General features: G+C 44.5%; 1 protein-coding gene across 1 annotated transcript; it reads right to left on the reverse strand.

The window, feature by feature from the left end:
- Nucleotides 1–7688: 7688 nt before the first annotated feature.
- Nucleotides 7689–58967, reverse strand: CHRM4 (cholinergic receptor muscarinic 4). The gene is made up of 2 exons (XM_063118829.1): nucleotides 58782–58967; nucleotides 7689–9551 (listed from the first exon to the last, which is right to left on the reverse strand). The coding sequence occupies exons 1-2, from the start codon at nucleotides 58822–58824 to the stop codon at nucleotides 8101–8103; spliced, it is 1494 nt and encodes a 497-aa protein (XP_062974899.1). The 5' UTR covers nucleotides 58825–58967; the 3' UTR covers nucleotides 7689–8100.
- Nucleotides 58968–72089: the final 13122 nt, after the last annotated feature.

The raw sequence follows: 72089 nt of genomic DNA on the forward strand, positions 1-72089 counted from the left end.
TGACAAAGTGCCCCATGATATTCTGATTAACAAACTAGCTAAAAGTGGGCTAGATGGAACAACTATTAGGTGGATTCACAGTTGGCTACAGAATCGGACTCAAAGAGTACTTATTGATGGAACCTTCTCAAACTGGGGAGAGGCAACAAGTGGGGTACCGCAGGGCTCAGTCCTGGGCCCAGTGCTCTTCAACATTTTTATTAATGATTTGGACGAGGAGGTGCAGGGAACGCTTATTACATTTGCAGATGACACAAAATTGGGAGGGATAGCTAATACCCTGGAGGACAGAAACAAACTTCAAAGTGATCTTGATAGGCTGGAGTGCTGGGCTGAAAACAACAAGATGAAATTTAATAGGGATAAATGCCAAGTTCTACATCTATAAAATAGAAACCAAAGGCACAGCTACAAGATGGGGGATACTTGGCTCAGCAATACTACAAAAGAGAAGGATCTTGGAATTGTTGTAGATCACAAGCTGAATATGAGCCAACAGTGCGATATGGCTGCAAGAAAGGCAAATGCTATTTTGGGCTGCATTAATAGAATTATAGCTTCCAAATCACGTGAGGTACTGGTTCCTCTCTATTCGGCCCTGGTTAGGCCTCATCTAGAGTATTGCGTCCAGTTCTGGGCTCCACAATTCAAGAAGGACGCAGACAAGCTGCAGCGTGTTCAGAGGGGGACAACCAGGATGATCAGGGGTCTGGAAACAAAGCCCTATGAAGAGAGACTGAAAGAACTGGGCATGTTTAGCCTGGAGAAGAGAAGATTGAGGGGAGACATGATAGCACTCTTCAAATACTTAAAAGGTTGTCACACAGAGGAGGGCCAGGATCTCTTCTCGATCCTCCCAGAGTGCAGGACACGGAATAACGGGCTCAAGTTAAAGGAAACCAGATTCCAGCTGGACATCAGGAAAACTTCCTGACTATTAGAGCAGTACGACAATGGAATTAGTTGCCTGGTGAGGTTGTGGGCCTTCAAGAGGCAGCTGGACAACCATCTGTCAGGGATGCTTTAGGGTGGATTCCTGCATTGAGCAGGGGGTTGGATTTGATGGCCTTGTAGGCCCCTTCCAACTCTGCTATTCTATGATTCTATGATGTTTTGTGGACTAGTAACATGCATATATTTATGTAGTTGTCCTAATATGCCTCAGAGCAGAACCCACCTTTCAACTTAAAGTGTTAAGAAATCATCCAGGATATCCAATTCAACCTGCCCTGGACAAAGAGACTAGAAAAAACTTCTCTATTTGATGTTGAGAAAATTGGCAGCAAACAGGTTATCAGCCCTGTATTTTTGCCACTTTGTCTTTCATTGGTCATTAGTTCAACCATGCAACACTCACCCCTGTACATCAAATCACATTGTCAACTTTTAAGAAAGATGGTATGAATTTTATTTCAGAGGGTCAGTGCTCCACTACTGAATTATTTACTTACAGATGTACTTTGATACCACCTTTTTATATATAACAAATAAATGCCTGCAAGTTTGCCCCTTATTCTCACAGCAATAACCCTCCATTTTGTGAACTGCTGTTTTTAAGGCCGATTTAATCCCCCTCTCATGCATCTTCCTTGTCTTTTGTTTAAAGTAAGCATTACCTTATTCCTCATACTCTCCTTACAGCAATGGGACTACTTTCACCATAGTGGAAACCAGTTATTAGGGCTGGGTTAATGCTAGTGGCTTTCAGTTAACTCAAGGCATCTGGTGTCACTTAATTAAGCTCGTCCACTCCACCACTACAAACACTTATGAAAGCAGTGGTGAAAATATGACTTAATATTTTACCAGCTGCTCCCTGGATTCCTTCAGCCCATTTCTGACCCGAGACGTTTTCACGTTACTATCACTCAAAGGGGAGGGACGGGTTGGCTTAATGAGTCCTTTGCCATGTTTCTAAAATGTATCACATTGTATTACTTTTTCCACAGAACCCACAATATAAACACATAAAAACGAAATAAAAATAACAATAAAATGCAATCATTTGTGGTAAGTAAGCAGATACAGGTCCTGGAAACAGAAAATGGATTCAGTTTGTGAAGGCCTGAAGTTCAACAGCTCTGTTTGCTATAAGTGAGGCGGTCACCTCAGACAGCTGGTTTTGGTTGATATGAAAAGGCAGAAAATTGTTAGTTATTTGATATGCTATTACTGTGTTTTTACTGCCAGGGAGGGGAAAGAGGTCCTCGTGGGTTTTCTTCCGCAGGTGCAAAATATCTGTGTCTGGCCTTAGGTACTCTGTACATTGACTTCTGGGGAGGGTCAGCATTTGCTGCTCTCTCTCAGGCAGCAAAATATCATGAGGCTGCCTTGAGTCCCACTGTGGCCTAATCTACACCAAGCAGGATATTGCACTATGAAAGAGTTATATGAAAGGCAGGAGCCACGCTACTGCTTTATAGCAGTATTGAAGTGCACTGACAACTGTTGGGGCCCATTGACACATACCATATAACGCTTTCATACTGGTATATCTTGCTAGGTGTGGCTCCTGCCTTTTATATAACTCTTTCATAGTGCAATATCTTGCTTGGTGTAGATTAGGCCACGTGTTGAATAGGGCTTACTCCCTAGTAAGTGTTTGATGGCAGCCTCAATATCAAATATTCTACTCAATAAAGTCTACGGAATTTGAAATACTTCGGATGCTGATGATTTATAGCATTTGAATATTACATTTCCTGCACATGTATGGCTTCTTTCTGCATCAATCCGTTGCAGGGAGGGAGCAGCTCCATTACACATCCCATTAAATTGAATAGGTACATTCATTCCATTGGGGCTAGCCCAAAAGGTATTCCTTTTGCCTTCCTAGGATCTGCTCGGCTCAGCTCCACTCCATGCCCTGCCCTTCTGTCTCCCAGCACCATATTCCACCACCCGAGGGCTTGCAGCTACCTCAGACATGTCTCCTGCCCTTGGATCCCTGCCTTCATTAGGATCCCCTCCCACAAGGTTCAAGAGACCTAGGTTGGGAAGCTCCACATTCAAAACCTCTCACCTCTCGGTGTAAGTTTAGATGCCAATTCTGTTCAGGACAGGCAAAAAGTCTCTTCATGGCTGGGAGGGCAGGCATGCTGCCCAGCCGGGACCTATTGACGAAGGGGCCTCCAAGGGTCTTTGGACAGCTGCCTGAATGCCCTCCCATTCCTCCTCTTCCCAAAACATCCCTTCTCCTTGCAGGATTACAAAATCCCTGCCTGGGGCTCTTGAGCTCCTTAGAATTCCTCCGCTAATGCAAGATAATTGCTACCAGACCAGCACAGTGCTGGAAATGCTGCAGGATGATTGGAAGCAGACACGAGGGCCAGGGAAGCTCTCTTGGGCACACAACTTGTAGGGCGATATCCAGATACCCTGGGCAAATACACGTGCTGGCTCAGTGGGGTTCCCGGAGGAGTGCCTTTGGGAGGCTCTGCCAAACCAAACCTTGCTCCTGTAGCAACTAAAGTGGAGGGGGCCCGACCCCACCCCCAGCTCAGTTGCTTTGCTTTGTTCAAGTGAGGCATTTGTTTAGTCCCAGTGCAGCCTGTTGGGCCAGTTTTCCTCGCTTGACCCAGCAGAAGTCCCCTTGGACCATTTTTCTTTCCTTGGTTCGTGTCTGTGGTTTCGTGTCTCCAGTGAAACAAGAGGTGACGAGAAAGACGGTTGTGATGGCAAGGTTTGTTTCAAGATGAGGACACAGCAGCCCCTTCCTCTCCAGGATGAAATGTCCAGTCCATCCTCTGCGTAAAGACCATAGTAAATATCCCCTCTTCAATACTTAAACCAGGAGTAGACAACATGGTACTTGCAGGCACCAATGCGCCTCCAGTCACCTTTTTAAACACCCACTAGGGTGCCCTATCACTGCCACTGTTTTTTGTTTTGTTTTTCCAATTAACACGTTTTCTTACTGGGATCGCTGTGAAATAGTTTTCTGTTGGTGCTGAAAACTGCAGGTTCAAGGTTGTTGGGGCTCAGCCACTACCTTTGCCTTGTACTCAGTCTTTTGGGTAGGTTATTTGTCTTTTTCTATATGCCCATGGCAGCCATTTTGTGACAGTGCTCAGGACAGCTTCTCAAATTGTGGGTGTGGCCATTTGGGGAGCTCCAGATGGCAAGCTCAGGAAACCAGGTGGGGCAGATTTAGTCTCCCGGCCTCAGGTTCTGCAACCCTCGACAGGATGAAGGCAAACAAACTACTAAGACTCAGGTCAGACAAGATGAAAGCATTGTTGGTCAGCAGTTCATCCACCTGGGTGAATGGTGTTCAGCCTATTCATGATGGGGTTACCCCCCCACCCCCAAAGTGGGGTTGGGGAACCTGTTTCAACAGGAGGGCCACATGGACTCAGGGCAAACATGTCAGGGTGTGGATTCCAACAATGGGCATGGACATTCCCAGCAGTCTCATTGGACCCAGTTCCTGATGGGAAAGGCAAGGGCATGTGGGGTGTCTTCTGGGAGGGTTGAAGGGTTTGAGGTAAGGGAGGATCTTTGGGGAAGGGCCTTGGCTGGGGGCTCCCTGCAGACCAAGTGGGAAGGTCTTGCAAGCCAAATCTGGCCTGCGGACTGGGGGCTCCCATCCCCACCTTAAATAATCAGGTTTGCAGTCTGGGAGTGTTTACTGATCCATCGCTGTCATTAGAGATTCAAGTGACCTCTGTGTCTCGGAGCACCTTTTATCAGCTTTGGTTGATACACCAGGTGCAACTTACCTGGTTAGAAATAGTTTGGCCACAATCCCCCCCATGGTTTGGACTATATGGGAGTGGGTAACTTGTGTCCCTTCAGATGTTTTGGCCTATAGCTCCCAGCCCTAGCCAGTGCAGCCAGTGATGTGCGATCACGGGAGTTGTAGGGATGCAGGTTGGCCAGCTCTGGTGCATTGGGCTTGAGTCAGCCTTAGAAACAGTTCAGAAACGACAATCAGTCTAAAACAGGGCCACCAGTTGACTAGTTGGATCTAGAGGTTTGACCATATTATGCCCAAGCGTTGTCAGCTGCATAGACACCAGTCCATTTCCAGGCCCAGTTTAAAGCTTTAGCTCACTAAACAGCATTGGACCAGTTTACCTAAAAGACAGCCTTCTTCCATATGTACCTACCCAAACCTTATGATTCCGAACCGTAGAGGCCCGACTCCTAAACCCCCACCCCACCCTGAATTATGTGAAGTGGATAACTCCCAGGAAGAGGGCCTTTTCAGTCCTGGCACCCCATTTATGGAACAGCCTTCCCAAGGCACCATCCCTGTATTCTTTTCAGTACCAGGTGTAGCCCTTTCTGTCCACCCAGGCCTTTTAAATAATTCATGTTGTCTGCCCCGCTCAGTTTTAAAATCTGTGAGTTTAACTTTGGGATGCTGTGACATTTGTTGTCATATTTTCTGTAGCTTTTTATGTATGTTTGTATGGTCTATTTTGTATTTAACTGGCTTGGATCCAGAATCTGCTTTCCAGGAGTGAAAGCCTCCATTTATGGAAGCTCCTTCTGCCCAGTTTTTGTGATATAGCTCTCCAGCCCATCAGCAGTGTAACAGAGGTTACAAAGACTCCATTCTAAGATACTATTCCTGCTCAGAAGACACGCTAAGCCATGGTGGTTAAGCATTTTGAGCTAAACATTATGGCTTAGCATGTTGTGTAAACCATTCCTAACTACATAAACACAATTTAAACACACTCACTAACCATTTGCGGCAAAAAGGTTAGCAGACTAACCATGGCTTAACATGTTGTCTGAACAGGCCCAACAGCTGTTATTCAAAATCCCCCAAGGTAATAGGAGTAGCAGACTAGCCCCCACTTGGGTTTTGTGTGGGGCCTAAAGAGATGCAAAGGTTTTATACTTTCAGGTTTTACCTACCATATACCTATGGTAGGTTAAAGGATTGCATGCAGTTACCTGGCTGGCTGAAAAAGGATTGCATGCAGTTGCCTGGCTGGCTGAAAAATAACTGACCAAAAGATCTGGTAAATTTAGTTCAATTACTTTATTTGTTTAAGTGGGTCCCACTGTAGTTGCAACAATTAAAAAAGAAAAGAAAAAACCCTGCAAGCAGTGAAGGCTGGTGGGTCCAATGACAGTGGGGTGGTGAATCTGCTCTGGATTTCAGTCAGAACCAAATAGAACTCTCAATGAGCTATTCAAGCCACTTTAGATAGCTCCTTTAAAGTTCTGACTGGTTCTGACTGAAACCTGGAGTGGATTCAGTGCCCCGCTGACATTAGAGCCACCAGCCTCCACTGCCTGCAAGGCATTTTTGGAGCAACATTATACAGATTATTCTAAAGGCAGTGGCAGTATAGCTGCCTCCCTAGCAGAACGAAGCAGCAGCCATTGTTGGCCAAATACAGGGAATCTCCTAGGCTGAGAGCCCTTCAAGGTGAGATGGAGACTCCCATACCTGTGGTCACCCTGCACCAGCCCAGTCTGTCCGCACACAGATTTGTAATCCACAACAATGTACCCTGAGGGCACTGGCACCATCCAAAATCTGGAGAGACTGAGCACCGCTTGCATTGAATTGGTCTACGCTGAACATGAATATTCTGGGAGGCTTAGGCTGTACACTTATACCGGAGTCCACATGCTGAGGACTCCATGACAACACTGACCGGAAGGGAGGCAACGTCCATTTACAAAGCTCAGTGACACTTCTCCTGATATGCCCTCAGGCGTTTGGAGCTGAAGCAAGTGGGAGGAGGTCTCTCATTTTCCTCCCCCAAGATGTATAGGAACCTACTGTCCAAATTAAAGAGGGGGGGGGGAAACGGAGTAGGTAAAGGAAATGTCCCTTAGGCAAGCTTGGAGCGAGGAGGAAAAGCAACAAAAACCAAAGGCGAGCCCAGGTGACGTTAAAAAGATGACCCACCCTTTGAAAGCCTCCCCGGTGCAGGAATCTTCTTCCACTATCACAAATGCTTTGTGTATCCTCTTCTCCTCCTCAGAGCAGCTAGTCAAGTGTCTGCTGCCTAGAAGACAGTCGTTCTTAACACTGACACAAACATCTTTCTAGAAACATGTCTTTGGCACCTGGACAAAAATGTTGCTTTTTTTGTTGGTTTGTTGCGTGTGTGTGTGTGTGTGTGTGTGTGTGTGTGTTTCTGCATATATATATATATTCAAAAATGGTGCCAATGATTCAATGAATGTCTCCATTCAGCCATTTGTCTGGCCCAACTCCCCCCACCCCGCACTCCACCTCCACGGGGAGTCAAGAAGAAGTCGAGACGGACTGTAAGTTCCCCATGTAGCCTTTTAAGCAGGCAGGTTGGTCCAGCTGTAGGGATACTCCCTAAGGGGAACAGGTCCTTCACACTTGGGGCACTGGAAACCCAACTGGATAAAGTGCTAAAATGTAGGAAAGTATGCATTGGTTGGTCACCTTTTCTGAGCCTGCCCAATCTTACAACTCAAAGCAGAATTTGCTGCCTCCTGAGACAGTCCCATTTTGTCCTGATATTCATTGTTTATGCATGAATTCGCACTGTTACACCTTCCCATCTACCTGCACCCTCTCTCTCTCTCTCTCTCTCTCTCTCTCTCTCTCTCATACACACACACACACACACACACACACACACACACACACACACACACACAGCTATCAGAGCATCCAGCGAAAGGAGCAACTTCCTGTTCCATCACATGTGCTCAGCCAGGGATGTTCCACCTAGTGTACTAGCATAGCCATCAGCATGGGATTCTGGTTTTATCCAGTGAGATCCAAGGGTAATGAACGTTCAACCAGTATTTCAAGAGCGACGGGGCAAGGAGTGGGATCCATCATAACTGTCCGATTAAACTGTGGGACCTCTTACAGCATCCAATCCCTGATGACTTTCTCCCTTGTTCTCTGGAGAAGCACAGTCAGGGGTCATATGGGTGGCAGGGCTGCTTCATGGTTAGCAGATGCTTGAGGGCCAAGAATGATTCAAGGTGGTGTGTCTTATCTCTGGTTTTAATTCTGCATTTGATGAAGGGCTCTGTCTGGAATTGAACAGTACAGTTACAACAGTATGTTTGTCTAGCTGGAGAACAGAAGAACGCGTCTCCACAATACCTCTGCCAAGCAGTCCCCTAAATTCCAGATTATCTCGCTGTGCCGATGTTCCTGTACTGACACATAAGGAGGTGCTTGAAGGTTTTCTTGAACGTGGCATTGCAAAGAGCATAACAAGCTGGGTTGATGGTGCTGTTGACATAGCACAGCCAGTACCCAATGGACCAGACGGTGTCAGGGACGCAATAATTGCAGAAGGTATTAATGAGAACCATCACGTTGTAAGGCGTCCATGTCAGGATGAAGGCTAGCAAGATGGCAAAGATGGTTCGGGTGACTTTCTTCTCTCGGGCTGCCATTTGGCGCTTCTTCCGGACCTGACTCCGGGCAATGCTAGCAAATTTCCTGGCAACATTAGCCGGACGGCTGTTTGACAAGGTAATTGGGGTAGAACTGGCTTCTTTGTCTGCGACAATTTCAATGGCAGTGACACATTCTGTACCAGTTTGCTTAGTGACGATCTTGATTTTGGACCACTTCGAGGCAGGGTTAATCCGCGGGTGGGCTGGACTCTGCCCTGGGTCTGCTGGCACAATTTCCAGCATTTGCTTCTCTTTATTGGTCTGGGTGATGCTTACTGTGCTGGATTCATTGGAAGTTTCTTTTTCCTCTTGATGGCCAGTAGTCTCTGATTGTTGTAAGGGTTGCTCTTCTAATTTCCCGTTTTTCACCTCCTCCTTCACCTCCAATGCTTTTTTGGGTGAGTTGTTATTCTGCTTCACTAGCGGGCTCTTCAGAAAATTAAGTGGCTTAGACTTCTTCTCCTTTTTGCTCTCGGGCCTGTGTCTTCTCACACGGCTCCGGCTAGCTAGCGAGATGTGGATGTACAACACAGTCATGATAACTACAGGGAGGTAGAAAGCCGCAATGGCTGTGCCAAAAGTTACAGCTGGGTTGGAGAGGAACTGAATGAAGCACTGACCTTCTGGAACTGTCCTTGCCCCAACAATGAACTGCCAAAACAAGATGGCGGGTGCCCAAAGAATAAAGGATAGTATCCAAGCGACAGCAATCATCAGCCCTGCCATTTTGGTTGTCCGTCTAGCTGGGTAGGTCAGGGGCTTGGTGACGCAGAAGTAGCGGTCAAAACTGATGATGAGCAAGTTCATGACAGAGGCATTGCTCACCACGTAGTCCAGAGCCAGCCAGAGGTCGCACACCACAGCTCCAAGTGGCCAATATCCCTTGATAATATAGACTGTGTAGAGATTCATGGAGAAAGCTCCAATTATCAGGTCAGCACAGGCCAAGCTAAAGAGGAAGTAGTTGTTGACAGTCTGGAGTTGGCGGTTCACCTTGATGGACAGCATGACCAAGATATTCCCTACCACAGTGACAAGGCTCAGTGACCCGGTTACTGTGGCTATAAAGACCATCTCCACAGTTTTGTATTTGGGGATGTTCTCCTTGGTGAAGTTGTCATTGGTGAAGTTAGCCATTCTTATCAGCCCAGGCTGAGAAGAGAAGTTGTATGTAGAGTCTGCAGAAAGGGGTGGGTGGGAGAAAGACATTGGAGAAATATTACACATTTGCAACACTCAAGCAGAAGAGCCAGTGTGGTGTAGTGGTTAGAATGTCAGATTCAGGCAAGGGAGGCCTGGGTTCAAATCCCCACTCATGCATGAAGCTTGCTGGGTGACCTTTTGCCTAGTCACTCTTTCATCCTTATTTACCTCAGATGGTTCTTATGAGGATAAAAATGAGCCCCTTTCAGGAAGGGCAGGATAAACATAAAATAATAATTAGGAAACCTTTCCCTTAGAGGTGACAGCTTAAGCATGATCCCGTCTCTTACCCATTCACTTGCACCAGCATTTTAAAACTGAGAATCCTTAAGTGATATTTTTCCTCATAGGTCATCTCTGGCCTAATCTACACCAAGCAGGATATTGCACTATGAAAGTGGTATATAAAAGGCAGGAGCCACACTACTGCTTTATAGTGGTGTTGAAGTGTACTGACAACTGTTGGGGCCCACTGACATACACCATATACCACTTTCATAGTGCTACATCCTGTTTAGTGTGGCTCCTGCCTTTTATATACCCCTTTTATAGTGCAGTATCCTGCCTGGTATAGATTAGGCCTCTGATTTTGGCAAAAGTGTCTCATGCTTATAACTGTTATTTATTTTTGGAAGGTACTACGCGCATCCTAACTGGTTTAATTGAATTACCACAACATTTGTATCCCTGCCTCTTCCTCGAAGGAGCTCAATAAGATGTACCATTTTTTCCTTCCCAAAATCCCATACATTGAATTAGGCGGAGAAAGAGTGAGTGATTGCTGCTCATCCACTGAGCTTCATGAACAAGCTAATAAAGATGACCAAATTTAAAACCAAATTCGTTATGTTAAATCTTTAATGCAGGGTGGCAAATAAATTACTGGATTCAGAGTAGAGCATCCTGGATTCAAATTCCCCACTCACCATGGGTGACCTTGGGTCAGGCACTGTCATCCAGCTCAGTTTACCTCACAGGGTCATTGTGAAGATAAAGAGAGAGGGAGGGAGGCTCTCCAGGTATGCCAAATTGAACTCCTTGGGGAAAGGCAAGATACTAATGACATAAATAAAGTGAATAATAGAACATACCATGATTTTGCTAGGGTCAGTGAACAGTGCCAGTTTTGCTCACAGGACTTCTTTGTGACAGGATGTAAGCGGAAATTTGGGCTTTTCATCTAAAGCACCCTTTCCCAATGTATTACTCTCTCTGTGGCTTGGACCACAACTCCAGTCAGCCCTAACAGTGGTCATGATGGAAGGTGTAGTCCAAAACAGCTAGAGGGTGCCATCGTGGGGAAGGGTGTTGTTTGGCCCAACAGCTAAGAAGGTGGTAAAGCCCTTCCAGGACTGCACCACTTTCAGACTGCAGGTGGAGAATCACACAATGGACGTTTCCAGTGGAGGCTGGTGGCTCCGATTTTGGTGGGGCTGGGAATCCATTTTGGGTTTCAAGCAGAACCACCCATAATGCTAAAGGAACTATCCAAGTTTCTGAACTTATTTTGGAGATAGGATTCAGCACCTTGGAAAGCTTATTTAGAGCTGATAGTGCTGCCCCATTATCCGAGCCACCAGCCTCCACTACATTTTAATCTAGTCATCCTAGAACAAGCTGCATGAGGCTGCTCGGCAAAGTGGAGAAAGCGATGTCCTTTTCCTTGCCTCCCTGGAGAGCCAGCTCAGCCAGAGCAGTTTTGTCTCTTTAAGCCCCGGCATTTTCCCAGACCAGTGTTATCTTTAACCAATGTCTGAAAAACCTTTCTGTGCTGTTCCCATCTGCCCTCGGATCCCTTCATCCCTCTCCGTGGGAGCTATTTATGGCTGCGATTTGTACGGCGGAGTGCAGCAGCTTCACAAGTAGCTCACAGGGTTGTTTTTAATTATTTCAGGAGATTATGTAGATCCATGGAGCTCCAGAGAAAACAAATGAGGTTCTCTGCCACGGAAAAGTCCAGCGAACAGGTTCTCCGGCCGAGGGCGAGGCTTGCTCCAGGGCTTTGCTTGGCGGAGCCTGACCTCTGCTGGGGATTTCTGGTATTGTGCCACGGTCGTAAGCACTTGAGGTTCCCCAGTACAAACGACCTTTTGGGAGACCTTTCCTTTGTCCAGGGGAAAAGGAAGTTATAGAATCAGTGGTGGCTCCAGGGAATGGGGGGTGGGGGTGGAAGGGGGCAACTGCCCCCCCAAACAAGGAGCTTCCCACCCCAGTTTCTGGACTCCTGTTATAATTGCTTGCATTCTGGGATGGCCAAGAAGGCAACAGCAGTGGGGGAGAGGGTTTGATCCAGTTCCAGAGCCAGTTCCAGAGCTGCTTGGTCAGCTCACTGCTGGGTGACTGCTTGGGCAGAGGCTTTGAGGCCTTGTTGTCATGGTGATTAATTATCTGGAAGAAGCTAACTGCTGACGCCTTTCTTGGAAAGACTAACAGAACCAGACCATGACTGGTCTGATGCCACAGAAGCACAGGGTTCCTTGGAAAAACTAACAGAACCAGAACTTGACTGGGAGGAGGAATTATCTGGCAATAGTAGTGAGTCTGATATTTCTGAAATAGATAATTCTGAAGACTAAAGTGTTTCAGAGTTGCCAGATGCTGGTTTAGGGGATGAGCTAATGCCTCCCTCTGTTAAAAAAAAAAAGTTACCTGGTCCAAGTGACATTGCACAGTCTCAAAAGAAAAGTCCAATTCAGCCAGTGCTAAAAAGTTATCCAACAACAAAATATGGCCAATTGTTGTGACATTTCAACCCAGCATGGTACAAATGCTATTCTTGGTTAGAATAAAGTGTAATATAAAATGCTGTGTTATGCTTTGCTTGTCACCATTTCTTTGGGAAAGATCCCTGTACTGCTGAAAATCCATTTAGTCATAAAGGGTACAACAACTGGAAAAAAGCTACTGCTAATGATTCAGGATTGAAGCTGCATAACAGAAGTGCAGTCCACAAAGTCTGTAAGGTGGCATGGGAGAGTTACAAACAAACACAGAAATCCAAAGGAGGCTCAGTTTTAGTGCAATTAAGTGATGCTCATAAACAACTTATCAAAGAAAATAGGCATTATATAACCATTCTGACAGAAATTCTTTTGCTCGCTGCTGTACAAAAAATTGCTCAGCGTGAACATTGGGAAAGTGAGAGAAGTGATGACAGGGGAAATGTTCTTCAACTCTTGCATCTAGTTGCAAAACATGATCCCAGAATCTAGTCTAAAATAGATGCTCTTCCTCACAATGCAAAGTACACACATCATTCCATTCAAGATGAATTGTTAAGCAATATGAACTGAATGGTTCTGGAGTCAATTTCTCATGAAGTGAAGGAAGCTGGCTTCTTTGCATTGATTGATGATGAAACTAAGGACATACGTAAGCAGGAACAAATGTCACTAGTTCTCCATTATTGCTACAATGGCAATATATATGAACATTTTGTTGGTTTTCATCCATGCCATTCACTGAATGCTCCTTCACTACTGAGTCACATAAAGGAAATCTTAGCATGTTGTGGCATAGATACCAAGAACTGCATAGCACAAACATATGATGGTGCCAATGTAACGAGTCAAAAACTAAATGGGGTGCAGGCCATCTATGTCCATTGTTTCAACCACAGGCTGAAATTAATTATTGTTGATATATGTAAGAATATTGATGTTGTTGCAAACTTCTTCAACAACTGTACATATCTGTATCCTCTTCTTATGTGCATCCATGTTTCATTGAATTGCAAAGACAAACAAGGAATAAAATTATTGAATTAAAAAGATTGTCAGACACTTGCCTGGTGTGTCAGATTGCATCGTGTCTAGCTGTTAAGTCAACACTTCCCGTAATTTTATTGCTTCTGAATATAATCATCAGCAATGAATCAAATTCAGAAAGAAGTGTAGAGGCTTGTTGCATTCTAAATCAAACAGATTTTGGCTTTGTGTTTTGCCTGAATATTTTTAGTGAAGTGCTTCTTGAACTAAAAGTGCAAAAATCCGATTGCAGTGCGGCTCAAGCATGTGCCCTTGTTAATTCTCTGATTGATAAATTGCAAGACCTCAGAGAGCAGGAGGAAAATTTCTGTAAAATTATGGCAGATGTGAAAATGTTTGCAGAAGAAAATTAAATCAAAATGCAAAATAAAGAAAAGAGAATGCGCTGTATTCCAAAACAATTTCAAAACTACGTTACTGATTAAAAACAGTGGAAAGTATTGATCCAAAAACTGACCATGATTTTAGAATTAACGTGTTCCTTCCTGTTGTTGATAGCACTATTAGTGAACTTCAGAGAAGATTTACAGACAATTGCAATGTTTTGAATGAGGTTACTACTTTCAGTCCCAAGTGCTGTTACTCCCTTGATCCAGGAAAACTCAGACCATTTGTAAGTCATTATAGCAGTGACATGGATGGATTTGAAGCAGAACTCAGACTTTGCCCCAAAGTTCTAGATAGGTATGAATGAGAAAGACAAATAAAAATTGACAGAGTGAACCAAGTGTTTACTCTTCTTGAAGAACTGAAACTGTCTTTCAGTGAACTCCACAGACTGTGTGCCATTGTTGTTGTTTATTCGTTCAGTCGCTTCCGACTCTTCGTGACTTCATGGACCAGCCCACACCAGAGCTTTCTGTCGGTCGTCGTCACCCCTAGCTCCCCCAAGGTCAAGTCTGTCACCTCCAGAATATCATCCATCCATCTTGCCCTTGGTCGGCCCCTCTTCCTTTTGCCTTCCACTTTCCCTAGCATCAGCCTCTTCTCCAGGGTATCCTGTCTTCTCATTATGTGGCCAAAGTACTTCAGTTTTGCCTTTAATACCATTCCCTCAAGTGAGCAGTCTGGCTTTATTTCCTGGAGTATGGACTGGTTTGATCTTCTTGCAGTCCAAGGCACTCTCAGGATTTTCCTCCAACACCACAGTTCAAAAGCATCTATCTTCCTTCGCTCAGCTTTCCTTATGGTCCAGCTCTCGCAGCCATAGGTTACTACGGGAATACCATTGCTTTAACTATGCGGACCTTTGTTGTCAGTGTGGTGTCTCTGCTCTTAACTATTTTATCAAGATTTGTAATTGCTCTCCTCCCAAGAAGTAAACATCTTCTGATTTCCTGGCTGCAGTCAGCGTCTGCAGTAATCTTTGCACCCAGAAATACAAAGTTTGTCACTGCCTCCACGTTTTCTTCCTCTATTTGCCAGTTATCAATCAAGCTGGTTGCCATAATCTTGGTTTTTTTGAGGTTTAACTGCAACCCAGCTTTTGCACTTTCTTCTTTCACCTTTGTCATAAGGCTCCTCAGCTCCTCCTCGCTTTCAGCCATCAAAGTGGTGTCATCTGCATATCTGAGATTGTTAATGTTTCTTCCTGCGATTTTAACTCCAGCCTTGGATTCGTCAAGCCCAGAATGTCGCATGATGTGTTCTGCATACAAGTTGAATAGGTAAGGTGAGAGCATACAACCCTGCCGTACTCCTTTCCCAATCTTAAACCAGTCTGTTGTTCCATGGTCTGTTCTTACCGTAGCTACATGTTTGTTATACAGATTCCTCAGGAGGCAGACAAGATGACTTGGTATCCCCATACCACCAAGAACTTGCCACAATTTGTTATGATCCACACAGTCAAAGGCTTTAGAATAGTCAATAAAACAGAAATAGTTGTTTTTCTGGAACTCCCTAGCTTTCTTCATTATCCAGCGGATATTGGCAATTTGGTCTCTAGTTCCTCTGCCTTTTCTAAACCCAGCTTGTACATCTGGCAATTCTCGCTCCATGAATTGCTGGAGTCTACCTTGCAGGATCTTGAGCATTACCTTGCTGGCATGTGAAATAAGTGCCACTGTCCGATAGTTGGAACATTCTTTAGTGTTTCCCTTTTTTGGTATGGGGATATAAGTTGATTTTTTCCAGTCTGATGGCCATTCTTGTGTTTTCCAAATTTGCTGGCATATGGCATGCATCACCTTGACAGCATCATCTTGCAATATTTTAAACAGTTCAGCTGGGATACCATCGTCTCCTGCTGCCTTGTTATTAGCAATGCTTCTTAAGGCCCATTCAACCTCACTCTTCAGGATGTCTGGCTCTAACTCACTGACCACACCGTCTGAGCTATCCCCGATATTATTATCCTTCCTATACAGATCTTCCGTATATTCTTGCCACCTTTTCTTGATCTCTTCTGTTTCTGTTAGGTCCTTGCCATCTTTGTTTTTGATCATACCCATTTTTGCCTGGAATTTACCTCCGATGTTTCTAATTTTCTGGAAGAGGTCCCTTGTCCTTCCTATTCTATTGTCTTCTTCCACTTCCTCACATTGCTTGTTTAAAAATAATTCCTTATCTCTTCTGGCTAACCTCTGGAATTTTGCATTTAATTGGGCATATCTCCCCCTATCACTGTTGCCTTTTGCTTTCCTTCTTTCTTGGGCTACTTCCAGTGTCTCAGCAGACAGCCATCTTGCCTTCTTGGTTTTCTTTTTCTTTGGGATGTTTTTTGTTGCCACCTCTTGGACAATGTTGCGAACTTCTGTCCATAGTTCTTCCGGGACCCTATCTACTAAATCTAGTCCCTTAAATCTGTTCTTCACTTCCACTGCATATTCCTTAGGAATATTAGTGAGCTCATATCTAACTGATCTGTGGGTCTTCCCTATTCTCTTTAGTTTGATTCTATATTGTGCAATAAGAAGTTCGTGATCTGAACTACAGTCAGCTCCAGGTCTTGTTTTTACTGTCTGTATAGATGTCCGCCACCTTTGGCTGCAAAGGATGTAGTCAATCTGATTTCGGTGTCGGCCATCTGGTGAAGTCCATGTATAAAGCTGTCTTTTTGGTTGTTGGAAGAGAGTGTTTGTTGTGCACAGTGAGTTGTCCTGGCAGAATTCTATCAGCCTATGTCCCGCTTCATTTTGTTCTCCTAGACCATGATTACCTGTAATTCCAGATGTCATTTGACTGCCCAGCTTAGCGTTCCAGTCTCCTGTAACGAAAATAACATCTCTTTTTGGTGTATTATCCAGTAGGTGCTGCAGATCCTCATAGAACTGATCTATTTCTGCTTCTTCAGCATCTGTGGTTGGGGCATATATTTGGATCACTGTGATGTTAAATGGCTTACCCTGAATTCGAATTGAGATCATTCTATCGTTTTTTTGGATTGTATCCAAGCACTGCTTTAGCCACTTTATTATTAATTATGAAGGCTACTCCATTTCTTCTGTGATCCTCTTGTCCACAGTAGTAGATCTGGTGGTGATCTGATGTGAAGTGGCCCATTCCGGTCCATTTCAGTTCACTGACACCCAATATATTAATATTTAATCTTGACATCTCACCAATAACCACATCCAATTTGCCCTGGCTCATAGATCTTACATTCCAGGTTCCTATGGTGTGTTGATCTTTAGAACATCGGATTCGTCGTTCACCACCAGCACCATCGGCCGCTAGCCGTCCTTTCGGCTTTGAGCTAGCTGCGTCATCACATCTGGGGCTACTTGAACTTATCCTCTGTTCCTCCCCAGTAGCATTTGGACCATCTTCCGACCTGGGGGTCCCATCTTCCGATGGTATACCGACATATCTCTGGTTGTACTGATCCATTTAGTTTTCATGGCAAGAATACTGGGGTGGGTTGCCATTACCTTCCCCAGGTATCGTATTGAGTCTGACCTCTCTGCCATGACCTTCCCGTCTTGGGTGTCCCTTCACGGTTTAGCTCATGGCATCCTTGAGGTGCTCAAGCTCCAGCACCACGACAAGGTAACGATCTCCTTTGCTGGAGATGTGTGCCACAGCCATTACAATACCTCTAATAGGGTGACCAGATGACCTGGAAAACCCCAGAGACTTCTGGAAAAATGGGGATCTCCTGGGCAATTTGGACTGGGCCTCAATTTATCAGGGAAAAGCCCCAGAGGATGTGTTCCCGGACTTCCGGGATTGCTCCGGCCAAGGAGAAGGCTGGGATCCACATTGGGAGGGCCTAGAATGACATGTTCCCAGACTTCTGGGAAAGTGTCCCCCCACCCCACCCCAGTGCTGATCTAGCCTTCTCCTGGGCCAGCATGATCGTGCCAACCTTGGAGAATGCCCTGGGAGCGCTGGAAGACAAGTTCCAGGACTTCCAGGAATGCATCATCTAGCCCCCCAATCTCTGATTTAGCCTTATCCTGGGCTGGCGCAATCAGGAAAAGGCCTGGATTGGCCCTGGGGGCTCTGGAAGATGTCCTCCAGCACCCCCAGCACTGATCTAGCCAAGGAGAAGGCCTGGATTGGCCCTGGGGTGGCTGGAAGATGTGTTCCCAGACTTCTAGGAATGCATCCTCCAGCACACCCACCCCAGTGCTGATCTTGCCTTCTCCTGGGTTGGTGCAAGTGAAATCACCTGATGGATTGCTTTCTTGCTGTCTGAAGCTGCTGAATTTTTAGCCGGGGTCAAGAAAGAATTCCCCTCGAAGGGCCTAGACCAACAATTAAAAATAACTCTTGGAATAATTAATTAAGTTTAGCTACACCCCCACAGCTATCACTCACATACAGCAACATTAGAGACTGTACATCTGATGAATGAATATAACTAGAATGAAACAGGACATATACTGGATTCCTGTAAACAAAACAATGCAGTGTGTTGTAATTTAATATAACAATGCAGTTTGTTGTAACAACTTTGTCTGGCAAACTTACAAATTAAACAATGTAGCTTGTTACAATACTCTATTCTGTTGGACACAACGTTGCCAGTGTACAACTGTTCATGATATCAAAGTAGCCTGTTGCAACAATTTTGTCTGGCAGACTCATAAATTAAACAATGTAGTTTTTTGTAATAACTTTTTCTGTTGGACACAACGTTGCTTGTGGAAATAATTTTGTCTGTTAGACACAATACCCTGAATGTAACTGTTTATGAAGGACGACGATATTACTTTGACCTGATCTGGAGTTTAAAATTTAGAACTGTTGATAAACTATATTCAGTTATCTTACATTCTTGATAAGCAAATCATTACACGCAGCTGTATGCCCCCTGGTATTCTTTTTTTCTGTTACTATCAACTGCAGCCTTGTGTTTGTTAGCAAAGATGCACTCATAAGGAGTCCCAGTGAATGTGTGTGTTCAGAATTCAGGAGCAGGAAGTGAAATGCAAAGTATTAAGAAGGCACTGCATGTGGGGAGTGTGGGGAAATGGTAAGGTGCAATGGTGTAGTGATGTAGTGGAACCAGTGTGTGCGTGTCTCAGGGAGGCTGTGCTGGCCTTTCTCATTAGCAGGAACGCTGACATCATCTGCCACCACCCACCCACTCTCCGCAGACTTCTTTGTTTCCTCTGAGCTTAGCTGCAATCCTTGCAGTAGCTGGGGGTGAGGGATGAATTTTCCCAGTAACAATATATTGTTCTGTGCTATTGCTGTTGTAAAGCAAAGTATTTTGGGGTGATGCGGTCTTGAAAGGCAAACTAAGTCCCATTAGCTTTGCCGAAACAACAACAACAACAACAACAACAACAACAACAACAACCTGGTGGAGATGCAAATTGCCGGAATTGATGAGTTGATATGGATCAACACAGTTGCCTGAATTTTTGGACTCTCCTTAAGGGTGAAGCAATGGAGACTGCCTTTGTGAGTGCCTGCACTTCAGAATTCACCCACACCCTGGCAAGGATTCTGGAGAGAAACAGATCCAAAACACAGTAGGGTGACCATATGGGAAGGAGGACAAGGCTCCTGTATCTTTAACAGTTGTAGAGAAAAGGGAATTTCAGCAGGTGTCATTTGTATGCATGCAGCATGTGGTAAAATTCCATCTTCGTCATAACATTTAAAGCTGTAGAAGCCCTGTTCACTTGACCAGATACAAAGGAGGGCAGGGCTCCTGCAGCTTTAACCATTGTGATGAAGAGGGAATTTCACCAGGTGCTGCATGCATACAAATGACACCTGCTGAAATTCCCTTTTCTGTACATCTGTTAGATACAGGAGCCCTGTCCTCCCTTCCATACGGTCTCAATACTTGGGTTTGGCACTTAAGACATCTACTCAAAATTAAAATTAAACAGATTTTATTAAAGGAAAAATAAAGTTAAACATAATTACAGACTTTCTGCCCAAGCAAAGCAAAGTGGCATACTCACAAATTTTGCAGCTTTATACACCCAAATTCTGCACCACTCATACTGACTCTGCAAAAGAGATCCTTCTCTGCAGAGGGACTTCTATTTCTCCCAAGCAAAACCAAGGAGTCACTGAGGCCTACAGGCTAGGCTTAGAGCAACATCCATCCTGGATCTCAAGCCTGAGGGAAGGGCAAGGAAAGGCCTCCTCCTCTTCTGTGTTCAGACTTAAAAGCCCTTCTCAAAGCCAGTGACTCCCTCCTTAACACATATATATTTATTTTAACAGATCTAAGTTCATTGGTCCACATCATCTATCCTCTTCACAGAATATCTCATTCTTTCTGAGGTACTTGTTTTTGTCTAAACTGGACCACACTTCTGCTTTTCATGTGGTCAACTTTCTTGTTTACATCTTCTTTTTCTAAACCACAAGGCTACTTTTCTATATACCTAGTTCCCTTCTAAGGAACAAGACAATTGGCACAATCACACACTACTAATGACTAATGTCTTAAAGCATCTCACCCTTGATACAATGTTTTGGTTGTACTCCCACTTGTCCCCTTAACCTTGAAGTGTTACCACCATGACTTCTACAACCTTTTAATTCCCTTCTATTCCCCCAAAAGCTTCTGCTTTCTGATGTGCTAACAAGCTCCTATAACCCCCCTTACACATGCTAAGGAAAATTGCAAGGTCTAAGAAAAACTCCTTCCATGCAGCAAGTGTTAGCCTTTCTAAATCAATGTGTTATCCCAGGTCTCCAGAATAGAGAAGGATTTAGCCCAAAACAAAAAATGCACACAGAATGCCAAAAACAATTTTCTAAGGCAAAAAAAAAATCCATTTTATTTTGGAAGCGATTCAAGTGCATATGAGAAAGCAAAAAAAAATTTAAAGACATAATGGCCGAATTCCAGAGTTGTGGAAGGTAGGCTGCCCACTCTGGGAATATTTTAAAGAGATCAGCAAGATAGAAAGCCAAAGAAAAGATTTTCTAAAAAATAAAAGAGAATCACACAACATTCTAGGGATGCATGCACCCTCCGTGTGCATTGATGAGGCTCACTGGATCAGGGGGCTGTTGATTTTAAAAAGTAAAAATCGAATGTTCTTAACATATTACTAAAATCAGCACTAGGTAACTACTACTACATGGATCCAGATTTAGTCATAGTTAGAGAAGACCTACTGAAATCAATGGGAGAAGATAGTCATAACTAATTTAAGTCTCATTTATTTCAATGGGTCTCCTCTAAGTATGACTAAATCTGATTCCAACCCCATGCCCTGTGCTGTGACGGAAGGTCCATGTAGATTTCTCACTTATTTATTTTCTTTCTGGAGCCCCTCAGCAATTTTTGGCTAAAAAGCAGCAGTACTGGACTGAGCGATGGCTTCTTGGTGTGTGTGCGCATGTGATGTGCAGTGGTACAGCAAGGTCTAAAACTTGGGGCCAAAGCCTGTGGATGGGGGAGGGAGCGGATAACTACCTACAGAGTGTCAGGTGTTGGGGGCAGCAGCAAACACACCCAGTTTCATCACTTGGGCTTAAGAACATAAGAAGAGTCATGCTGGATTAGACCAAGGGTCTATTTAGTCCAGCATTCAGTTTACACAGTGGCCAACCAGCTGCCCACAGGAAACCCACGAGCAGGACATGAGTGCTGCAGCACCTTCTCTGCCCATGTTTCCTAGTATGTAGGCACACTGCTTCTGATACTGGAGATTGCACTTAGCCATCAGGACTAGTAGCCATTGATAGCTTTCTCCCCTGTGAATTTATCCAATCCCCTTTTAAAGCCATCCAAATTGGTGGACACCACTACGCCTTGTGGTAGCAAATGCTCTAGTTTAACTGCAGCATCCATTCTTTGGCTTATGTTTAAACAATGGTTTAAATGTCAGGACCAGCTGGGGGTGCATGTGGTTACTGATGCACTTTTTATTGATTATACTTTAAAATATATATTATCTTCTTCTACAACAAAAATAAATGTGCTTAGCCTTAGGGCAGGAGAAGCAAACTCCATTTTATTCCTGGAGTCATAACGGGGCCATGATTGAAGTAAATGTAAAATGCAAAACTGCTCATATTCAGAGGAATTTCTTTTTTAATTGTTATTATCAGGGTTAACAAACAGTTTTTTAAAATATTCATTTGGTCTAACATCAGGAATGCAGGAGCATTGTTAAAGCATGGAACAGGGAGGATATGGAGAGAAGAGAAATATTACTCATGAGCTTCACAATGAAAATAATACATGTGGCTGTCTGAAGCCTCCCCCCTCCCCCCTGTATGGCCATTCATTTCAGGGTCTAAAATTATCCAGCTGCATCACTGGTGGTGTGCACAGATGTGTTTAAATGAGTCTCATTTTCAGTCTTGCTCAAATAGACTTAAACATCTCTGAATGGGAAATGGCTAGTGCAGTGACTAAAAACAGGCTAAGTGGAAGCATCTGCCCAACAAGAATTATCACCAAGGGGAGGAAAAAGGACAAACAATAATAAGTCTGTAGGAGGAACATGTAGATATGGGAATGACATGAATTAGATAAACCAATTAATTTCTCTAAGCCATATGAACGTAATCTCCTCCCCCGAGGGGATTGGCTTCTGATCTGTGTTTATTAAATCAGGACCTTTGGAGAAGAACAGAGCTTCGAATGAAGTCGGCTGGTAGGCTGTCTCCTTCCCAGACAGCAAAAAAAAAAAGGGGGGGGGGTTGATGTGATTATTTATTTCCTTTCTGATGCATAAAAAACCCAGACTCTCTGGTACCCATCCAAAGCAGCAGACTGCATCCAGCACGTAAACCAGTGTTGAACCGCTCCTTCCAAGACCAACTCTACACCTCTCCCTACTGGGGGGAAAAAACAGGGCAAAGATCTCATGAAAAACTCGGATTGCAAGGAATTCAATTTTGCTCTCAATAAATGTGACAGAATGCACAGCGAGAGCCATAACCTGAACAAGAAATCCAGCCTCTTGGTTTCTAAAGCAACCATTTGTGACAGACACAAGAAGCACTGCACTGCAATGCTCCTGCTAGGGCTGGGATGGTGGGAGAGAAACGCTGCCGAACAAGGATGGGTCCTTTACACAGATTTAAGGCAGGATTCACAGGAGCCAGCCAAGTCCCTGAGAGGGCGGGAGACATATGGAGGAGTTCCCTTTCTCGCCCGCTACGTTTTGAGGGGTGCCTGCTGGCCATGTACCTGTTGGTAAGGGGACAGGAGAGCAGTAAGAAATACCACCATCCTTGAAATGCATCTGAGATGCAACCAGATTTGGAACCACATGTTGAGTTTTGGTTGCCTTCTGCTAAAAAAAAAAAGGTATTAGCTGGAGAAGATATAGGGAAGGAGAGTGTCACAATGGTAAAAGCCCTGCTTTGTGTGAAGAAGGTCCCACGTTCCATCCCTGGCATCTCTGAATTCCCGCCAGAAACCCCGAAGAGCCACTGCCAATCAGTATCGACAATGGACCTACGATCTGATTCGGCATAAGGCATCTCCCTGTGTTCTTACAATCAAAACGATCAAGGGAATTAAAGCGACTTCCCGTTTGAGTTCAGGGGGGGAAAGACCACTAAGAACAACATAGGAAGCTGTCTCATAACAAGCAATTGGTCCATCTGGATCAGGATTGTATACACACTACACTACATGGGTTCACACAATCACTGAGGGAAAATAAGTCACGATGGCTTTCCCCCCCTCCCTTCGTGTGTAGGACATGAGCTGCCTAATCAGCATAATTACCCTCACCAGGTGTATGTTGTCATGAAGTCTGAACCTGTCCACAATGGGCAGCTGGGGCAGTTTACAAACCACCCTGAAACTCTAGAACAAGCCATGTGAACCCGGTCACTGTCTGGCAATGGCTCCCCAAGGTTTCAGGCAGGAGTCTTTTCCAGCTCTTCCTGGAAAGCCCGGGGATTGAACCTGAGACCTTCCATGTGCAAAGCAAGGGCTTCGCTACTGCATCACTCTCCTTTCCTGTACCTTCTCCAGGTCCCTCTGATATCATTTTTTTTTTTAGTTGAGAGCAACCAAAACTCAACACGGGATCCTAAATGTGGCTGCAAATCAGATTCATTACAAGACATAGTAGGACTTCTTACTACTCTCCAAGAAGAGATATGACAGAAGTAGATAAAATTATGAATTGTATGAAGAGACTGGACACACAGAGAGAGTTCCCCCCTCCACTCATCATACCAGAACTCAGGACAGTGGTATCAGGACAGACAGAAGAAAGATCCCCCCTTGCCTACACACACTAGATAGTTATTAGAGGGTTTTTTTTTGTTTTTTTTTTGTCACAAGATATGGTGATGGCTAGGTTAATTTTTAAAAGGGTGCTTGGACAAATTCATGGTGGATAGCATAATCCATGCCCAATAGCCATGAAGTAGAGGCTGGTGGCTCCGATGTCAGTGCGGAGGTGAATCCACTCTGGGTTTCAGTCAGAACCAGAGAGCACTCTAAAGGAGCTATCCAGGGTGCCGTCCCTTGGATAGCTCTTTTAGCGTTCTGACTGGTTGTGGCTGAAACCCAGAGGGGATTCACTGCCCCACTGACACTGGAAACACCAGCCCCCACTGAAACCATGGTACCCTCAGGGAACCTCCAGGTCGGAGTCAGCATGCTTCCAAATACCTAGTGCGAGGGCACAAACATGCTGCTGTCCTGTCCTGCTTGTGGGTTTTCTACTGGTTGCTGGTCAATGTGGAAAACAGCATGTTGGGCTAGAATTAACCCTTTGGCTGATCCACATGGGCTCTTCTTATGTTATTATGAGTCACATGGTAGTGGAGGTAATAGTAAAAGGCCAATGAGGAAAAGTAGGGAAAGAGAGGTTGGCCGAGAGTGATAACAATCATTAACCCAACACTGCACGCAAAACACACACACACACGAGGAATTCCATTTTGTAGTTCTGTTTCCATATCATGAGGAGTGGCTTTCCAGGGTAAAACCAAATGTCAACTTGAATTTCAGTAGCTTCCAATTGATTCAACATTATGCACACTTTTATGCATGCATGTTGTATTCACAGTTGCAGTGGATCAAGGTGTTTTGTGTTGTGAGGCTGGGTCAGCTGCCATTCTTGTTTATGCGTGTTCTATTACTGTGTGCATGGGTTATTTGGTGAGAAGGGCTGAAAATGCTGGATTGGATCCAGGATCCGCATTCTGCAAGGGAAAGGCCTCTGCTCAACAAAGGTCCCTCTGCCTTCTTTGCCTCCCCACACACACCACACCTCACCCCGTTCAACAGGGTCTCCAGACTCTGTAGCATTTTCAGGGGTCTGGAAGGGCTACTGTGGGGAGGAGGGGACAAGGAAGCCCACTCCCACCAGCACAGTTGATCCAACATGAACCTGGAACCTACCATGGAAATGCCAACGGTTTGGCACAAAAAAAGTTTGAAATAGCACAAGAAGGCAGATAACATGCAAGCATGTCATTGTTCCTGGAAGCATGGCTTGTTCTGAAATTTCTCAAGGGCATGGGAGGTTTTGAAATGGCCAACAGAATTTTCAGCGAGGGAATGACAATGTTCAGCTACTTTCCATTTTCCCCAAACATCACCCACATGTTGTACCAAACAAATTTAGCCTCACCTGATGTGTGCAGTTCCTATAACTGCTCTGCATATGGATAGATGCTTATTATCCTCTGCCCAGTTTGCACCCTGCCACTGGTGAACGGGTTTGTTTGAATAATTCATCACAATCACAAACTGCTATGTTTTACACTGCTGCCCATCCTGTATTTAGAAGCGTTACGGCAATGTGCAAATGGCTCACACTCACGATGAACAATCCAGACAACCTGTTTTGTTCACTCCAAACATTACGGCAGGAGGATGGCGAAAGCACCTAGACATGTACAGCGAATGGTTGGTCATGTGAATTAGCAATAACAGTGAACTTCAATAGATTCATAAAGAAACAAAAACATAAAGACTTTGAGGGGTCTTCTCCTGCCATTCACCTCCAGCAATTCCCTCTGTGTAACTGAGGCCTTAGCTAGACCTAAGGATTATATCCCAGGCAAATGGAGGGGTCGTCCCTTCCTGCTCCCGGGATCCTGTGTGTGTCATTTGGATGCACAGGGATGATCCCGGGATATAGGCCTGGTCTAGCTATGGCCATAGGTTTTTTCACACTGCACCCAGTTCTCAAGTGCCCCCCCCACACACACACTCCTATGCTAACAATCTCCATTTGCAATGGAGGCTAGTGGCTCCAATGTCAGTGGATGGTGAATCCATTCCAGGTTTCAGTCAGAACCAGAACTTTGCACCTTTGCTTCCTTTAGAGTTCTGACTGAAACCCGGAGTGGAGTCACCACCCCACTGACATCGGAGCCACTAGCCTCCACTGCCTATATGACTAAGACACTGTTATTCAATGTGGGATTGTTTTCATCTAAGTGGGATATTGGTTTGGTTCAGGGATCTGGAATCTCCAGCCTATGGGCCCAATCCAGCCTATGGAGGCCTTGCATCCAACTTGTGGACCTTCCTTGGTTTCCTCCAGGGGTGGGGCTTCACCTACAAGCCCCAGCTCCTGGAGGATCCTTCTGTTCTCTCCAGTCAGAGATAAGAGTGGGGAGGCAGGCCATGAATGGCCAGTGCTGGGAGGCATGGCTGCTCTTCCCGATGCCAGCTGAGCCCTTTTGTCCTGCATACGCCACTTTCATTGGGATAGGGCAGGACACACTAAATCCAACATGAGAGAATATGAATAGGCCTGTTCAGATGACACTTCAGGCTCTGTGGTTAGCGAAACTGTGGTTCTCTTGGGTTAGCACTAACCTAGGATCACCATATGAAAAGGAGGACAGGGCTCCTGTATCTTTAAGAGTTGTATTGAAAAGGGAATTTCTGCAGGTGTCATTTGTATATATGGAGAACCTAGTGAAATTTCCTCATCTTCACAACAGTTAAAGCTGCAGGTGCCCTGCCCTCTTTTAAATCTGGTCACTCTAGTATAGCTCCTGCAGCTTTAACTGTGGTGATGAAGAGGGAATTTCACCAGGTGCTGCATGCATACAAATGACACCTGCTGAAATTCCCTTTTCTATGCAACTGTTAAAGATACAGGTGCCCTGTCCTCCTTTTCATATGATCACCCTAACTAACCACAAGCCATTCTGTCGCACACAACTCTTTAAGCCACGGTTAGAGTCACTAAACCTGCTGCAGAGGATCCGACTGTGGTTGGTGAGTGAGCAAGGTTTAGCAAAACGCATCACACAAGACACCTTAAACCCTTCAAGAGCTTTAACCAGCAGAGTTTAAGGTATCTTCTGAACAGGCCCAATATGAATTCATGAATATGACAGATGTATAGACATGCACAAATGGTGCGAAAACATAGTGAATGCCTTGTTCTCCCCCCTCCCCATTATGTTTTCCTTAGCTCTCATGCCAGTAGACGAAAGAGTTCTGCATGTTGGGGTTTTGAAATGGCCATGCTGGCTGGAGATGACATATCCAACATATCTGGAGGACAGCAGTTTGGAGAAGGATGCTGCAACCACTCCATCCTACTTGCCCACTGCCTAACCTGTCCCACAAAAGCAAAGGGGAAATGGCCTCAGAGAGATGCAGGAGAGCCACCTTGACTCTTCCTGCTCAGAGTTGACAGCAAGAATCATTATTATTTATTATTTATTACATTTTTATACCGCCCAATAGCCGAAGCTCTCTGGGCAGTTCACAAAAATTAAAACCATGAACAGCATAAAAACAACCAACAATTTCAAAACACAAAATACAATATAAAAAGCACAACCAGGATAAAACGACACAGCAAAAAGTGATATAGGTTAAAATATGGAATTAAAACAGCAAAGTTTAAATTCAGGTTAAATTAGCTAGAGCCCTCTCTCTCTCCCCTGCCGGTAAAGTTAAGGCTGCAGTCCTATACTTGCTTATATGGGAGCATGCCCCTTTGAACTCAATGGGATTTAATAGACAGATCTTCCTGCCTGGTAACTAGTTACAACCTACTGTCCCCAAGACAGGTGGCCATGTGTCCTATTTTGCAGAGGACAGTCCTCTATTTAAAAAGCTGCCAGTGAACTATTTCGAAAGTGTTCTCTATTTGAAGTGCTGTCCGGTCCATGTCCGGTTTAAAGATAAACAACCGTCAGAATGAAGAGCTAAAAGTTACCCATCAAGAGCAGCTGGACAGCAGACTGGGCAAGGCACGCCGGACATCTGTTCACAGCCTTCCACACTATGCTAAGACACACTGTACTTCTCTTTAAGCTATAATAATCATTTCTAAATTTGCATCTATGCATAAACATTAACACATGCAAATTTCATGCAAATTGGCACCCTCCTTTCTCTTCTTCTTTGCTGAGGCATGTCTTCCTTTTTGGTGATTTGCAGCAGCCCCCCCCCCCCCGAATTACATCAGGCAATCAGAAGAAATGCTGTTTCTGCAGCCCCCTAGCCCCCATCCTCACCAGGCGCCTGCATATCAAGGAAACCTGTGTGTAAAGATGTCTAAATACTAAGCCTTTGCAAAGCAGCTGCGTCATAAGGATTCGCCTTAAGGCCCTTTCCACTGGAAAATGGGACTTAAGAGAAAGATCCCAAGCAGCTTCCACCAGGAGGAAAAAAAACTGGCCCTCCTTCCTCCAGTGCCAGCCTAGCCCTGCATAGGAGCCTTCTGTCTTGTAAAGCAAAAGTGCCTGTGAATTTCGCCAGCCTTAATAATCCCATGCTCCACACGGAGGATATGCTAAGAAATCCGGTTTCTATAGGAACCTGGTTCAGGCTTGTCTTTTTCTCGCCAACAGGAGAAACTCTTCACTGGCCTTCAACTGGCAGCAGCCACTAGATGGCGTGCCTGATTCTGGAAAATCAAGGTTCAAAAATAATCAAGCCTTCACTACTAGCTGTGATAACAGTAAGCAGTGCTAATCGATCAGAACTGTTACATCTGATAGATCAGTATGATACTGCCAAGAAGATGGTCTCCTACAGATGCAGCTTTGATCCTGTTGACAGGCAGTGCCCCTCCCCAAGTGGACCCCAGACGGTTGATTTCGACAAGGCACTTTTCACGTACAGAGAAACTGCTGAGCCTATGTCGTGATGGGAAACGTGTGTGGCCCTCCAGCTGCTGTTAGATTGCAACTCCCATCTGTTCCAGACAGTATAGCCAATGGTGAGAGATGATGGCAATTGCAGTCCAACAACACGAAGAGCCACATGTGTGTGACCCAACTTGGTGTATGTGAACAAGCTTAATGTCTGAAATTCACAGGGGCACATTTCCCCAGCTGACATCATAATGGGAACTGCTGGGTCTCTCAATCTACTGCCTGCTTGACACATCATCATCATCATCATCATTATTTCATTTATTTCCTATATTTATCCAACTCTTTCCAGTAAAACAGAAGAATTGCCAGCTGAAACAAACTGAGTCTGAAAATATATCTAACTCACAGGTATCCTAACCAAATAACAGCAACGGCAGGACAGTCATAACAGAGCATCAGAATAAATGAGCATGGCAGCAAGAATACCTGCCTTGAACTAATGGCCAAAGAGTGAAAGACTCCCTGGACGGTGGCAATTATTCTTGTCCTTGGTGGACACATGTCATCGGAAGGCTGGGATTGCTCTTCTGGATGAAAAGGATACTCTTGTGTGTGTGGTTTTCTCTCTCCTATGGCTCTCATTATTACTTTTGCTTGAAGGTCTGGCTGTTTCCTAACTGTGCTGATGTGCTTTGTGGCTTCATATGATCATCACCCCAGCACACAAAAGTCATACAGAGCTAATGAAAGGATGTCTCTAGTTTGGGTTTGGTGACATCTTCATTCTGAGGGAGTCTGGGGAGAACCATCCACAAGGCAAATGAGCCCATGGAGAAAGCAGATCCCTTGTCAGTGTGTGTGTGTGTGTGTGTGTGTGTTTGTGTGTGTGTGTGTGAGAGAGAGAGAGAGAGAGAGGGAGAGAGAGAGAGAGAGCAATATAGTATCTAGGCTGCCATCTTGGTGGCCCTGGGGAAGCTGCTTTATGCTGAATATTAAGTCAGACCCTTGGCCCATCTAGGCCAGTATTGTTGACACTGACTGGCAGCAGCTGTCCAGGATTCTTTCCTAACCCTGCCCAGAGAAGCCGAGCATTGAACCTGAGACTTTCTGCATGTAAAGCAGAGGGTCTGCCATTGATCTGTGTTTCCAGAATCCTCAATGGAGGCTGTGATCTTACACCCATTTACCTGGGACTGAGCCCATTGAACTCAATGGGACTTACTTCTGAGAAGACATGTCTAGAATTGTCTTGTGAGTCGCCTTATGCCAGGATTGCCCAACCTGGTGCCCTGGTATAAAAGACATCGCCTCCCTTACTTTGCATCACATATATAAACAGGCAACCTAAATGAACGTTACTGTTAGCCTGGAGTTCAACTACTACCAGAAACATAAAACGAACACATTTTAGAATCCCCAACAGCTCAGGACCTGTTTTCTAACTTGGAGAGCCCATAATATATGAAGCTGAAAGGAGTCCCAAAGTATTACAATTCAACAAAGAGCTGTTACTTTAATACGTGTCTTGTTTTATTGACAACTATGTTTGTGAAGGAAAGACAATGGAGTGGTGATGAAAGGCACTCCTGGGGAACAGACCCTGCCGAGACCCTTTATTCCTTCAGGATAAAGCACCTGTTCCCAATCTGGAGATCTCCAGTTGTGTCAGACTACATGTCCCACCATCCTCAGCAAGCATGGATGATGGGAGTTGTAGTCCAATACATCTAATGGGCACCAGGCTGGGGAAAGCTAGGATACATGAACTGAAGCCATCCACCCTCACCCCACCCCCCAAGCTCTGCACAAACAAACCCACAAACACAAATCACCTAGCTGCCATAATGCTGGCAAACCTAGATATCGCCATGGCAAAAGAGTTCCTCCCAGTTCTCTAATGACACATGTTTCCCCAGATTTGTGCTAATGTCACCTAGTTCTGAGACCACTGAATTGCTCTGAAAGAAGATGATCTTCTGCACAAGCCCTATTTCGCAGCTGGAGAGAGAACAGCATTACTAATCAATGCAAACATCATTAATAGCCCCAAGTAGCTACTTCTACATATGAACCAATACAGATAATAAACTTAACTTTATTGTCTCTCTTTATTCTCAGGGAAAGCACAGCCACAGCTAACGGGATCTATGCTGCCGTGTGCCAGCAGTGGGCCTTCTGCCATTGACATTGGCCAAACCTGACTGTAGGCAAGAGAACAATTGGGCACAAATCAGACATGAAAAATGATAATACACAGAAACCAGTGTGGGAGCATTTATATCAGGAGCAGACTTGAACGTTGCCATATTTCAGCAAAATAAATCATTTCTTTTTTAAACTCAAAAGGGGAACTCTTTCATGAAGCTACTCAACTGGGATTCATACACAGATTTGACACTACTAGATGTGGATGGGAGAAAGACTTACAGCTGTGTTCAATGGGACTTTCCCCCAGGGATTGGATTGGAGCTTGCAGGTGGGTCAGTCACTACAGAAAGTAACAGTCCTTTTTTAGATGTTTGTGTCTACCAGCCTTCTCCAACCTGGTATCCTCAAGATCAGTAGGATTGCAACTCCCATCATTCCCAGCCAACCTCCCTCAACTTGGTGCCCTTGAGATGCATGGAACTGCAATTCCCACCATTCCCACACATCTTGAGGGCACCAGGTTAGAAATATAGAATCATAGAATAGTAGAGTTGGAAGGGGCCTAAAAGGCCATCGAGTCCAACCCCCTGCTAAATGCATGAATCATCCTAAAGCATCCCTGACAGATGGTTGTCCAACTGCCTCTTGAATGCCTCTAGTGTGGGAGAGCCCACAACCTCCCTAGGTAACTTGTTCCATTGTCGTACTGCTCTAACAGTCAGGAAGTTTTTCCTGATGTCCAGGTTGGAGAAGACTGCTTTGTCAATTCATCATTCATTCGATCCAGAGGGAGAGGCGGGTAACAAATACATTTCTTATTTTATTTATTTATTTATTTATTACATTTCTATACCGCCCAATAGCCGGAGCTCTCTGGGCAGTTCACAAAAATTAAAAACATTCAAAGTATAAAACAACAGTATAAAACCATAATATAAAATACAATATAAAAGTTCAACCAGATAAAAACAGCAGCAATGCAATAACAAAATTATTTTTATTGATGGGAATGAGTCATGCTGATCTGACTGGATCTTTTACCCTTTTCACTCTGTGTGTGTGTGTGCCAGTGCAGACAGTACTTCACCCACCAGATCAGGTGAGCTCTGCCCATCTCAATGGATGCCACAGCACATTTGTTAGCCTTCAGGTGCCACCAGACACCGTCGTCTCCCCAGGGAGAGCTGTCTATTTTAATTTTTTGCTGGCTAAGTAAGAGTGACATACATTCCCCTGCATTTAACCTATCATGCAGATGAGCTCCGGTACCTGAGACATGGAGAATCTGCTAGCATAGGACGTGTTGCTCAGCCATGCAATTATGATGATTGTGCACCAGCGCCTTGCCATGATTATGCCGAGGCAGCAATCATGAAAAGCTGGGAGCCTCACCTGGAGTGGCGGTGGGGTTGCCACTTAGGCACTTGGCTGGGGGCTCTCCTGGCACTCAGCCACCCCTTTTTCACTCTGCCTGAGCGCTAAGCAATGAGCAATTTGGAATTTGCATCCATTTAAATGAATTAACCTACTCAAGTACATCATGTCCCTTGCTTGCCCCTGGGAAAGACGGCGTGCCGAAGGCAGATTTGCACAGCGAAGGCTGGCAGCTCCCATTCTGGTGAGGCTATCCGAGGTGCTGAACACGAGCCCCAAAACAGGTTCAGCACCTTGGACAGCTCCTTCAGAGGTCAGGCTGCTTCTGACTGAAACCCAGAATGGATTCACGACCCCACCGAAATCAGGTCCTCCACTGGGCTTCAGCAATGCATGTGCCAGGTTTCCACCATCTGTTTTACCCTGGCCTGCTAGCATCCATGCCGCTTTCCCCCCACAAAAGGCATAAGTCTTCTATAAAAGGTAAACACTCCTGGCATTATTTCCCTCATCCTCTAGTGTTAAAGGCAGCCAAATCTCTACTGTAACTATTCTGTTCTTTGTCACACCCCATTGCTCTTGATAGTGAATTGTTCCACTGGTGCCAAGGCCTGGCTCCTTAGGTAACGGGCATCTCTGCACACCAGGATGGTGATGTTTAAAACACACGGGTACACTGGGAGATCTGGGGACAAATGTCGTCTCTGCCATGGATTTGGCCATTTGAGAGGCTGTCATGGGCAACAGCAAAAATGGCTGCTATAGGAGGCATGGCTAATCACAAAGGACAAGGCACCTGCCCCAAAAGTTCAGTTCAAGTCAGAGGTAGGATCTGAGCTCCTTTGAACTCACAGCTGTTAGGAAACAGAGTGGATTGTTTATTCTTTCCCCCTTTTTTAAGTGGAAGTGGTAGGGCACCTTGGGAGGTGCCAGAAAACATGTCCAGGAGCTCACTGGGGCTCAGGGGCCCCATGCTGTATACCTCTAGTCTTATGTACATTCTTGTCCCAGTTTTGATTCTCTGTCCTGTCAATAGAGACCTACCTCGCAAGGCTTTTGAGAGGACAAGTGCAACAATATATATATCAGTTTCCTAATCATAAATAGTAGTGGCTACTTTCCTTTTAAAAAGAAAGAGATCAGGGGTCAAGCCCATGTTAAAAAAAGAAAAAAGAAGCTGCCCCCAAATCCCATATGTGTAAGTGGAATGATGTTTTTCAGTAGTGAGGGAAATGCACTCTATGCATGCTTAGAAGCACTCTTTTACAGTCAATTGTTAACCTGTTCCACAGTGAGCCCCAGGCAAACTATTTAGCAAGGGTTACTGCTCTCAATTGACACTTCAGGCCAAAACCGATATTAATTTAACTCACTATCTAGCAGCTACGTCTTTTACAATCTGTATTGGGCATATATATATTTTAAAATGTAGCTGTTAGATACAGATTTAAAGTAATGTCGCTTTTGGTCCTAAAATGCAAGGTCAAGGGTGTCCAGGAAGGCAGGAAAACCTCAGCTTATATTGTTTGACTGGAGACTGTGAGAAATTTGCCCAAAGCTGCTTCTTTTTTCTAAAAAAGGCCTGAGTGAAAATCATTCTAACCCAGTTGCCTGCCGTAGACTGCTTATCGCTGCTTGCCGAAAAAGCACCGCAAGGGTAAAAACCTAAAGGGATTAGTTCTGTCATGTTACAGTGCGACTGGAACGCAGGTTTCAACATTTAGAGAGGATGGAGCAAGACATGGAAAGGAGAGGAGGTGAGAGAGGGAAACAGACCACAGAAGGGGGAAAAGACATGGGAGAACGGAGCGATGGCAGGATGACGAGCGAAGGGTGGGGGAGGACAGAAGGATAAACAGATCTTTATGTTTATGAGGCATGTGCCTGACAGAGAGAGCGGCTCTGCTGTCAGGGATGGTTTGTGGTGATAATAGCTTTATCTAATAGTTGTTAATTAGTTACTGAGTCACGGCACTGGTTTGCATTTAGCAAGCGATGGTTCTAGCTGACAGATGTACACCCCTCTCAAGCTATGAGCATGGAGCTCTTGCATGTCAGTAATATGCACCTTTGGTTAGGTAATAGTTAGACAGACAGATCTGACAGCAACTCTGTCACCAGCACTATCACCAGCACTTCTGCCTGTGAACCAAGGAAAGGATGGTTGGCTCAGGGCAGAATTAGATTGGCCTTGCTTGACCCAGTGCCCTCCAATAGTGTTGGACTACAATTCCCATTGCCCCCAGACAGCATGGCCAGTCAGGTGGTGTACACACATATGTCTTTTGTCCTGCTATGGCTTCCAGTCAAACAGGGGTTTGAAACAAATGCCAAAAATGGGAATTCCTGTATGCCAGTAACAACAGCAGAATGGGGGGTTTGTATCCCTGCGGGTAGTGATCTTTGGGCTCATCTACACCAAGCAGGATATTCCGCTAAGAAAGTGGTATGATAGCAGTATATAAAAGGCAGGAGCCACACTACTGCTTTATAGCAGCACTGCAGGATCTATGCTACTGCTTTACAGAGGAACTGAAGTACACTAACAACTGTTGGGGCCCATGACATGTCTACAGCAAGCAGGATATAACACTATGAAAGTAGTATTATGTGTCAATGGGCCCCAACAGTTGTCAGTGCACTTCAATACCGCTATAAAACAGTAGGGTGGCTCCTACTTTTTATAAACTGCTTTCATACTGCTTTCATAGCGGAATCTACTGCTTGGTGTAGATGAATATACTGCTTGTTTCAAACACGGGTAACAAAGCCACAGCAAACAGTTCTTCTAATCGGCTTCAGGAGAGGGCAATGTGGAGCAGAGAAGTGGCAGGGGAGGGGGGGGGTGTTTTCCCTGCTGCTCATCTGCTGAAACGTTCCACTATCCAACTCACATTTCCTTGTAGAAATCAAACAAACGCTGACCAGGAGAAACAATGGCCAAGGTTGGATCCCAACAGTCACAAGAACTCAATTCAAGTTCTTGTTGCACAACAATCAGTTGGATTTATGAGCTGACATATATACATGGTCACACAATAAGAATTATCAGATTAATTTTTTACTTACTGTTGCTAGATATTATAAAAAAAAATACTCCCAAATAAAAAAAGGATCACAACCTACAGCACAACTTTTGTGGACAGATTCAGGCAATTAGATGAGTAAATGTTTTCTGCAATGGCCACTTGGCTGAGCAAGGAGCTTGAACTTTATTTGAGTAAATATATAAGCAGATGACAGATGAGTAGGGTGGTTACATTCCCAATAAAGAGAAAATGCATCACACACATACACCCAAAAATAGAACAAATGAAGACACAGCTTTACATAAATTTATATGTATAGATCTACATTTAGAAATAATTACTATAGTTCAAATAGAAATACAATACATTTCACCGTAATAGGGGAGAATGTGACCAGGTGACCCATGTGCCTTTCCTTTGTTAATAGGCAACTTTATGGCCCATGCCACTCCCCCTCCTTATAGGACATCTTTCAACTGGACTTGAACCAAATAGTCTTCAGATAGAGGACTGTCCTGTGTAAAGCAGGGCAGATGGACACTCTCCCTGCTGAATAATTGTTCTCATTGCATGTCAGTTTCCCCTCTGTAAAATGGGAATATTAACATTGTAAAAACAGTACTGTAAAACTTGACTGTGATTAACAGAAGTTGAATGTGATGACCCTGAGTTTGCTTGACATTTAAGCCAGGCCTTCATTTTAAAAGTACCCAACTCCATTTTGGGACTCAGCAATGCTAGTGTATCTTACTTGGTATGTGTATGGCTGCATCCATCACCTAGGCAACAACTGGAAGGAACTGGTCAGCCTTCCCAGGAGAGGTGTCAGAAATTCTATTCTTTCTGGAATTCCCGATTTAAATGCTAATAAGTTTATTAGTAAGCAGAAATGTGTTTACTCAGCTCCAAGTAGAGGATGCCGCTCGTCATGTCAAATTGGCCAAGGGATCTGGGAGGGTGGAAATGTGGTTGCTACCAAGGGAGGATTGAAGGAGTTTTTAAAAATGAGGGAAGCTTCATAGCTGTAGCTCTCTCTCTCTCTCTCTCTCTCTCTCTCTCTCTCTCTCTCACTACCCTGGCTGGGGCAGCTCTAGAGTTCATGCAGGCATTGGAGATTTGGGACTGAGTAAAAAGGCTTGAAACAAAGAACAAAGAAACTAACAGTCAAATCATCCCAGTGTAGGCTGATACATGGCCTGCATGAGCTCTGAAGCTGCCCCAGCCAGACCATGTGTTCCTGACTACTCAGACGCACGTCCTATAGATTTCAATGGGGCTTCTTCAGAGATAAGAGCCTTGTGTGGCACAGAGAGGTAAAGCAGCAGTTTCTGCAGCTGAAACTCTCCCCACGGCCTGAGTTTGATCCCAGCAGAAGCTGGTTTCAGGCAGCCGGCTCGGGTCAACTCAGCCTTCCATCCTCCCGAGGTCGGTAAAATGAGTGCCCAGTTAGCTGGGGGAAAGGTAATAATGGCCGGGGAAGGCAACGGCAAACCACCCCGCTATAAGGCCTGCCAAGAAAACGTCAGCGAAAGCTGGTGTCCCTCCAAGAGTCAGTAATGACTCAGTGCTTGCACGAGAGGTTCTTTTCCTTTTCAGAGATAAGTATTATGGGGTTGCACCTAAGTCTTCATCCTGCTTGATAATAACACTCAAGTCAAGAAGCGAAGAACACCATCTGACTAAGCAATCTTGTAGCCCACTACTTTTTTAGGCATTGAATTCCAGCTGATCTGATTTCCTAATAATAAACCTATTTTATAGATTGCAATAATGCACAGTCTCTAAAATAATAGATTTGAAGCTCTGCACGTCCCTAAAACCCATAAACTATGGGCTGTTTTAGGGTTATGTGAGGGTTGTTTAACTCTTGCATAAGCCGCCTTTGCCGGGTTCGCATGACACAATAAGTCACGGTGACTGCAGCTTAAATATTCAGAATGGCCACCACCACTGCAACCCACTGTTACTTAAATAGTCCTGCATTGAGTGGGGGGGGGGGGAGTTGGACTCGATGGCCTTATAGGCCCCTTCCAACTCTACTATTCTATGATTCTATGAATCCATGGTGGGCTGTGGTGACTATGCATATCAGTCCATTGCTTCTGAACATGGAGGTTCAAAATCCAATTTTAAAAGTGTGTTGTGCTGTACTAGCAAACAGATGTTTTGGTTTAATGGGAGAAATTGAGGGACTCTTATGGGTGCAAGTCCATGAGGATGATTAAACCCATGCTCGACTGGGGTAAGAGCTACACTACTGCTTTATAGCGGTACTGAAGTGCACTGATAACTGTTGGGGCACAAGATTTATTCCATATACCATTTTCACAGTGTTATTTCCTGCTTTTTATTTCACATTTGTAATGATTTGACACAAGGAGCTCCTTCAGATGGGGGAAAATCGCGTTCCCTTACCATGGCTTGCATTCCTTTACTGTGGCTCTGCTTCCTGCATCTCTTCCGCTTCTGCAATGAGCTGTAATTACATGAGGAAGAGAGCAGCAACTACATGGCTTAGACAGCCTCAATTCAGTTAAATGGGACAGTGCCCTCTAGTGGGCATTTTATAGTGTAACTTTGCCTATACATGGCAAGAAAACCCAACAAATATTGCTTTATCCCAGAAGAGTCGAGTTTTCTGAGATTTTATTTTTAGTGCTAGAATGGGAAACTGGAGTGGGAAATGTACAGGAGGCTGATGGCATCATTAGAATGACCCACGAACATCGTGAGTGGCCAGTAACAAGAGTGCTATAAAACACTCATTTAAAGAGCTCAGGAGACGCCTAAGATTTATGATACTGAAAGATGCTGTTTGAATTCAGCATTTGGTGGGCTGGATTATGATGGTACTGAAGAAATTTTAGCAATGTTTTAAATTGTCAACCAGGGTGGTTGAGAGCTAAGTCCTACAATGAACGGTTGACAGAACTGGTTATATTTAGCCAGGAGAAGAGAAAAATTAAGGGGAGACAAGATAGTGGTCTTTAAATAGCTGAAATGCTGTCATGCAGAAGATGGAGCAGACTTGTCCTCTATTGCTCCAGAGGGCAGGACTAGAACCAACAGGTGGAAATTTCAGGGAAGCAGAATTCAACTAACCAGTAGGAGAAACTTCCTAATGGCGAGAGCTGTTCAACGGTGGAACAGGCCAGCTCTCCTCTGCTGGACCTATTTAAACAGAGGCTGTCGGGGATACACTAGTTGCATCCTGCATTGTAGACCTTGCCTTGAGCAGAGGGTTGACTCAATGACTGCCAAGAATTGGAAGCAGACGGAGCAGGCAAGTACACAGGTCACCTGGTCTTGCCCACCATGGGAAAGACGTAGTATAGTATAATTTAATTTAAATTACAGTGATCATTTTTAAATGTGCTACTAGACATCAAAATTACCATGTGGACATTTTATGCAAATTTGTGTCCTCTTATTTGGTGGTGCGCTTCCTCTTTTGGTAAAGCATAAGCGGGCACCCTGCTACATGCACTATGCCCCTTACTGATTTCTTCCTCCTGCTCTGGTTCAGCCTTCTGCACTAACAAAGATCTTTTCTGGCTGGGAGATGGGCAGAGTAATGCACAGGTTAGCTTGAAGTCTTCCCCTTTTGTTGCAGCCATTGCTTTGGCTGGAAAATCCATGTGCTAACCACTGCTTAGATAGGCATTTCTGCACGTATTTTGGATAATGTTTTATTATATTCAAAGCATCCTTAGAAATATCTTTTTCAAGAGGAGCTGCACAAGATCCATATGAGAGATGTATGTGGTTTGTAGGGTTTTATTTGATTCTCTCCCCTATCCATCCCTTATACCAGGTGTGGGGAACGTGTGGCCCGCCAGATATTGTTGGACTGCAACTCCCATCATACCTAGCCAGCATAGCCAATGGTGAGGGATGATGGAAGTTGTGTGGCCTTCCAGATGTTCTTGGGCTACATTTCTTATCCCTGCCTTAAACAAAATCAAATCCCTAACAAAGATCTCTAACAAGGAATCGTCAACATAGTTGGCAAACTGCAATTGCCAGGATACTTTGGGAGGTGAAGCCCAGGAAGTTAAAAGGGCATAAAACTGTTGTGTAGTTAGGCTTAAAATCACTTAAAATCAGCTTAACATATGCTATAGGATTGAGGTGAAGATAAAATTAGATAACCCCTCTGATTGCTGCCCTGAGCTACCGAGAAAGAAGGCTACTACTACTACTACTACTACTACTACTACTACTAATAATAATAATAATAATAATAATAATAATAATAATAATAATAATACACCACTGGCTATGGAAGTTAAAGACCTATGGCAAAAGGAAAAAGTCATAATTATTCCATTAGTCACATCAGCCATCCGATCACATCAAATAACTATACCAAAAACCTTCAGAAACTGGGCCTACCAAAATAGATCCACACCAAAATCCAGAAAGCAGTCATACGTAAAACATGTTCAATAGACAGGAAATTTCTGAATCAGTAAAAGACAGCATAACTTGGCAAAGCCCATCATGTCTGTCTAGAAAAACCAAAACGAGTGAGAAAAGAGAGGTGATTAATCATCATCCTCCTCCTCCTCATCATCATCACCACCATCATCATCATCATCTGTTCAAAAGACTATACTAAAAAGAGAAGTCTTTGTTTATTGCAACTTGCTTCTAGAACACAGGCACATTAGTACCAGGGGACAGCTTTTCAACATATCTCGTAATCGATTGAGTAATAACCGAGTGGCCCTGTAGATTGTGGGAAATGACTTATGTGTCTGTTTTGCAGTGTCTTTTAATCTCATTCCATAGCTGATAGTAATGCTGTAATTTAATGTAGTTCTCTTAGAGTTATGTTGTAATTTGATGGAATGAAAGGATTAAGTTTAAGGGCTCCAGTTGGAAAGAGAGAATTTGTTTAAATGATACCAGGTTGATTGACATATTAGCCTTCCGATTGGTCTGCACAGAGAGCTTGAGCAGGGAAATGTTCCAAGAACATTTGCTACAGGCATGACACTGCTGGAGTTCCAGCCCAGTGGTAATCATGTTTACTCAAAAGAAAGTCTCATTGATTTCAATTGCACCTACTTTCAAGAGCAAGAGAAAACGTCTGTTAAATGTATGATTGCATTTATGTGTCTGGTGGTGGTTTTGTGTTAAATAGCAACTGTGGGTGGGGTGTCCACTTACACATCACCAAAAAAGAGGACCAAAGAGGATGAAGATTTGCATATCATTTACACTTGCTCATTTGTATTTATACAGGTAAATGTAGACTCTAATTTATATAGAAATACATCTCACAGTTGGGTGCCTGTTATTCTGCTGGCCAGGTGCCAAATGTGGAGAAGCAACTTCATGCCTCCTTTATCTTTGCTTATTTATTTATTATTACATTTATATCCCACTGTTTTTCCACTTGCAAAAAGCCCAAGGCAGTTTATGTGCTCCTCTTCCTCCTCTCCATTTTATCACTCACAACAACCCTGTGAGGGAGGTTATGTTGAGAATCAGTGACTGGCCCAAAGTCACCCAGTGAGCTTCACAACCGAGTGGGAACTAGAACCCAGGTCTTCCAAATCCCAGTCCACCACTCTAACCACTACACCATGCTGGCTTTACTTCAGCCAGCCAGCCCTTCAGATAGGGGATTGCTGCAAATAGAGAATTGTCCCCTAACAGTCCTTAAAGAGAGGACTGGCCTCTATAACAGGGGTGGGCAGAAAATAGATCTCTAGATGCTTTGAACAACATCTTCATCATCATCATCATCATCAACAACAACAACAACATTTCTTACCCGCCTCTCCCCTCTGGATCAAGGTGGGGTACAACACAAATACAATTCCCAGAAGCCCCTGCCAGCATGGACAATGGTCAGGAATGCTGACGATTGGCCATGATGGAGATCTACTTTCTTCCTACACCAGCTCTATAATGTAGGACACCTGGCCACCCTAAGGACTGTAGTGTGTGGAGTAGGGGAGCTTAATCCTTTCTCCCTGTGCCACAATTTCAATTAAGCATAACCCCTCCCAGAGTTGCTGTTTGGTGCAGGTAGAAAGCTGTTATTGGTGTCAAAAGCAGCTTCCATCTGGCCCAAAGATCATGATTAGATGTTGGCCTTTTTCTAGATGCCACAGTCCCAATCCTAATCGCACCCGGATGCCCTTCATCTGCTTTTTAAAATTTTTAATTATTTTTTTAAAAAACTGCCACATTAATTATGGTTCACACATTTAAAGTAAGATCCAGACTTATTCATGCTTAGAATAGACCCAGTGAAATCCATGGCTCTTTATTTACATACACAACAGGAAGTTCTGTTTAGGATAGGGATGACTTAACACAGTATTTTATTATCTTGACTTTATGACATTTATGGACCAATTCAAATAATCCTTGGATTGTGTTACGTTAGGTTGGATTAGCATAACTAATTATTTTCCTTAGCAGCAGCAGCTGGAACATTAACAGCCAGTTTTTAAAGACAATGCTACTTATTCAGTAATGACAACCTTTTGTATCACAAGGTGGAATATTTTATCTTTTAATCGATTCTTTGCATATCACATTGCTTTTATTAGGCCGTTACCTTGGGGTTGTTGTCAGTGTTTTCCTTGTGCCAGCTAGCACCCACCTCAGCTCAATGCTGGGACCAGATTTTAATAACAGATTTCAACTCTGAATCATAAATATGAAGCAATAAGAAAGTCCAAAGTGCCTCTGTGCATGCGCAGTGTTCCTCTTCCTCTCCTCACCATACTGGCAGCCCAATATTGTTATAGATTAGGAAGAACGATGGATGTTGATGCTCGTCAGGGGTTTAGCTCTCAGCCAGGCTGGGCTCTTGTTTGTATCTTTCCCAACCCATCCGAATGAGGTTTGTTAAATAGCTAATCATAATATGCAGCGCCTATACTGCATACTTTGGTTTTCCAAGTCAGTGGAGGCTGGTGGCTCCAATGTCAGTGGAGATGTGAATCCGTTCCGGGTTTCAGTTAAAAGCAATAAGAACTCTAAAGATGCTATCCAAGCTGCAAAGTTAGAAATTCAGAATGGATTCACCAACCCACTGACAATGGAGCCACCAGCCTCCACTGTTCCAAGTGTTCGTTATGCATGGCTTCAGTTATCCTAACAGCTCATTTAAGTAGGTGAGTATTTGGGCCAAAACAGAGCTCACATTTCTCCCCCCCCCTCCATTTTTACTCTAGAGTAGGTTAACCCACCCACCCCATCCCAAGTTGAAACCTAGCATGAGGAGTAGTGGAGCATTTAAGATTTCAATCAGGGTCCCTGCGCCTACTCCAGAGTAAAAATGAAAAGGAGATGTAGCTGCTAGATACACATTTACCTAGTTTCTTGTCTTGGCCCTTAGGATGTCCATGCTACAGGGAGGGGCAGTGCTGAGGCTCAAAGAACCATCAACTATAAGAAGAGCCCTTCCAGATTTGAGTGACCAGTTGACCATCTAGTCCAGCATCCTGCCAGCCAAAGACACCTAGGATGCCCTCAAGCAGGGCATAAAAGTGAGAGCCCTCTCCCACTGTTGCGTTGATGTGGAATGATGGGATTGGATCCAGGATCTACCTTCCCCAAGCGGAAGGGAGCTTCCACGTGAGAGAGGCCTCTGCTTGTGGATGGTGCATCTGCCCAGTTTGGGGGGGTGTCCCCCTTTCACTCCACCCCACCGCTCACCCCATTCAGCAAGGCCTCCTAACTCTCCACGTAAAATTTCCAGGGAGCTGGAGGGGCTGCCATGGGGTGGGGAAGCTCACTTCCACCAGCGCAGTTGATCCAGCGTATTGATCCAGCCCAACCCATTCTGTATTAGATATCCCAAATCCAGTGTAGAGTATCTCAGGACTGAAATGCGTTCTTTCTGTAACCAAAGTCACCTTGACTCAGAAAAGTACCACATCGTCAGTGCTTCCCAAGCACAAAACCAAGCAATCATTTCTCTATTTAGATGTGTAATGTAGAATATATGCTTTTGTTGTCTTCTGGTTGAGAGGCAAGACTCTGCCTGCAATAGTTCAGAAATATAAAGTCATTCCTACTAGGTAATGTATCCTCTGCCTTTCCACGTGACTCAGATGGCACTATGCAAAGCAGTCAAAAACAGCGTAGTGCTCTCAGACTCGAATCCCTTGCGTAACTTGTAAATAGAATACTTGCTAGATTTAGGGTGACCATATGAAAAGGAGGACAGGGCTCCTGTATCTTTAACAGTTGCATAGAAAAGGGAATTTCAGCAGCTGTCATTTGTATATATGGAGAACCTGGTGCAACCTGATAGGATGAACCCCTATAATCCAGTAAAGACTAGCAGTGCCATCTAGTGCATCTGGGATTCTGGGCCCTTAATGTGAATCCCTAGATAGACAAATATCCTTGATTTTATTTTCAATCAACTTTCCCAGTTTAATCCCGCTGCCCCCCTCTTTTTTTTTTTTTTTAACAATAACCCCACTAGCCTGAATTGGCTAGCTCTTTTGTAATGTAAGTTCAGAACAGAAGTCAGAACCATCCTCTGTTTGTTGTTGACTACCTAAACTGCTTACATCAGAGATGGAGCTTACTTGACCATTGGTCCAAAATGCATCCCACCTAAGTCTCACACTCTTCATACGTATGTGGAGTATAGCCCTAGTGCTTGGTCTCCTTTGGGAATCACATGCTTTGAAACCCAAAACTCTACTCAAGCAGGAGAGGAGGCTCAGAAATTCCTATTGGCTTGATCCTATTCCAACACTGCTACTGCCACCAACTGGTTGGACGTATTGAAACACATCCACATTCTTTGTACGTGGCAGAGCAAGTAACAGTTTGTACCTTTGGGTTAGCCAAAAGCAAAGCCAAAGGACACAGACTTTCATTGGCACATCTAACCTGGGGGAAGTAAGTGTGTGTGTGTGTGTGTAGGAGAGGGGATTTGGGTATATTGTTGTGATTTTGTTTGTACTATAATTTGTTTGTCTTGCTCTTTATTAATTTGAATAAATACTGTGTTTGGTCATAACTCAGGTATTTGTGTGTGAAATATAACAGCTACCCAAATATCCACTTTGGGGTCCCTGGTTTTCCTAGATGAAGGCTCAAGAGAGCTTTGGCTATTGGGCGGTATAAAAATGTAATAAATAAATAAATAAATAAATAAGTCAGAACTGAATATGAAAGGAACATAACCCCAAGACCCCCAAACCTGCCCCTAGGTTCTGACCCAAGAGTTATAGCAAGGAAACAATTTCATAATAACTGTGTGCCCTCAACAGTCAAATAACAGCCCTCTGGCTTTTCTGCTACCCTATATATTGGCTATCTGGGATGTGTTTATGCTGTGACACAGCAACCTGTTTCCTCCCTGTATATAGAAAGTATACATATCTGTTTGAATTAGCTTAAGTACTCTTGGAAATCTGCTATATAACCTCTAATATCTAAGCCAAGACAGTGATTAGTTAACTTGCTGTTGAGTTTAATTTCTTATATGCCTAATTTTATATTTCCTTCTGTTTTCTCCAAATAAACCTTTAATTGTTTAAGACTATTCTTCAACTTTGCGTTGTGAATTGTGTAGCTCTGAATTAATCCCACGCTGCTTGGCTTTCTACAATAGCTAATTAATGGCCTTTATTAGAAATACTGTAGGTTCTAAAGCTGGAAATCTTCTGTGACAAGGCAGAAAGAAATGTATAGACTTTGTGCTTGTCCCAAGTATTTCTTTTTATGTGAACCCGGAGCCTTTTACCTAAAGTAAAATATATAGTGAGCTGGCGGACGTTTCCCTGTGCTTAAGTGCCAGTGTAAAAGCTGGTTGGCCTACTTCTATATGTCATCCCATCACTGAGTGTGGGAAAGACATGCTCCTAGCTAGCTAGGTTCCTGGCCCATAATGGGAACACGTTTAGGTCAATCTCAGGTTATGGTTGTGAAATAAGAAAATATCATACAATTCAACTAGGGAGGAGATGGGGGTTAAAGTGGAAATGAATGATATTTTCAACAACAGGGAGTTTGAAGGTCACTACTAGCAAATGTTATACTAAAATAGCAACACCCATATATAAAATAAATGTGTACTGCAACTTTTATGAATATTTCCAATGCAGCATTTCACATTAAAATACAAAGAAGCCATGAGAAGGAAAGGATTGGGGCACTGCTTCTGTGTATTTTAAAGGGAGGTAGGATATCTAAAATATGGGCACCCTTTGTAACTGGCAAAGAGCACATGTGCTCTGATATCAATATCAGAGTACAGTACAAAATACCTTGTGATATAAATGATCCTACTTAAATTGGCTATATACTGTATTGCCAGTTTGCTTCCCCATAATCAACTACATCGACAGAAGGATTTAAAAGTGGGATTTCAAAATGAATTATAGCTAAAGTCTTTACAATCCCATACAATAAGATACATGTTTACTCAAAAGTAAATCCCATGGACAGCAGTGGGGTTTACTCCTGTGAATATGTGTGTAGTATTTCAGCCCTAATGACATGAGCTCTCTCAAGCCACCATGCCTTTTCAAGATCTGTACTGACAGCTTGCATGCTACCAATAGCCAAAGCTACTGTAAGAGCAAAGGTGTACCGTTTCTGTCTCCAGGTGAGCCACTGCCCTCTGCACAAACCATGTCTGCTTCCAATAAATGTTGAAGGATAGCCTGACAGTTGAGTCAATGGACTAATGTCAAGGCACGAACACAACATGCTTTGTGGATCTTTTCTCTAGAAAAGACCAGCCATTTGTCTTTGTGCTTCCTTTGGCTTTATGCAGAGAGATAAGAAATTCAACAAGACAAGATCTAGTTAACCTTTGGGAGATTAGGCTCTTCTGGTTAATTAACCGTAGGAATAGCTATTAAGCTGGATGCTGTAGGAATGAACCTGATAACTAGATAGATAGGCAGATAAAGAATGTAAGCCTATGCGGCAGGGTCTTGCTATTTTATTGTTTTACTCTGTACAGCACCATGTACATTGATGGTGCTATATAAATAATAATAATAATAATAATAATAATAATAATAATAATAATTTCCTTTGTCACTCTAGTCCTGAGGTAGGTGACCTGATGCCCTCCAGATGTTTTAGACTACAACTCCCATAATCACTGACCATTGCCCATGCCTCCTGAGACTTCATCATCATCATCATCATCATCATCATCATCTATATACCACCTTATTTTCTAAAGAAAACCAAACCTTCCAGCCGGTGAGCAAAATTTTGAATAATAAAACCGTAACACAAATAAAAGAACATTAAAAACCACAAAACCTTAAAACAACTACATAATTTAAAGTGCCAAAGTAAAAGGATGCCACCCCCAGACTGTGGAATGGCCTGCAGGAGGAGATTTGTCACCTTAATATTCTTTCTGATTTTAAGACAGCCATAAAGACTAATCTCTTCCGGCAGGACTACCCAGATGAATTTTAAACCTAAGAATTTTAAGATGCTGTGATTGTTATTTTAATATTGTATTGGTTTTATATGCTCTTTTAACTAATTTTATGTATTATATTGTGTTTGGTGTTGTTCCCCGCCTCGATCCAGAGGGAAAGATGAGTAATAAATAAATAAATATATTGTTATTATTGTTGTTGTTGTTGTTGTTGTTGTTGTTAATCTTCACAAGTTTTCTAAAAGCCACAAGACCAGGGGCAGTTCTGGAGGGAGCGCATTCTGCAGTTTGGGAGCAACATAGGAGAAAGCCCTGTCACATTTGCCCAACAAGCAGGCTTCTACAGGTAAGGCCTCTCCTGCAGATTTTAATAACTGGGCAGGTTCATAGTGAGACAGGTGCCCCCTGGAAGTTGTAGACCAAAGCATCTAGTTCAAGGGTTAGTGGTGGATTGCAAGATGCTGTGTCCCCCTTTAACTGTACTACAGGAGGTGATAGATAGATAGATAGATAGATAGATAGATAGATAGATAGATAGGGCAAACCAATGAATTTTAGGGTTCAATTAAAGATGGGTCTCCCATGGAAAATGTTCTTTCCCAGTGAGGTCTTCCTTTGGTCTTCCTCTGGTCTTCCTTTGGCTATTCCTGTCCTCTTCCTGTTCTGACTAAATTATGACTAATTAACATACTTACAGCTGGAAACACATAAAGTTGGAAATAGCTGCAGTACAGTAATTCCCAGGAAACTTGAGAATTTTGGGAGGAAAAAATTCCCTCCAAAATTACAATTAAATCATGCCATTGCTCCCTACCAGTTGATAGTGATTTGTGTTGGCTTACCATTGCGTGCATATGCTTGTACAACACGAGCATTCTCTGAATGTGGAAGCCTCGCTCTTTGGTTGGGAACTTACCAATAGTGCACCCTACCAATAGTTAGTATGTGATACTAGAAATGCAAAACAGCCCATGTACAAGCGGCATCCCATCAAAGCCAATGGCAAAACTCGTATTGATTCGGATTTCAGTGCAATCCCCAGTAGGTGAAACCATCAGCCCTGTCAGAAATAGTCCTATAAATTTAATGGGCCTCAGCATCAAGTAAGTATGCACAGGATTGCATCCTGGGTCGTTTGAGAAGGACAACCTGCCTCTTGCTTTGTTTTCTGTGTGAACCCTTTTCTACGATTCAGCATGTGTATATATATAGAGAGAGAGAGAGAGAGAGAGAGAGAGAGAGAGAGAGAGAGTAAAATCAAGCAGGACTGTTTCATGCGATGTTTTACAACAAGTCAATTCTTACTCCAAAATATTAAACTACAATCGCTTCCTGATTATGTTGATTGCAGCCATGCAGCTGACAGGCCCAGGCTAGGGCTGGAGCACTAAGTAGCACACATGTTGTAAAAAGATATAGCGGAAGACCATGCGGTGACATCTTCCACACTAGAACCATGTCTTTTAGGCAGCAGTTTTAAGCAGCAAGTTCCCCCCTAGAAGCTCCGTTCTTCTGCCAAAGCTTCCCCCAACCTGGTGCCTTCCAGATGTGTTGGGCTGCAATTAGCCCTCTGAGGCCTTAGCTAGACCAGGCTATATCCTGGGCCGAGCCCTGGGATCGTCCCTGTGCGTCCACATGACTCACAGGGGATCCCGGGATCAGGAAGGGATCATCCCTCCCTTGCCCTGGGATAGAGCCCTCCCCTTTGGGCCCACTTTTTCCACGGTCTCGGGCTGAGCCTGAGACCATGGAACATGTGGCCCGTTTCCGCGGCTTGACACCGATCCACATGATTACCCGTGCGGAGCCGGGAGTCGCACATGGGGCGCAGCGGTCCTCAGGAGCACTGTGCCCATTGGGGTTAGGATGGAGGGAGTGGGGAAACCAAATTAATTTTTTTAAAAAAACCTTACCTTCAGCGCACGAGTGTTCATGCACTGCTGGTCCTTTAAGAAAAACTTTTAGAATGGTGGGTGCGACTCCTTTCTTCCTGAGGTCCTCACACCTTATATGTAAATGGAGGAGGGATCTTGCATTAATCACAATGCAAGATCTTCACCCCTCCGTCCCGGACTTTCAGGTAGGTCTAGCTAAGGCCTGAGTTGCCTCTCACATATGACTTGAAGCACTGTAGCATCCACAGGCAGCTACTCATCCACATTTCCATTCTAGAGAGTTGTCATATAAAATAAGTGGGCATTTTAGGTCAGAGAAAAATGATAGCTATTTTAAACTTACACTGACCAGCAGTCAAGGAAGGTGTGAAGTTGAGGTGTGAATGCTGTATGCAGATGGTGCTGGAAAATGTATCTACAAGAAGACTGAGATCCATTTGTTGGTTGCTAAAATCTTTCCTGTCATGCTCTGCAGCAGGAAAGGCAAAATTTCCCTAGGAGGAAGCAGATGAGAATAACAGAGATAGGTTGTTGCTGAGGACTCTGAGATGGATAAACCTTCCTGCTCCATCTGACTAGCTTGCTTCTCTTACCTGAGAAGGTGTGTCTGTGACTCACCTGACCAAGAGAGAAAACAGCGGTGGACAAATCCCACTCAGCAACAGATGTATAAATCCCACCTGAGTGTTTTGGGCTTCATTAATATAATTTATGGGTTGTGTTTCTTGAAGCTTCCCTCAAGCCAGGTAACACAAAGTGTTACCATTCATTGTTCGAACAGTATTAGAGAATAAGAACTGCCCAGAGAGCTTCGGCTATTGGGCAGTATAGAAATGTAATAAATAAATAAATAAATAAATAAATAACACTTTTCAGGGATAAAACAAGCACATACAATGCAATTAGGATAATTAGAAGCACAACAGAAATAGTGGGTAGCATTATATCTTATTAAAATTAAGGTTCTGTCTCTCTCAGCCAACAAAGCAGTCATCTATGAGATCTTATAGCTGCCTATCTGGCAGGCATGGTTGGCAGAGCTTAGGAGATTGTGTTTGGTAGGCTTCTTGTTCTCCCAAGACCCCTCTGCTCAACCAGGTAAAAATCTGGATATTTATAACATCGTAGCTAACATTAGTCCATTGACTCAACTGTCATAGCACTCTTCAAATACTTAAAAGGTTGTCACACAGAGGAGGGCCAGGATCTCTTCTCGATCCTCCCAGAGTGCAGGACACGGAATAACGGGCTCAAGTTAAAGGAAGCCAGATTCCAGCTGGACATCAGGAAAAACTTCCTGACTCTTAGAGCAGTGTGACGGTGGAATCAGTTACCTAGGGAGGTTGTGGGCTCTCCCACACTAGAGGCCTTCAAGAGGCAGCTGGACAACCATCTGTCAGGGATGCTTTAGGGTGGATTCCTGCATTGAGCAGGGGGTTGGACTCGATGGCCTTGTAGGCCCCTTCCAACTCTGCTATTCTATGATTCTATGATCTCCAGTCCCTTATCTTAGGCCATGGCTAGAGCAGGCCGATATCCCGGGATCGTCCAAGGATCATCCCTGTGCATCCAAATGACACACAGGGGATCCTGGGATTAGGGAGGGACGACCCCTCCATTTGCCTGGGATAATCTTTAGGTCTAGCTAAGGCCAGAGTATACATCTATTCACCTTGACCTCTTTGAGCTCAGTCATCGCTCCTACTCATGTCCTCAGGATGGCCTGTCCATAACACAGCCAGACTTACAGCCTACTTCAGAAGCACCCTTGCAAAGATCCATCCCCTCATGAGATAATGAGCTTTTACTTCCAAGAATTAACCAACCCACTTACGTCTTGCTCCAGTTTTAACAACACAATTTGCACTTGAAGCTACCTTATAGCATAGATAGCTAATCACTCTATACTTACAGTTAGCACATGCAGAATATAATGTGTAACACCTATTAAATACAATGAATTCTTAACAAAACAAGTTACATTCATACTTTGTGACTACTCTTTACACTGCTTTAGACCTAGACTCCCTCTATAGTGGCACCTCCAGTCCTCCCATTAGGCACCAAAACCCACTGTTAAAGATCTACAAATAGATCTTTAACAGTGGGTTTTACAGCACCATGTACATTGATGGTGCTATATAAATAAATAATAATAATAATAATAATAATAATAATAATAATAATAATAATAACAAATAGGCAAGGGGTGCCTGCCTGCCATACATTTCCTGGTCCAAAGTCATGAGCAAGAGCTAAACAGTAATCTGAAAGGCTGAGATAACATGACAACTCATGCTCAAGGGTGGGTTGTCATTGAATTACGGGTCGTCACTGAACCATGGTTTGTTATGTTGTGTGAACCCTTCTGTGCTAACAAACCATGATTTGTTATCCACAAACCTCTGTGGTTCGCAACCCAACAACAAGCCATGACTTCTCTTTGTGGGTTGTTTGTTAAGAAACCATGGTTTATTTAGCTTGGCTGGGTTCACACAACACAACAACCCATGGTTCAGCCCATACTTGTTGTGTTGCTCAAACCCAGCCCAAAAGCCTGCTCACAAGATCAGCCAATAGACTATTCTGAACCTATGCAGAAGAGCAGGATGGACTGGAACAAATCCACTAAATTCAAGGGGCCTTCTAGGGGAAGGCATCCTTATTTCTATCTTTCCTCTCTCATCTCACACTATTGCCCCACTCGTGCTCTTCGCTCCTCTGATGCCATATTTCTCACCTGCCCAAGGGTCTCTACTTCCCTTGCTCAGCTTCGTCCATTTTCTTCGGCTGCCCCTTACGCCTGGAACGCTCTTCCAGAACATTTGAAAACTACAAGTTCAATCGCAGCTTTTAAAGCTCAGCTAAAAACTTTTCTTTTTCCTAAAGCTTTTAAAACTTGATTTTGCTCTGACTTTTATACTGCCTGTTTGGTGCATTCTCTTCCCCTCCTTATTGTTTTATTATGATTTTATTAGAATATAAGCCTATGCGGCAGGGTCTTGCTATTTATTGTTTTACTCTGTACAGCACCATGTACATTGATGGTGCTATATAAATAAATAAATAAATAAATAAATAATAAGGAGCATTCGGTACAGGACAAGAATAATAAATTGCTATGGGGGCACTGAAGCAGCTAGCTTCATGGGTAGCAAAAATACATTTAGGATGTCATATACTGAAAGTATGTGATCTTGTTGTGTCCTTTCTCCACTGACATCTATAGGGAACAACTGTTTTACATTACACTGACAGGCTGCATCTGGTTGTTACTGCTGCTGGAACAATGATTCACCAGCTGTGGCCATGCAGCATCCTGGGGTGGCTTGGGAAGATGACACACCACAAGCCTACATGCTTGCAATACAGCCCCAGTACAATCAATGTCACTCCCTCCTAGGCTAAACATTTATTTGCCAACACACCCGTGTAAAAGGGTCTGGGCCATTTCATTCAATAACATGTAATTTCACCCCAGGATGACAAATCACTTTAGCAGATAGGGGACAATTGGACAACAAAGATCGACTCTCCTCAGCACTTCCCTGCCCCTAAATGGTTGTATAAAAATCCCAGCCATGTAAATGTCTGTTTTAAACACTGCTCACTAGAACATTCTGGGCACTATCCAACGCTGGCAATCTGCCAGCACCCGTTAGGTTGCACTGGCGGGAATGACTGGCAACGCAACAGGCAGGCAGCGCTTTCTACAGCAATCCCGGAGAATAGCCAGAAGAAGCCGTTTCAGAATAGGGCAGGTCAGTGGAGCTCCCTTCCACGAGCTCCACTGATGTGTTCTGTTCTGGAAAGGCTGGTTTTGTAGCAAGGAGAAGAGTTGAAGCAGATGGCAAGGACCCCGGTTCCTCTTACTCTCCGCTTCTCCCTCAAAGCTGTCCTGCAGCTGTTTGCAAAGGTATTAGCCCAATTTCTGTATATATTACTACACTCATCCAGAGGCTGCAACAGCCTTCCTCAATCTGGTGCCCTCCATATGTGCCTGGACTACAACTCCCATCAGCCCTTGCCATCATAGTCAATGATGAGGGCCGATGGAAGTTTTACACCAAAACCTCTGGAGGGCCATAACTTACCTACCCCTGAGCAAGAATTACTTATGAAAGGGCAGTCCCACGTTATCCAATCTTCCCTATGTACTTTGCTTGGCCAATGCTTGACTGACCCACCCTAGACAATCATAATATTAAATAGTTATAAGCAGGGCTGGCTCTACCATTAGGCAGTGTGAAGTAGCTGCCTCAGGCAGCACAGGCTGGGAGGCAGAGAGTGGTGTTGAGGTGTTGAAGGACACTACTGCATGTGCTGTCTTCAGGTGCAGTGGAGGACAGTGTCCCATGACCTGTTGACCTTTCCCATGGAATGTGAGGGACGTGACATCTTGTAATTCGCCTCAGGCAGAAAAATGGCATGGATCGATCCTGGTTATAGGAGAGTTGTTTTTTCTTAAATACTCTAAAAATGCTTCTCATGTCCAGTAATCCCTACAACAAGCTAGTCTGATATTATTAACAAATTGCTGAGGGAAGCCATGGTTAAGGGACAGCACCAAGTGAAGGGAAGGGCCTTGCCAAATGTCACTTGGCCTGTTTATGGTTGAGCTGAGATTCCAAGCTAGGAATTTCCCCATTTATACCGAGTGTTCTTTTCTTTTTTAAAATTTTAAATTTTACTGTGAATATCAACAAACAAAACAGAAAATACATTGTGAATAGATTGAGTATGTAGAATTATGATCATTTCCATCATATAAACTGGGGGGGGGGGAACCTGTGTGTTCATAACTATTACATTACATCAACTCTGCCAGAAGCACAAGCCCCAAGTCTCCATTGGTCATCAACAAGGCAGCTGATAGCCCTGCATAAATCCTAAAGGATTCTTATCAAGTCAAGCTAGGAAAATTCAGTGTCTATCTGAAACATACAGTGATGCTAGATAACCAAAACAAAGCCCAGTTTTCAGCCCCTGATCTGAGAAGCCTATTTTCCAGTACCCTCTTATTCTTATGCGCAATATTGCCTTGATCCATATAGCGGTCTTTGTGTGAACATCTTTCCTTTCCTTTGCATGAAAATGGGGGGCACGTTTGAATTACACCCACCACCACACACACACACACACACACACACTGCAGATAATGCAGATACCTTGTATTAGTGATATGCTGCTGGGTTTCCACACCAGCAATATAAGGAAGCAACGCACAAGCAAGAACTAGCCCATCCCATTCATATCAATGAAATCTGAAGTCTCAAGACCCTCAGATATCTTAATTAAACAGATTAATAGAATCTAGCAGGCAACATGTTTTAGCATGAAAACATTGCCTTTTCTGCAGCGCCCATAGTAATTGCATCACATCAATGATTCATCATTTTTATTGAGATTAAAAGAAATTGCCCTAAAAGAAAATTGCGCTCATCCACTTAGGTCAGTATACGTCTAAACCAAGAAAACCAATTTAAGTGTATTGTATTAACCCTCATTCTCACAGAGGCAGTCTCCACTGTAGTCACCGCATCCCATACATCAAACCCCTTAAATGCTATATTCTCTCAAGATCAGACCGTGACTGTCTGTATCTTCTGTCAATTTATATAGACTTTGTGCACTACAAATCTGACAAAGGAAGCCAAAGCCTGGAGCACTTTTCATGGCAATATTAACTCCTGCATGTGACTTATGCTTCTGTTCAAAAGCCATGCTTCTAAATACCACCAAAACCTTACTGCAGGGCATTTCAAGGTTGCATTTTTGCAGCCTCAATTCATGTATCACTCAAGAAGCATATTCTTAATTTCAGCCACGTGAGTAATTTCATCATTAAACCATTTTTCACTTACACATTCTCCCCCATTTTAATTTTAATTTTAATGATGTAAACAACAGCCCCCATTTCAGTGCTGGCACAAATTTGTCATTCTGTTGATTCTATTGTAGGCTTTCAATCTTGTTACCTAAAACTAAGGGACATTATTTGTGAATGGATCTGTGCTTTGCAACTTGACCTTTAAGATATAGAGCCTTTTATGGAAAGAGGCATGATATGGCAAGACTGGAACTGATATTACTGTGTTGTTGTTTATCAATTGGTCTTCATTTGACAATGGGTGCATTTCAAAACTCATGGGTTGTTTTAGGTTGTGGATGGATTGTCAACCACCCCAATGACCCAATCTTGCAGGGTTTGCGTCCCCCCTGCCATGCCCCAAATATTCAAAATGGCAGCTGTCACCACAGTCAGAAGCCTCACAGGGAAATTCACCCATGACAGCTTCTCATTACATTTGAACTGGTAGTGTAGATATGCCCTATGACCGATTAGGAGGGGCAACTGTTAAGCCAGCCAGCCAGCCTGGACTAAATTACTGCTTAAGGCATCCTTTTGGCTGCAGCATTTTTAGCATGCCGAAGCCAACACAAGTTAATTCTTCAAGTAGATTTGCATTTCTTGGGCCAAGTTTGAGAATGGTCCAATACATTAAAAAAAAATCAACCCATTCTTATGTCATGAGCAGGTCATGAGTTCAAAAAAAAAAAAAAAAAAAAATCAGTTCAGTACACGCAAATCCACTGGGGGGGGGAAAGTTGGTTGATTTTGACTTTAATATGAAACAAACAAACAAAAAATTATTTGAAGCAACTTCAAGTCCAGTTATTTCTGGTAAGTCAAGGTTCCTTTTAGCTTTAATTAGCCCAACTGTACAAAAATATATTTTAGATCAGAATCACATGGATACTTATTTTTGCATGCATCTGGTATCTGGTTAATAAGAGGGATGTGCTTACAGGTTTTTTCCAGCGCCTATGTATGTGTGTGGTGGAGAGAGACACCAGGTGTTTTTATTTTATTTGTATGGAGGTGACCTTATCTAACCCAATAAGATGTAAACACAGGAATTGTTCCACTTCCGCTAGCCGATTCCCTATGTACTGTACATCATAGCCAACATCATATTACTTACTTACAGATTTCTGAGGATAGGTATTCATTTGAAAAGTAACTATTGACATGCAAACTGCTTGCTGCTGTAAAAAGACATCTCCTTGGCAAATAAAACTGAATGCCAGGTGCCTGCTCGGATGCCTGGATGCCAAGAGGCGCCTACTCTGGTGTCACAAAATCCAACACTTTCATAATGGGCTGTCGGTTGAAATGAACAATGTGAGCATTATACCAAATTAAGCCATTGTTTAAACATGACCGCAGCAATGAGAAGACTGTGATGGTTAGAACACTGTGTTATATTTCTGTCTTGTTTATTTACCCAGGATTGCTCTGAGTCATTTTACACCCTTCAGTGTGTACAGAGAAAGAATGAAAGGGCTTCTGGGCAATGCTACCAGGATGTGAGGGATCAAAAGCTACATGAAAATAAAAGGAACGGGTATAGTTCAAAGATGGGGAATCATTGCTTGGATGGAGAGATCCTTGAAAAGGAACATGCCCCTAGGTCCCTTGGGAGCAAAGAGGCAAAAAGCAAAAGCAACTTCTAATAAGGGGAGGAAATTATCCACTTTTTGTGTCTTTCAGGCTGCCATCCTATGCCCTGAGGAGTAAACTCCATTGAACTCAATAGGACATACCTCTGCGTAGACATTATAGGATTGTGCTATTACTAAAGCAAATCTCATTGAACATAGTGGGATGTACTACTGAGTGAGCAAACATAGGTCAAATTGTGCTGTAAATCTCACAATGGATAAGCCAATTTGGTGAGTTTGGGAGTCCAGCATTTTAGTTTTGGAGTGAATGGTGCTGGGAGGACTGGACCGTTAATGGTGCTGCATTCCTCTAACCTCAAAAGGACCCTTGCAAATCCACCAGGAGAGTGGTTTTTATTATCTCAGTGATCATGCTGCATCACCTGGACACAGTTTTTTTTTTCTGGTGCAACCCTACAGTTGCTGCCCTAGAAAAATATTACCTGTATTTTATATTGTTGCCACACATGTCATCAGTACTGGAGCCTCTCCCAACAGGGCATGCCATGCCATAAAACATTCTAGTATTTGCCCTGAATTAATCTCAAGTAACTTCGCTAACATTCATCCTTTCTAACCATAGCTCCTACCACGTTTCCCCTCTTACAGTTTACTGTGCTTCTCTCTCCCCTCCTTACGTTGCTCCTCCACTAATTTACATTGTAAGCTCCATGGGGCAGGGTCCTAGTTTTGCTTTTGCTTATGGATCTCTGTAAAGTGCCATGTACATTGACAGCAACTCTAGAAATAAAAATAATTTCTACCTGCCTTTGCAGTCACAGTTACTAACTTAAGATAGAGCTGCATTTCACAAGCATGCAGTCTTAGCACGAATAGTAAGAAGTGGTTAAAGAATGACCATGGATAGCTAAACTGCATTAAGGGAGCTTTAGTGAATTCCATCTGTGTGATCCTTACAATCAGCTATCCCACTGATCAGTCCTGGTTGTAGTTGAGTATGTTTGCTGGAGTATGGACCTAAGTCCCCCACATACAACAGATTCCCCCAACGCCAGAACACTAAAGGTACTAGGAGAAAGGCACAAAGGATTGCTCCTCCTGTTCCCCTAGTTAGTAGTTCCTAATGAGCACTGGTTTAGTCAACAGGGATGTTCCACATTTGCATAATCCTGAATTCTCCTCCTGGAATGCTACAACTACAACCAAGGGATTGAGTTTTGAAGTCATTTTAATCCTCAAGCAAGTTCCATCCCCCACCCCCACCCCACCCCCACCTCTCTCTCTCTCTCTCTCTCTCTCTCTCTCTCTCTCTCTCTCGGCTTGGGAAAATGTAGAACCGTGAAGTCAGAAGGGAGATGAATGAAAAGCAGGCAGGAGAACTGCCCCATGACTTGAGTGGCGAGGCGGGGGCGGGGGACTGTTCTCTATCATTCCCGTTTTGCCAAAGTGATACCATGGCACAAGCCTGCCAAGCAATCACAACCCCTTATAGATGCACTGGGGCAGGCTTTGGTTATCTAGTCATGAAATACCTGCACTCTGCGATTGCTCAGAGCCACTCTCCGTCATTGCTTCACAAGTCGCAGGGCTGCGCGCTGACTAGGGCTAGTGGCTGAGCCTGATTCAAACGAAGCTCTTAGTGTCTGCCCCATCCTTGGTGTCTGCCGCCTTACAGCAACAGCTGTGAGCAACCTAACAATCAGGTCTACCAAAGATCCAGTATAGTTGGCCTCAGTCAGCCACCCTGATGCTGGAGGACATCGGTCAGAGAAAGGGGAAGAGTTGGGAAGCTGGCAGGGACCCCGGTGACTCTTCCTCCCTTCCTGTCTCTCCATCAAAGACATCCTGCAGCTGTTTGGAAAGGGTATTATTCACCAAGGCTTTGTTGATGTAGATATTATTACAGAAAGAGAGAGAGAGAGAGAGAGAAGCTAGAGCAGCCATCCTCAATCTTGCGCCCTCCAGATGTGTGAAGACTAAAGACTACAAGTCCCATCAGCCCAGACATGGTGACTGGGGATAATGGGAGTTGTGGTCCACACACACGCACATCTGGAGGGCACCAAGTTGGGGAAGTCTGGGAGGGAGAGAATGAAGCAAATGAAGAAGTGCAACAAAGCCCCGGCAGGCAAATGAAGATCGGAAAAGTTGGAGGGAAGCGGGCGCTGAAGAAAGGTGTTGCCAGCGACTTCTTTCCTTGGATCATCAGCCACTACTCCTGACAGGAAATCATCACATGCCCCACAGATGTTGGCCTTTTGGAGGTCATTTCCCCCCCCCCGACCCGCGCCAGAGTGGTTCTGCTTCTCCCTAGATCCCACGTGACACTCCCCCCCCCCCCAGGCGTGCCCCTGCCCTGCCTCAGTTCTCCCGACGTGGTCCCCGGAATGTCCTTGCTCTGGAGCCGAGGTCGCGGCTGGACCCCTCTTTCGCTCTCCAGAGGTTTCCGCGGACCCCAGAAACGACCGGAGAGCGTCTGAGGCTTGACGCGGCCAGAGCCCGTCTCCCGGTCCCAGTCTTGCCCAATCTTGTAGGGCCGGCTCGGGCATCACTCAAAAAGCCTGTGCTCGAGGGTCGAGATGCTTGGTGCCCTTTGGCCAGCTGATGGGGAAAGGCCCCGGCGACTGCCCCGATCCCCAGGCACGCAGGCAGGCAGGCAGGGCGTCCGCGCTCGCCGGGGGAAACTTACCAGACATGCCCCAGCGCTTGTCCGTGGCGTTCTCGAAGCCCATTTCCCCGCACTCGGCGCTCAGGGGAGACGCGTGAGCCCGCGCCCTCCGGGATCCGCTTGGTGGGACATCCTCCGGAGCACCTCCCCGCCCTCCCGGCTCCTCTCCGGCCACCTGGGGCTGCCAAGGCGAGCGGGCACCGACTGGCCACCGCTCGAGGAGGAGGGGGCTGAAGGTACCGCGCGCCGCCGCCCGCCTCCCCAGATGTGCTTCCCTCTCCGACTAAGTAGCGCGCGCGCACTTTTCTCTCCAACGCGAGGAAATCAGCGAGGCAGCCCGGCAAGCATGATGTAATGGCGCCTCCTCGCCCAATCGCTTAGGGGGCTGCGAGCGCCACTTTGGCTTCTTCGCCGGCCTGGGGATGGGGGTGGGGGGAGCGCTGCCGCGGAAAAAGTGCAGGAGGGGGAAGGGAGGGGGAGAGAGAGAGGGGGAGGGAGAGAGAGAGAGAGAGAGAGAGAGAGAGAGAGAGATGCCCCCCTCCCAGTAGGTCATTTCCCCCACCCTCTACCTCCCCGGGGCTGCCCGGCCTCCTTTAGCAACGCCTCCCTGGCACCGGGAAAGCGGGACTGTGCGGAGCGGCAGAGCGAAGACTCAGGAGGGCCCGTTAGGCTCTCTCGGGGGACAGGACCCTGCCTTCCCTAAGCCTGCTGGGAAAGGGCGCTCCAACGCCCCGTGGCTCTGGAGAGCAAAGGAAGAGCACGGCTGGGTGCAATCCGGTGCATGTCGACTCTCAAGCGAGTCCCATTGAATTCAATAGAGCTGACTGCGGGCTAAGGACATGCACCGGATTGCAATCTCCAAGCCGTTTTCCACAGGGGCTGCTGGACGTTGGCTCCGGCGAGGGCCGCGCCAGGTGTGGAAGCGCTCTTGCTCTCCGGAAGCCAGGGGGAGAGGAAGAACGGCCCTGGCGGAGCTGCCGGGCCGCCGCTCCTGCTGCCTGCCCGCGGCTCAGGCGGTCCTGGGCGCTCTCTGGAGCACACGAGGCGCAAAGCGCTCTAGCGGCGTTTCAGCACTGGACAGCTCCGCACGGGGATGGACGGGCTTTGCAAGCGCCTTCGGGCCACGCGGGGTGAAGGCGAGAGAAGCCGCGTGGACCCAAACAGCGCCGCTCCTAGAACAAACTGGGCTTGAATGAGTCTGGGCTCATCTCTCCTGTATAGGCTGCGCCACCAGCCTTTCTCCAAGCTAATGCCCGTGGAGGCTGGTGGCTCCAATGCCAGTGGGGCTGTGAATTCGCTCTCAGAAAGCTAACGAAGCTATCCAAGGTGCTGAATCCAAAGCCCATTTTAGGTTCAGAACCTTGGATAGGTCCTTTAGAGTCCTAGCTGGTTCTGACTGAACCTCAGAGCAGATTCACAGCCTCACTGACATCGGAGCCACCCAGCCTCCACAGACTGTATGCCAGCCTTTCCCCAACCTGGTGCTCTCCAGATGTGTGTGGATTACAACTCCCACCATCCCCCTCTGCTATAGTAGAGCTCGAATGAAGCTGCCTTCCATTCACCTCAGCCCATTGGTCCTCCCATCTTCAATATGAGGATTCTGTTGACCTCTCTTTCAGGGGATGTAACGATTGCTCAGACGGGGAAGAGCATCAGAAGTGCTTTGAACGCTCCAAAAGGAAAACAGAGAAAGAACAGCTATAGAAAAAAATGACAAACCCCTGTTTGAGGAAGATCTTTGTTCGTTGGAAAAGCTGCCCATCAAAGTGGATCCAATAAAACATGGATTTTAGGACTCTGGGTTGTATCCCACGTTAATAGTCCTACTTAAAGTAGACCCATGTTAAACTAACATTGGATGCAACCCTCTGTCTCTCTGCCTTTGGTATAAAGATTGCAGGATGTAAAGACATGGGTTGAATATATTTTGGGGGCAGGAGAATAAGGGGGAAATGGATGCTTCCGTCTGGGGCACCATCTCTCTCCTCTCTTCCCTACCTAACCACAGGAATAGGCAAACTTTGGGTTGTTGTTGTTGTTGTTGTTTACCCAAACCCTGCCCTGAGATCCACTAACCTGAGAATGATCCGGGTTTTTAAAAAGAAAAGAAAAGAAAAAGACATACATTTAGAATTAAAGAATTCTAAGGCCAGGAAATAGTTTTTAGCACAACTGAATGGAGGTCAATCCACACAGAAATACTTTGCTGGTTCCCACACACTTTCTTTATTTCAGCAATATAATTTAGGACAGGAAGGATTCATTTTGTTGCTAATGCTGTTCAATGGCCGCGAGTCTGAGGTTCTGCTGACCTATTGCAAATCATCCAGAGATCTACCAGTTGATCTAGATCTACATCCTCCCCATCCAAGCCTAAGCACAAACAGTTTCTCACCTGCGTATAATTGTCGCTCGCACTTTCAGTGGGGCAACATTTTCCTCTTTATTGCAGGGAGGAGGTCCCAAGTGGACCAGGTGATGCTATACAAAATGGGGGGAGCAGAGGCAGGTACTGCCTGGCTGCCCGATGGCAGAGTTAACCTTCAGAGCAAACTGGTGCAGCCTGTGTGATCTTGGCCAGAATTCCATTAACTTGCAGCACCTGGGTAAAAAAGGAACCCTGGAAAGAGGAAGAGCAGTTTATTTAGTACATATCAAGCTATACAGCGCAATCGCTTACAGTGCAATCCTATCCATGGCTACTCGGAAGTGAGCCTGGCTGTCTTCAACGGGGCTTTCTTCCAGATAAGCATGTAGATGACTGCAACAGGGAACTTTCTCAGGGTGAAAGTAGTGGATGCACAGCTCCATCCAAGGCACTGATTTGTACCACACAGGAGGGTTTGCTTTGTTTCTGGGGGGCGGGGGGGACAGCCCTTTAAAATGTCTGCTTCTGATCTTTGATAAATCAGTGGCAACTGGTGCCTCCCCAAAATGTTAGTGCCCCAAAACCTATACACCTGCCCTGCCCAGTTCTGAACCTCTCCCTCCACTGGCTTGGGAAATATTTTTCATCACCCTTGTTGTGTGAAATGAACTTGGGGTGGGGTGGGGTGGGGTGAGAGCCCTTTTGCTATTATGTTTGAGCATGGAGGAGTGGTCAAAGGGGGTTAGGGGTAATGTAACAATGATGAACTTCCTTAGCCTGGTGGTTGTATCTGACCTAGACAAATTGCTCTAAGGCTGAACTCCTCTAGCCATAAGATTCCCCACCACCTGCTGTACATTTGACAGGAAGGGCCTGGTCCTCTAGACCAGGGTGGGCAGAAGATCAGTCAGGATCTACTGATAGATTGGCAGGACTTCTGATTCCCAGTGATTCCCAATCATTGAACTGTGTTTGCAATGAAGTGAATCCCTCCTGCTGTAGATTATACTGCAGAAATGAAGAAAGCATGTGGAAACTAGGGGAGAATTTTTATGAGGATGGATTGCAAGTTCCATTCAGTTGTGGCACTAAAAACACATTGCTGGGCTCAGAATTCATTTATGTATGCATGTCTTTTATCCCAGGTTCTGGTTGGAAGAATCATGGTTCTAGTAAAAAGCAGAGTAGGTTCTGCAAGCCTGAAGTCTGCCCACTCCGGCACTGGACAGCAGAGTTCCCCTGTAAACTTAGGGCACAATCCTGGGGCATGGTGTAGGACTTCATTCTGTCCAAACAGGCATTGGATTTCACCCTAAACTATAAATTTCAGAGACTTCCTCTCTTTTGTTGCTGAGAAGGGTGCCCTGCTTGGAAGAGAAGTCCATGAGCAGCTTCTAAATATAAAATTACAAAAATTGGTTCTATATCAGTATTGGTTTATTTGGCCTCCTTCATCCCACGAAACATTCTGTTACTTTGCTTGTGACACTGTAATGCTGTGGCCAGTCTGAACCCAAAGGATAGAGTAGGATACAAATCTAATAAATAAATAATTTCTTTCAAGCCCCACTTGGAAATGTGGCAAGGAAGTCTTGGTATGGTTCTGTATCTCTCTGTCTCACCCGGTACTGATGAGGCAGTAATTACATAAAAAGGTGTTTGTTGGCAGGCTGCTTGGCATAAAGGCCTGAAAGACACTCTGGACTGGTTTTTCTGTGACATGGCAGTGTCACTTTAAGAAGTTCAGCCTGGCACCGCGTGCAGACAGGAGCCTGGAGGGTGTCCATTTCTAACAGGAATGGGTGAAGAGGTCCAAATGCAAGTACCACAAAGTCAAGAATTTCTGGTCACATCCTCAAGGCAAGATTTAGCCATATGACCTAATCCACCACAGTAAAATTGACTGCCTCCCTATTAGACCTAACTAGGCTCAGATAATCTGGAGATTGGCATGCATGTACTCCAGGTCACATATCCCCTCAGTGATGTATAACTAATGGTAAGTATGGTAATCAAGCAGAGGTTCCCACCCTTAAATACAGTAACCTCAGAGAAGTCCTGGCTTGATTAGATTTGGGACAAAGGATCTCCAAAGTGTAAAAAGAAATATTCTTTCAGCATTCATTTCACCCATGTCATCTTTTGTTCTAACACTATAAGAACCCTAAACTTCAGGTCCTCAGTGTTCCTTCCAGTGATTCACTACTGATCCTCTTGGCTCTTGGACCCTCTGTTCTTTACTGAAATCATGGTCCTGGCCCTCCCAAGATCCTGGCACCATATGCTCCTGGTTCATGGCAAAACCCATTGGTTCCTCGCCTTCCCAAATGCTCACTACTATACATTTCTGGTGTGTGACATTGGTTGTGTCTGGAACCAGCCATGGAACTGGAGGTTCTGTCATTGAGCCTTGTCAACCCTTTCCCCCATCCCCAGACCACTGCGAAACTCCCACCCAAGGCAGGCTAGGTTTGCTCCCTATCTGCTATCCTTTCAATGGCAGGCAAAGACCACTTTATTCAAGAAGGCCTTTGGCCTGTAAGTGGGCCTGTGGGTTGGGTGCAGTTTTTATTCTGTTACTGTTAAGTTTTTATTGCATTTTAATGTCTTTTATTGTTTTAATCTATTTGAAATTGTTTTTGCAAGCCATCTTGAGTGGGGTATAAATAAAATAAAGTAAAGTAAAATAAATGATGTGCCTCTTACCAAGAAGCAAATTCTTAATGTGATTGCTGTTTATATGTCTTGATTCTGGTGCGTTAAATAAATGAACCTCCTTTGGAAAAGACATGTGTATGTATCATTGGAACAAATCTGTTAAGATGCACTTCTGCCAACATTAAAAGTTCCCTTAGACACATGTATCTTTGAAAAGGCATGTGTTCAGAGAGGGAAATCATTAACAAGTTGCAAAAGGGTGTGTTTCCCCATTATTGCAATGGAATGAAGTTTCTGAGCAATTCTAAGGACAGAACCCTGCTTTACCAATGTAAAAGAAATTGGGGTGCACATAAAGATTCAGCAAGTCCAGCTTTCCCCTCTCCCACTTCTCAACTCTAGTAGGCTTTTTGCCTTAGTCATCATAGTTAAAGCCATGGTTTAAGTTGTCTTCTGAATGGGGCCATACTCTAATAGCTTGGAATCTGAGATCAGAAAACCTTCTGACACAGACACACACAGGTTTATCCTGGAAATGTTACAGGCAGTACTTTGTATACTGCTTGCAAAACGAAGAACTGACTTTAACCCCTCACATCCTGAAATGCTTTTCTAACAGCACTAGTCAGGATCACCTTTCCTCAGTACTGGAATTATTCAGGGGAATTTGGGGGATGCATGATCAAGCAAGGATGCAGATCCAATTCCAGCACAGCACAGTGGTGGTGAAGATGGAGAAGACTGGAATCAGAGCCAGGGTAGAAGCCTTGTGCTGTATTTAGCAATGACTCATCCTACAAGGCCTGGCCTCTTGCCATGGGGAGGGGCCTGTCCCCTCAGGACTATTCTAGTCCAATTCCCTGAATGTTCAACTTCCAGTTTTAGAAAAAAAGTATGCTTTTTACTTAAAATGATATAAATCTGCTTCCACCTCCTAGTGTTGCAAAGGCACTGAAGTAATTGCTATGTCCTTGTTATGTATGTTTACATTGAATTCCTTTTAAATTTTATTTAATAAAATGTATTTAATAAGTTAAATGGATAAACCAGCCAAAATACACCCATTTAAGTTCAATTGATTTCAGTGTAAGCAAGTGCATAACTCATTCCCATGAATTTAATGGGACTTAAAAGGGATTAACTTGGACTGGATTTTGGCCTAAGTAGCTTTAAACTTATTAGGCCACAATCCTAGTCTCATGTTATGACTAAACATGCCTAAGATTGCACCTCTAGACTACCTGTATTTAGAGGTTTGCTGTTCGATGTTGTGTTATGATGTCCTCCCGCTATAAAGCTGCTGGCTGGCTATAGGTGAGACTCCTGTCCTGCATTGCTGGAATGGAAAACTTTCAACCCATTTAGTCTCATAAAAGAACTAAGCATCAAAGTTAGGACACTTCATCCCATTCCCCTAATCTTCCCCAAATGCCTGAACTACAAGAAAATCCCTCCTAAGGAGCTACTTGGCTTGAACAGCAGAACCCCATCATTACAACAGAACCTGCTATAAATCCTCCTGCACTGGGGATAACATTTCACTCTGAAACATAGCATTAAATTGTTTTCATCATCTTCATCTCTCTCTCTCTCTTTCTCTCTCTCTCTTTGGGTTAGGTTGTGCTTTCCTGCTCTGATTCCTCAGATACTCTTGTCAGTGCAACCGATCAGGCAGATGAGAGATCAGTGATGCTATAATAAAAAACAGGGAAAGGATGTCATCTACAAAAGCAGCAGCTGTTCACATTTCAGCAGATGACACATTGATCTGAAACCCTGCAATTTCACCTGACATTCATTTTAAATATTGAAGGGGGATTTTTCTCCTTTTTCTCTCCCCCAATGATACTTTGCTCTTTTTTTAATGTCATTGGAAGTTTTCTTGCCAAAAAAAAAAATTAAAACTATGTCAAATGGTTCAGAGTGGGGTTATTTTAAAGAGAACGGTATGTACAAAGACTATGGGGGTTCTGGCTCTGGAATTCAACATGCTATGTACGGCTCCAAAGAACAGCCACCCACAATTCAGCACCGTGGACAGAGGGTCCCCACCTACACAACAGAAAACGTGTAATGTGGGGTGCCCAAGAACCATCGCTTTGAATCATTGCTCTGTTTATAATAAAAGCACCCCTTGAAGTGTGAATGAAGTGAGTAAGTGAAAGTACAGGAATGTGATTGGTCTCAGTCAGTGAAGTGGAGTAATCTAGTCTAAGTAATATCATTTTCTACACCAGATGTACCTCATATTAAAACCAGTCAATGAGATGGAGCCTATTGACCCATAAGTCTCCCAGAGGGCATTGTCTTTCCAGATCTCTCATTCATTGCACACAGCAGGCAGATCAGTGGCCTCTTTCCACCCCTCCAGGTCTAAATAATTTGATTTGGGAGTGGAGTGCCCAGCAGCCAAATGAATATTCCTCATTCATAGAATCATAGAATCATAGAATAGTATGCAGGAATCCACCTTAAAGCATCCCTGACAGGGCTGGTTGGTTACTTCTCCCTCCTGCAGGACCCAGGCTCTCTTTCAGAATGAAACCAGGGGAGTCAAAACTGGATTGTGAAGGGAATTAATAAGAATGATGGGTAATGTTCTATAAACTTTTGCAGGAAACATATTATCCCATAAAACAAAAAGAGGGCCTTCCAGCAGCAACATGCAGTTTCCCAACAGTTTCTTTGCCCCTTGGGTTAGGCTTCCTCCTGTGCTTGTGGTAAGGAGAAAATGCGTTTGTTGGTAAAAGGAAAGAAATGGAAAAACTCAAGTCTCTTTCCCAACATCTTTTCCAAGACATTTTGATTCCTGTGGCAGAAAATCAAAGGTACACTCCCTCCCACTAATTAGGAGGGAACACAATCTACCAGGACGTTCTGCTAAATAGCTCTTTTTGAAAACACGGGAAGATGCCTACAAATAATTGGTTAGGCAATGAGACTTAGGCAACAGAACTTTCTGGTTGAGGGTTCCCTGAGGTCAATTGATCTCTACCTCCCATTCTGCTGCCCTTAAGGACACTCCAAACAAGCTCTCCTAAACAACTACCTCATTACTGGGCTTCCAAGACAGACGGTGGAAGTCCAACACAGGTCTGAGCCCTGCAAGCTCTCCTTTGAGAAATGGAGCATATTTTGTGAATGGAATCCCTTGTTAAGATGCTGTCAGTATCTTGAGATCTCAGAATCGAAAGGGCACCCAGGACTGAGCTTGCTGTGTCAGCTGTTCCCTCGCTTGGAATTTCCTGCCCTGAGAGATGAAGATGCTTCTGAGTCAGAGCAGCAAAGATAATACCATATTGTAATTGTAATTGAGGCTGTTTTCACTCCTGTCACTTTGTCAGCACTGGACACTTCAAATACATCATTCTGTCTCTGGGAAAGGTCAGGCACAGAATCTGCTTGCTGCAGCTCCAATTGTGCTTCTCTCCACCTACCTGGGACAAAAACATATGCCCTGGACACAGTGGGCAGACCACAGAATTGTTTTGTTTCTTCTTCTCACCATAGGGAAGTTCCACACATTGCTCAATCGGCATCCAGAAAGGATGGATATGCCCTTCTCCCAAGAAAAAGGGAGACACAAGCAGATGTAGGAATCTAAAGGCATGGAAACTCAATATGCGTTCATGATGTATATTGCTTGTGAGATGGTGGCATGGAGTTGGCATGAGCATAGATCAGAAGGATTAAAGGCCCACAAATAAAGGCCTGCAGAAACACAGGCATGGTGGAGCTTAGGTTACGATACATCCAGAGTGGTCTGAAAAGATATAAAAGATGAATGCGTGAAAGTTCAGAGAAAAGGGGACAGATGTGCAAGAATATATCAAATGATGAGGACCTTGTTGTTTTCAGTAAAGCATGCAATGATTACTAGGAGGCGGGGGCAAGGCAGGGAAAACCAATTGACCTGGGGGAGGACAGGAAGAGCCACTCTTTCCATGTCTTCAGGTCATTGGCTCCAGCAGAGCTCTGGACATATGTACCAGGGGCAAATATGGCCAAGTCATCTGCTAGAACAGAGAAATGCAGCTGAGTCTCCAGGCACTCAGGTGCATGCACAGAACATTGCATTATCTGGCAGGCTTGTGAAAAGAGGACCAGGCCACGCTGACTCATATTGTTAGGCTGTTTCTCAGCACTGCTTACATTCGTGAGTCATCTGGGGTTAAAAACACCACCTTTGGGAGGAAAAGAACCCTAAGAGGAAAGACTGCGTCCCTGCGGAGGATGGACCCTATACATTTTGGTGCTGACTTCAGTCTTCTGTTGCTCACATGTTACAGTTCTTACATGACTGATTAACTCCAACTTTCCCCCATTTTCCCTCGCTATCCATACAGAATGCTGCAAGGCTGGTCCACCTTACAGCAAGAGACAAGAGAGGCAAAAGCCATGATTTTCTGTTCAGGCCTGCCCAAGGTGACAAGCAACCTTCCCCAACCTGGTGCCCTCTGGATGCTTTGGACTACAACTCCCAGCATTCCGGACCATTGGCCATGCCGCCTGGGGCCGATGGGAGTTGAAGTCCAAAATAACTGGAAGGATTCAGATCAGCAATGACTGCTGTAAAGGCTTTCCTAATTGTCTTGGCTGCTGAGGAATGAAACAAACATATGGACAATCAGGCATACATGTATGAGCATAGGAAGCTGTTCTACTTATCTTGGACTAAACTATCTATTGCTCTGTCTGGAGCAGCAGCATTATCTACTCCAGTCTACTCCAATGTAGTGATTGCCAGGCAAGGCCAGCCCTACCATTAGGCAGGGTGAGGCAGTTGCCTCAAGGGGCAGATGCTGGAAGGCAGCAGCAAGGGGTTCAAGGGTGTGCCTAGCAGCCTAGTCTGCACCCCCTGAGTTAGCCTGCTGCCATCATTCTCCATCAGTAGTTTTGAAGTAGTTCATCTGCCAATGCAGTCATCTCGTGGGAGGGGTGCCATGTTGTCAGCCTCCAGCAGAAAAAAACATCTTGGGCTGGCCCTGATGCCAGGTGCATTGGGACTACAACTCCTATCATCCCCAGCCAGATGATGGGAGCTGTGGTCTCATCAGTTCTGGAGGGCACCATGATGAGGGAAGCCTGATCTCTTCTGACTAGTCATGGTTGTCTAAGAATTCAGGCAGTATGAAATCTTCCCCAACTCCCCAGGAGGGGGGCAGGTGGCTCTGATATCAGTGGGGCACTGAATCTGCTCCGAAATCTGGAGTGGAGTCAACTGCCTCACTGACATTGGAGCCACCAGCCTCCACTGCAGCTACCTGCTGCCAGAGTTCATTTTTAACTAGCGATGCCGGTGATTAGACTTGGGCTTGTCTACTGTAGATGCAAAGCACATGCTCCTTGCCTTGTTTCCCTTACCTTTAAAAATAACAGAAATCTTGCAGCAAGCTACATATGGGTGCAGCCAAAAGCTGTATACAGGTTTCTCATCCAAAGGACCGCTTTCAGCTTGTGGATTCAATGTCAGAGAAACACCTTTTGCCCAAAAACCTTTCTACCCTGCCTTCTTCTTAGTTAACTTCAAGCCAATTAATTTCTTCCTTGTCCGTCCTTCCTGCCCTCTTCCTCCCCAACATCAACAACAAAGACAGAGAGAAATGAGAACTTCCCTAAGAAGGCAGCAAGGAAAAGAAACTCAACTTGCTCGGCTTCAAAGGCAGTTTGATTACACTGAAGTTGTGCTGGTTGATTGGATTCCTGTTTCAAGCCTCGGCTCCCCATGGATAGACACAAGACCATAATGAACAGCATGGAGTCTTCCTCCAGAGTTGATCAGACGGTGAGATCAAAAAGTGTAATCAAACTGGGTGGGAAAATGGGAGCTTTTACATGGTTAACTCCCATACTGGTTCCACCTACCCTCATTAGTCCCAAGAATTTGGGCCTCTCTTGTGCGAGTAAACGTTCCTCCTAATGCAATCAGGGTACAAATTGCTGCTTTTCGTCCAATCTCTTCCTCTCCCTCCCTGTGTATGTGTGTCAAGAATTCTAAGGCACTTATCCCTAGGCTCAGAAGCTTTTAGGAAGTTTCATTGGAGAGAGTATTTTCTCTCTCTCTCTCTCTCTCTCTCTCTCTCTCTCTCTCTCTCTCTCTCTCTCTCTCTCTCTCTCATTCTAGGGTGACCATATGGAAAGGAGGACAGGACTCCCTATCTTTAACCGTTGTATAGAAAAGGGAATTTCAGCAGGCGTCATTTGTATGCATGCAGCACCTGGTGAAATTCCCTCTTCATCACAACAGTTAAAGCTGCAAGAGCCCTGCCCACTTGTTTCTGTCTAAACATGCATCGGATTATGCCCTTAGACTTCACTGATGTGCTTGGGTTGGATCCAGGCTTAGTCATAATAATTAGAGCAGACCAGTAGAAATCAATAGGACCTGAGCTGGTCATGACTACCTTGTCTCATTGGACTACTCTAAGTATAACTAAACCTGGATGCAACTCTTTGTCTTCTTCCACTGTGTGGTAAGAGGGCTTGAGGGTTTTTATCATATGGCACTTTAATGTAAATGTTTTATCATATGGCACTTTAATGCAAACCTTTGCTCCCTTTCTAGTGGGGTGCACCTTAAACTACCCTGCAAACCTTGCATCTCTTATGGCTCCCAGATGTTTCTGAATGCAGACTCCAGGCCAGCTCCAGTTCAGCACTGACCCATGCCAAATGTGTCATCTAGGAAGTCTTGAGTTGCTCTACCTGTTTCCAAATCTGGGGAGATCAAAGATGGAACCTGCTGCGCAATCCCATTTGCAAATGATGCCCATGGATGCTTGATGCAGAGACATGATTGCCTTCCAAAAATTATCATTTACCATGCTTCGGAATTGATTCTTTTGTTGGCTTAGTACAATGGAATAAATCTCTATGGAAATGTTAGCAGCTACCGAAGATGAATCGAACTTAGCCGGCGTGCTATAGAAAAGGCATGCAGGAAATTAAACCATTGTTACCCAACTCGCTGATCCTAATGACAGCTGGGGGACTTTGGGCACAATCCACTGGGGATTTTTTCTGTAAAAAGTTCCACTGAAGAAAATGGGAACTCCCCAAGAGTACCACTGCAGGAGGATGCCCGGTGGGTTAGGCCCAACTTCATCATTGTACATTCCAGTTCTAAAATCTCTAATACCAGTGCTGAAATGGCCTGAATGGAGAACTCAAGAGTGGGTGGTTTGCCTGCCCAGCTAAGTGGTGTTCAATCTGTTCTGGAGGGGGTTGCACTCCCCCTAAAGTATCAAGGTTGTAGTCTGGAGCGGTCTTGGACCCAGCATTGTCACTAGAGACACAGGTAGACTCAGTGGCACAAAGCACCTTTTATCAGCTGAGGCTGACAAATCAACTGTCATTATTATTATTATTATTATTATTATTATTATTATTATTATTAACATTTGTACACTGTCCCATAGCTGAAGCTCTCTGGGAGGTTTACATAGGATAAAAACACTGAAAAACAATATACAGAAATTTAAAATCACAAAAACATACAATTTAAAACCACAAAAACATACAAAAACAAACCCAGGCTAATTTCTCTTCTCCCAAGCTAAATGCTTGGGAGAAGAGAAAAGTCTTGTCCTACTGCTGAAAAGATAACAATGTTGGCACCAGGTGAGCCTCATCAGGGAGATTATTCCACAATTGGGGGACCACCAGAGAAAAGGCCCTCTCTCTTGTTGCCGTCCTCCGAGCTTCCCTCGGAGTAGGCACCCAGAGGAGGACCTTGGATGTTGAGCGCAGTGTACTGGTAGGTTCATGTCAGGAGAGGCGTTCCATCAGGTATTATGGTCCTGACCCGTGTAAGGCTTTATAGGTTAAAACCAGCAGCTTGAATCAGGCTCAGAAACATACAGGCAGCCAATGCAAGCGGGCCAGAGTGGGTCTTACCTGGACAAAGATACGCTAGCTACAGTTATCCATTAACCTCTTGTCTGGATCACTGCAATACATTATACTGGTACAAAACAGGGCAGCATGCCTGGGGTTTTTGTTTGTTCATTTATTTTGTTTTTTAGTATTTTATTTATTTAGCATTACATTTATATCTTACTTTTTTTCCTCTTGTAAGGAACCTAAGGTGGCTTATATGGTCCTTCTCCTCCTCTCCATTTTATCCCTGTGATGTAGGTTATGTTGAGAATCAGTGACTGGCCCAAATTCACTCAGTGAGCTTCATGGCCAAGTTTAGACTAGAACCCAGACCTCCTGAGTCCCAATCTAGCACTCATACCGCTACACCACATTGGCCTGGTTCAGACAACACGCTAAACCATGCTGCTTAACCACAAAAT

The sequence above is a fragment of the Elgaria multicarinata genome, chromosome 2, assembly GCF_023053635.1.
Source record: "Elgaria multicarinata webbii isolate HBS135686 ecotype San Diego chromosome 2, rElgMul1.1.pri, whole genome shotgun sequence".
Lineage (NCBI taxonomy): Eukaryota > Metazoa > Chordata > Lepidosauria > Squamata > Anguidae > Elgaria > Elgaria multicarinata.

What these genes read in the sequence shown, in the direction of transcription:
- CHRM4 (XM_063118829.1), bottom strand. Translation starts at nt 58,824, where the DNA reads ATGGGCTTCGAGAACGCCACGGACAAGCGCTGGGGCATGTCTG. An exon ending in CAAGCGCTGGGGCATGTCTG is followed by an intron (nt 9,552 to 58,781) that starts GTAAGTTTCCCC and finishes CCCTTTCTGCAG; the next exon opens with ACTCTACATACAACTTCTCT.